Here is a 72,089-nt window from a genome sequence, read left to right as displayed (position 1 = left end):
TGCAGGCGATGTCGATTGCGCTCTGCGGCGTGTGTTCTCGGTTATGTAGGGTTCCAGCCACCTGCTCTGTCGGAACTTCAATCCTATATGAACTTTCTTCAACTGCAAGCCGTGACTTATGTAAAATTGGAGGAGTCGGTAGTGCAGAATATAATTCCGCTTGTTCTCCATGCTTAGTATGAGTTTTGGCTCCGATGATCCTCCAGGTGGCTTCTTTTTGGTGGGGGCCAGGGCCAATCCGTGATGTTTCTCGTGAAGCGTTTCGGGATAATCGAGATCCACTTCTAAGAAACAGCCCCATTCATTATCTTCGCTCCAGTTGAGAAAATCTTCGCAGGAGAGTTCCTCTTCGGTCATCCACGCGTAGTCGCTGATGGGAAGACACTGGGACATGGAGTGGCCGTACAGGTTGTTGACATCCCAGTAGACAATATAGGTGTTGGGCTTCGATGCATCGTAACCAGGCGTATGAGGATTGTTTGCCTGAGCATGGCGTCGGGGACATTGGACGATGCCACCGCGTATCGCACTCTCCATGAAAGCATACTGTTCCTTCTCTGCGATGAGGCCCAGTTCCACGTTGGTGTATTTCATCATCGATTCCCAAGTCAATCCCGAAGAAATACGCAGGATCCAACTTGTATATCGCGATGCATCTCTTACGAAACGATTCGAAAATGTCCATCAGAAGTGTCACGTCCAATTTCAGATAAAGATCGTGATAATCGCGAAAAGTTTGGCAATTGAATGCCGTCCACACACTACGAGCGTGTTCGTAGTCCTCTTCGGAACAAACGTCCTCCGTGAGATGAGAATAAAATGCCTCCCGGGGTGGAAGTTCCGTCTCGTCAAATTTCTCGAAATTGTTGACGTACTCGTAGGGGTAGACGCCCTTGCGACGCAACAGATTCAAATTCTCATCTCTCCCCGAAAAACACATTTGCTTGGTGGCCACAAGATCTTCGTCGCCAAGTTGAGATGCAAGGCTTGCGAGGCTGGAGGACAGGAAATTGTAAGAGTCCAGGATTCGCACTTCCACACTTCCTCCTTCTTGGAGAGGGATCCAAATTCTTACCGCAATATACTTCTCACTCGTTCTCGGAATGATGCTGATTCGAGAAGTTATGTTGTACAACTCTTTGACGAACAGATGCGTGTCGTATTTTTCCGTGTAGTGCAGAAACACGGCAACGAAATGCGACTCCTTAATTTTAAGATTGCACGAATTACAGATGGTGTTTAGGAATAATCCATTCTGATGGTTATGGTGGACGACCTTGTGATTTTCGGCGGTAAAAAGCTGGTTACACTCCTCGCATCTTGTCGCCGCGTCATGTCTCCGTTGTTGTTCCGTCGTGAGAGCAGGTGGAGAAACGTAAGAGCCTTTCAGGCTGGGTGCAAGTTCTCTCGCGCATTCCGCTATCTTCTCAACAAAATGTTTTGCCGCATCGGGTCCGCAATACAAGATGACATCATTTAATTTTTCTCCGTAGATGGAGAAACTGCAAGGCTCGTGGTGAAAAATTTGGATCGTGCTTGAGGTAGAGGGATCAGGGTCGCAAGACGTCATGGGAACTTGGAAGCTTTCAAAGTCGGCATAAAGGACGACGGGATGGTGGAGAAGAGCCTGGTGTTTCTGAAATTTCATCTTGGTTCCGGGTTCCGGCATGACATCTTCGGGTTCTGCATTCACAGAGCCAAAACACTTGTGCTGTTCTCTCATCTTCTTACCCCCGCGAAAAATTCTCAAACACCGATCGCAAATTTCGATCTTATCGTGATTCTTGCTGATCTGTCTTCCTACTAATCCTGAGAAATTCCGTATCAAACTGTAACGGCCATCTACAAGCAAGAGTCGAATTACATTATTCTGCCTTCTCGCAGGTCTTAACACACGAATATTGCCGGAATCGTCAACCCCAAAAACAGAAATATCGATATCTTCTCCTTTTTCCTCTCTATAGTTTTTTAAAATTTGATTGATCTTATTCAGGGGCACAGGATAGGAAATTCCTCTCATCATATTCTCGTATCTTCCCTCGTATCCTCTGTAATTGGACAGACGTTGGGGGTCATTATTATTAGCTGGGTGTAATGCGGCGATGACAGACCATAGGAAACTCTTCTGATCATTACTTTGTATGTTCAACACTGCATTTTGTTTTTTTTGTTTTTTTGTTTTTTTTTTAGCGCTGCGTAATGGTTTGAAATTGCAGACTCGAAGTTCTAACATGTGGCTGCGACCGCAAAGACTCCATCCACTTCCGCGACCTTCAAACTCTTCTTGTTTTTGTGTCAAGTGCTCAAATAGCCGTGTCACTATCTCGTCAAGATCCTCGTTATTGTCATTGTGTAAGCTTTCACACCCTACGTAAAGGCTAAAAGTGCTTGACTCGGATGAGACAACTTTCTCATACAGCAGAGTCAAGACGAGATGAATTTTAATTGCAACATTGAGGAGGCAATTACGTAATTTATCAACTACCTGAGATTTCACATTGTTGAGGAAGATGCTCGAGTCACATTTTTCATCGCTTCCAGATTTATACGTTATGATGCGTGCACTTTTATTCAAAGCACCCTCCTCATGCGCATCAATGCGAGATTTCTTTGCCGGGGGGGCGTCATCATGTTCCGGTAGACGACATTTTTTCAAATGCCTAGCAATATTAGGTTTCGAAATCAACTTTCCACAGTTGCGACATGCCACTTTCCCGCAAAAACCGGAGGGACCTGGTTGCGGTTCCATTTTTTTCTCTCTGTTATTTATATATATATACAGAGAAATTTTTTGGGGGGGGTTGTGGTGGTGGTAGTGGAAAGCGCACTGAAACAGAAGGAAAAAAAATTGAAAAAATGCTAGACATTTTTTCCTTCCACATATATATTAGACGCGAACAGTATGTATGTATGTATGTGTGTGTGCACTGTTGTAGGAGGTTAAAAATATACGACATGTAAGTGTGTGTCAATTTTTTATGACTCCTCTGAATATGTGTGTGTCAGACGTAAAACAAAAAATATTAATATATCATGAAAAAATAAAAAACTTATCTTTCAAGAGAGATAGAGAGAAACTTCAAAATAAAAACTTGTAGCTCACTAAAACTTCCACGATGATATATATATATATATATACTGCCAGACAAACAATTAAGAATACTGAACTGCCACGATTGACGTTCACCTTTCAAGAGAGATAGAGAGACTTCAAAATAAAACTTGTAGCTCACTAAAACTTCCACGATGATATATATGTATACTGCCAGATAAACAAATTAAAAAATACTGAACTGCCACGATTGACGTTCACTATGATAATAATGTACAAAAGAAGAAACTAGTACGTTATATAGGAACTCCTCTCCTTTTTTCTCCTTCTCTCCTTCCTACTCCACGCGACTCTCTTTGGTGAAAACACAATAAGCAAATAAAACCCTTGTTGACTGATTCATTCATGCTATATTTTTTTCAACAAAAAAACTTTTGTGATACGTACAATATCCTGTGGGGGACAAATAACAATAAACGAGACGTTGACAGTTCCACCCATGCATGTATTGTCGATCATTTCCCCTCGGCCTCTATTCCACGCCCCGTCAGGGTGTGGTGTGTGAAACGGACGATCCCCAGCACAAAACTCAAAAAAGCGGAAGATGCTGCTGTGTTTGCTTCCGCCGCATCCGCTTCTGATTCTATTGTTATCGGGGATGTGATGGGTTTTTTATTCAGGACCGTGGGAAAGCTGAAAAAAATAGAATCTCTTCGGGCGGAAGAGGATGCAAGATGAATAGGTTCGGGGGGGGTTGCTGTGGATAGTTTGGTCCGTGATGAAAATGTTACATTGAGCGACGAAACACAATTTCTCCACAGGGACAGGAAAAATTCTACCGAGCGTCGCTATCCACGCGAACATTAGAAATTGCTTGAATGCCTTGGGGGCTTGGCATAGGATTATCGATTTTCGTTTTTAGAGAATAATCTATGTAAGATTCTAGCATCGAGAATAAACAACATTGATTAAATTTTTGACAACATTCGCAGTACAAATCTAAACTCGTGATGATTTCGCCGCCACCACGCACCCCTGGCGAGGTTATAGGGGCCAGGTATCCTAAAAAAACAACAATTATTATTTGTTTGCGTGCGTCACAATACGGAAAATAATGAGAGGCATACGCGCGCGCGCGTGTGTGTGTGTGTGTGTGTGTATGTGTGTGTGTATGTGTGTAGTACATCGTTCCCTCCCCGAGAGAGAGAGGTTTACGAAGGTCACAATATATATAAACATTTGGTCCCGGACTTGGAAAATTACGATAAGATGCACTCATCCTTCAAAAAATAAGAAGATGAGAGGATAAGAGAATAAGAGAATAAGAGAATGAGAGAATAAGAAAATAAGAGGAGAGGTTTACGAAGATCACGATATATAAACATTTGGTCCCGGACTTGGAAAATTACAATAAGATGCACTCATCCTTCAAAAATAAGAGAATAAGAGAATAAGAGAATGAGAGAATGAGAGAATGAGAGGAGAGGTTTACGAAGATCACGATATATAAACATTTGGCCCCAGACTTGGAAAATTACGATAAGGTACACTCATCTTTCAAAAATAAGAGAAAATAAGAGGATGAAAGAATGAGAAAATAAGAGAATAAGAGAATAAGAGAATGAGAGGAGGATAAAAAAAAGATGAGAGGAGGATAAGAAGATGAGAGAAGAATAAGAAGAATAAAAGGGATGAGAAGGATGAGAGGATGAGAGCTCATCTTTCACTCATCACTGCCTTTTTGCCCCCGTGAAACATCGTCAGCGCAATAAATGAGGCGCGGAACGGGGAGAGAAAGTGAGTTTTTCAACTTTTTGTGGTCGTTTGGTCAAGAAATCAGAGTTGCGGTGGGATGCACATTTTTTATCTACTCAAAAGCACAATAGACATTGCAGATCACGTTATTGAAGGTAGTTCAAGAACAGAGTTGGAACATTATTTCGATAAACTCTCTCGAGAACTTGCGTGATGCGGCAAAATTGACAATTGCCACCCAGAAGACCCACTTTATAATCCTAAAGGGTAAGCTGAATGCTAATAAACACAGACAGATAAAACTCAGAGAAAAATCGTAGAAGAGTAAAGGAAGCTAAATATCTAGGTGTGAAATTACGAGAAATGCAACGACGACATGGATTACGTAACATCAAAAGCTGAGCCTGTAATAAATAAATTGGTAGCAATAGGTTCGAACACATTCAGACTCCTTACGTCGCTTACAATCCCATACATATTCATAATCTACAACGCGATAGTTTCTCCCGACGGACAAATATGAGAAGACAACTTAAAATATACAACATATGTAACAAAAATACATCATCACAAATGAAGACTAAATAATCAAACACGGAACCGCCATATACTGGTGCAAGGAAGGCCAAGAAGAGATAATTTAGAAAGTAATTGTAAGAGGAGGAGTGAAGGGCAGGAGACTGTAACCACTTCTTCCCATGTATCAGAGAGAAGCTGATAACGACAGATTGCTGACGTCGATCGGACACCTCACTTACGGTAAATGGTCGACCGGATGCTTCTGTAGGCGCACATTGCAAAAGCTGACTCACTAAGCACATATTTACAGGAACACCAGCATAAGAACAAATCACAGAGCTTACTACTAACAATAGACTGACTCTTTGTTGTGAAATGATGTTTGTTGTAACCAGTGGCGTATACTGAGTCCAATCTGGGCTATCTCACTATGTCACTTGGTCCTAGGCTATGAATAGAAATAAGTTAACCAACTCCTAAGAAATCAGATTGCCAACTCATAAGATATCAGGTTGCCAACTCATAGGAAATCAAGTTTCCAACTCATAAGAAATCAGGTTGCCAACTCATAAGAAATCAGGTTGCCAACTTTTAAGAAATCAGGTTGCCAACTCATAAGAAATCAGGTTGCCAACTCATAAGAAATCAGGTTGCCAACTTTTAAGAAATCAGGTTGCCAACTCATAAGAAATCAGGTTGCCAACTCCAGAACCAGCATCATCATCTCACTGACATGAATAATAATATTTACAATTTCTTATCGATTTTTCTCCTGAATTTTATTTTCTAGACTTCAAGCTTCGCCGATAGCCTAGCTAGCCTAGAATATACGCTCCTGGTTCTAACACAAGTTTAAAGGAAACAAGTTTTCGTTAAGGGTGATTTTTTACCAATACTTGCACTTCGGTAAAACATCGAGGAGAAAACTTGATTACTGAAATTTGCAAATACTTCATTCTATATTACACTAATATTTACCCACAGGGTTAGAATTCAGGCGCCAGTCGTCCCTTTTCCTCAGTCAGGAGCCAGTTCTTTTTTTCAAATATGGTCTAAGAAAGCCATGAATCCAACTAAGATAAAGCTACACATCTTGAAATATGATCTTAAACATTTAATTTATTAATTGGATTGGATTGAAAGTAATTGCGCGAGAGTGGCCTCATGGGTGGAGTTTGAGCTTTTGCTTTCGAGTAGGGGCCAGACTCTGGGAGAAGCATATGATGTACCTGAGGGTTATTGAATATCCCCTAGTTTTTAAGGAGTCCGGAGGCCTTCCCCCGGAATTTTTTTTTTTTAAAAAAAGACAACTTAAAAACACTGAGTTTTAGGTCTTTTAGATGTGAAAATGTTACATTTCCTCGCTTAAGTAAACAAATATTAATTAGTATAGTGGTTGTCAGTTTTATAAGAAGCAAGACAGTACGATTATTGCATTTTGCATTTCATTATTTTCTTATTGATACAATACTCGTATTACTTTTAAAAAATTACGGAACAATAGTAAGCTTCAGAAATTTTAGAAAAATTAAATTGAAAAGTTATTTTGATGCCTCAGCAGTAACTGTTGACTCAACACAAAGTCATTTTACGTTTTTCTTTCTTCAAACTGTACACATCAATCAAATCGTCTAAGACCCGGTATTGCGGCGCAATTACCGCACATGCCATCATGCCAAACGTCAATATTTGCTGTATGGCTTCTTAACAAAAATGTAGTAATTGAACTTAATCCTGTGTTATTTTTTTAGTCTTCTTTAAGTTGGGGGGCTAGGCCCCGCCTGGCCCCTCCAGAACTCCGCGTATGAGTGGCCTTCCTCAAGAAGGCTCAACTACAGGAGCCTATATTCCAGGCTAGCTAGGCTATCTGCAAAGCCTGAAGCCTAGAAAGTTAAACACTGAAGAGAACACTCTTAGAAACTGTGTGTATTAAGCTAATTTGAAAAATAAGATAATGGCGATTCTGAAGTTGGCAACCTGAATTCTTAGGGGTTGGCAACCATAATTCTTAGGGGTTGGCAAACTGAATTCTTAGGGGTTGGCAACCTGAATTCTTAGAAGTTCGCAACCTGAATTTTTATAAGTTTGCAACCCGACTACCGTTGGGATGGCAACGTGGCTTCCTCGAAGACGTCAAGAATCAGTCTAGCCTTCTCCCTTCCTCCATAGCCTGGGACCAGGTGTCATAGTGAGATAGCCCAGGTCTTAGACAAAGCATACGCCACTGCTCAACTGGTAACAACATAAAAATCTATGCAATAATTCTAATACATGGCTGACTCTACCATATCGCCACAAATTTTAAAATTCAGCTAGCAACAGTGAAAAAAATATAATGGCATGTTTATTATTTTGATGTTACACTGAAACAGAAAACACACAAACATTACAAACACATACTGTGCTCGTTATTTTGTTTTTATTAAATCAAAAGGTAAATTTCCACAAGCGAACTAGAAATACAGGGTGGCTCAATAAGTCACTTAACACCCTCAGTACAAGGCCACTGCGGCATGGAATTTGAAATTGGCGATGAACAATCGTTATCTGGCCAAGGGGGAACCACATTGACGCCACCCACACGGTCGGCGGCCATCTTGATGTCCGCCATCTTGAATTCAACTTCAGAATTTTAAATGGGAAGGGGGTCGTGCGACATATCAAAATGGGCTAGAATTTCACGAGAAATGCAATGGTGAAGGTTTTTTCGACGTGTCTTTAACCAGTAAAAAGTTATGACTGAATTCTTGTACCAATTTGCTCCTTTTCGAGGTGTTAGAAAAATGCCTTAAAATTTGTTTAGTGCTTCGGTAATGCATCGAGATCAAAGTGACGTCTATGGAGAGACGTTCGCATGCCATTGCACATTATTTTAATCGGATACATCCATGAAGAGCTGTGCATTATGAATGGTTGTCGCGAACAATTTACAGTGTGACGCTTCCATTGAATTAAAAGTCCTTCACAGTGACAAGGCTAATGTTTATGTTCATAAGGAAGTTCATAAACAGAATATTCGATGATTTTTATCTGATAACCCATTTTCGACAGATCAAAGCTGAATGGTTAGTGTTGGTAAGTTAATGGTGTGTCGTGCTGTGTGGAAAACGATTGGTTAGTCAATTTTCCATCAACGGAACCTTAAATGCTTAGGGCTACTTGGATTTGTTAAATAAACAGTTTTTTTTCATCCTTGCTTATGGAAGAAGGTACTTTTTACAGAGTTTATTCAATAGGGAAGAACACCAGAACACTTATGGGAACGTTATGAACCAGTTTTTGTCCAAAGTTAGTTATCAGATGACAAGGGTCACATATTCTGTTTATAAACTTCCTTATGAACATAAACATTAGCCTTGTCACTGTGAAGGACTTTTAATTCAATGGAAGCGTCACACTGTAAATTGTTCGCGACAACCATTCATAATGCACAGCTCTTCATGGATGTATCCGATTAAAATAGTGTGCAATGGCATGCGAACGTCTCTCCATAGACGTCACTTTGATCTCGATGCATTACCGAAGCGCTAAACAAATTTTAAGGCATTTTTCTAACACCTCGAAAAGGAGCAAATTGGTACAAGAATTCAGTCATAACGTTTTACTGGTTAAAGACACGTCGAAAAAACCTTCACCATTGCATTTCTCGTGAATTTCTAGCCCATTTTGATATGTCGCACGACCCCCTTCCCATTTAAAATTCTGAAGTTGAATTCAAGATGGCGGACATCAAGATGGCCGCCGACCGTGTGGGTGGCGTCAATGTGGTTCCCCCTTGGCCTGATAACGATTGGTCATTACCATTTCCATGTTGCGCGCTGCAGTGGCCTTGTACTGGGGGTGTTAAGTGACATTGAGCCACCCTGTATATATAAAGAAACATTTTTTACCACTGAATTTGAATATTCAGGCTTCAGGTAAAAATTTCCAGGCGTTCTGTATTTTTCTATCCCTGTTTATGCATACATACTCTGATAAATAACTAACGACCTCTCTAGCCTTCCTAAACCCGAAGGTTCATGGCTGCAGCAACACAGGTCTTCCATCTGTCCCTACCCTGAGCAAGATCTATATACTCTTTTCCATCTCTACCGATTTCCTTTAGCCATCTCAACGTTGTCCCTCCAGCTTCGTCTTGACCTTCCTACAGGTCTCTTACCATACTCTGATCAATACGTCATCGAATCCAAGGTTCACCTAAATTTTCAAGATCAAAGACTCGAGAAAAAGGTACGCCTTGAATTCGAAGAAATACGGTATTTAAATTTCATAATTCCTTTGCTGACGTATGCCTGAGGATTTAGTATCTATGCACTTTGAGATGTAAATTTTAAAGAACGGATCGGGGCTTTGCATTGGATTTTGATCTCTCCCAGGCCCTGCAATATGTTGCTACGCCAATGGATAACAACATACAATAATAACCTTCTATTCCGCCCTGACCCCTTAAAAGATCTAATACCTAGAGCATAGTTGTCTCCTGCTAAAAGAACCATATAAAACATTGCAATTGTAGGTTCGGTGAGCAGTGGCGTCGCTAGGCCATCTGCTTTGGGGGGGCTGCAACCAGATACATGACTTACTAGTATTGTAAATATTTTTAATGTTTGAAAATAGCAAAGTGATTAATAAGACAATAATATATAACAAGCATAAGGAATTAAAACTAACATAGACTTAGTGCATTAATTTTTATGAAAACAGATGGATATTCTTGTCCTGTTTTTCTAATGCTGGTGAACTATGTCTTTATGTATCAGCTGTACTCTGCGGTTCGAATTTCTTGCAAAATTATCAATAACACAATCCACACACAATTCATGACACTCTTCCTTTTCTATGGCCAGTATTGCAAGTGAGGAAAGTCTGTCTTGGCCCATACTATTACGCAAAAATGTATTGATTCTCTTCAAACAGCAAAACTCCTCTCACACGATGCTGATGTCACAGGAATTGTCACTGCAATTTGCAACATTCTGCATAAGTTCGGAAACATGTCTTTGGGAATGGCGTTCATTAAATGTACTATGGATGTGATGGTGTATATCAAGTTCTTCAGGTAATTTTTTGTATCTATAGGTATGTTCCTGCATTAACAATTGTTCAAATATGTTTTCTCGAAATACTGTATGTAATAATAGCTAAAAGTTGGGGGGGCTTATCGAGGGATTGGGGGGGCTGAAGCCCCCCAAAAAGGGCCTAGCGACGCCACTGTCGGTGAGGTACCCGAGGTAACAGTATGGTATAGTGAAAACACATTTCTTCAAATTTACAGGAGAAACTACTTACGGAACTGAGTTTCTGTAGACTTTTGGAAGCTCGTGGAAGTGTTTTCGCCCTTCGTTGAACTTATTCGGCCGGTAAATCATGTATTTTTCGACATTAATGTATCTCCGATGCACGATAGTTCTTGCCACCATTACCGTCGACTAGGTGAATCAAATGTTCCGTGCGTTCGATTATGTAACCCCCTGTTAGTGTAGCAACCACGCGGTAGTTTTACAAGATGACGTGTGAGCGGTTTTTTTAAAATTTAATTTTCTGTTTGCCTAACCTAACTGAACCTAACCTAACCTTCCGTGAATGGTTTGTGGATCAATTTTCGCTTAAAAACCTTCTGTGAATAGTTTGTGCGGTATTTTTTGGTTCATAAGTTTGGAAACACTGCATATCAACTGACGATAGACAACGTGAGTCAAGATTTGCCCGCCATATTGTGTGTAACAAAAGCGAATGAGCAACGAACAATAAATACTTGTAATGTGAAATATTACGCTTTTTTTTTCAGTGAAAAAAAGCATAATCCCACGTTCAAAAATGTTCCGCTCTGCATAAGAGGTAAGTACAAATGTAAATAATTAGGAAATAAACGAGTAAAATGTGTTTTCACTATACCATACTGTTACCGTATCCGACTCTGAAATTCGCCCCTCCCAACAGTAATTTCTGAATCCGCCAGTGGCGAGTGTCCGTTCATCAGTTTCATGATATCATCATTCATCCTCATCTTCGCGATTAGCGAAAAGTGGCAGAAAAGCGAAACAAAATAAACCAAACCAATGAATCAAACTAACCACGCATTGGAGAGGTGGGCGCTAAGTTTATATAGTTCCCGGGCCATGCGTCAAATACCGCCCATTTTCATTCAAACGGAGCATTCATAAACCAACAAAATTAACAATTGAAAGTCGTTGGACAGGGATTGCAAATCTTGAAATCTTGAAAAGTCTGAAACTGTGCCTGTATAAAAAAAAATCAAGATAATTTCACATTTTTTCAAGGTAGCAGCGTGTACGGCAAGAAAAATAGATTAGCCGTGACACAGAAAATTATTTTCTTTCCAAATGAAGGTGTATATCAGAAAATCGAAAGAAGTGTGATGCATTATCTAGGAATTATAACATAAATATAATCTTCATTCATTCCTTAGATATCATACAACGATGGAGAGTTCCACTGAGAGCAGAGTTGCTAACTGCCTTAACAATTACTTATATCCATAATCTGACTTCAGAGCTTATTGGTAGGTGTGTTCGGTACTTAATGCATTTATATATATATTTAAAAAAAGCGACAGTTTGAGAAGGTGATATATAACAGGTGCGGCAGTGAAACGGGCGATTTGGCAACCCTAGAAATAGCAAGTTACGTAAGGAATCAGATAACGGGAGTGGTGCCATCTGGACAACAAACCTTTGCCATTGACACTGATATCGTTGTTCAGTCGAGATGGCGTCGTGGACCGGTGAACAACGCTCTTTTGCCGTAAAGGCGTTTTACAAAAACGCTGCGCGGCCACGTAGCTGTCGTTGTTTTTGTGAAACATTCAAACGCTCCAGCCCATCCCGAAAAATAAAATCCTGCGTACGCCAGTGTATTGAACATCGTTGCAACTGAGATACAAAACAAGTTTTCTCTCTTTTAAATCATAGTTGCTCTCATATTTTATTTTCAAGAATACGTGTTAATTTTCAAGGCTTTCTCTTTCCCCTTGGGGGCCACTGGCTCAGGCTAAACCGAATGTGCTGCAATCACAAGAAAGAAGTGTTTTGAGCGAGTGTTAGGGAAGAAAAAGAGAGATGAAATAAGCGGTAAAAAGTGGGAAATGTCTCAGAAGGTACAAAGAGAGAGTACAGGAATAAGGAAAACGTGACAGTTGAAGAAGGAGAAATAAAGAAGGGAGAAAACCCGCGCGATGGCGAAGAAGAGAGTGAAAGAAAGGGGGAAGCGAAAGGTGGGAGAAAGATACAGAGAAGTGGGAGAGAGAAAGAAATAGAGATACCAGGGAGAGAGCGGGAGAGAAAAGACAAAGAAATAGAATGATAGAGAGAGAGAGAGAGAGAGAAGAGAGAGACAAAGAAATAGAAAGAAGAGAGAGAAAGACAAAGAAATAGAAAGAAGAGAGAGAAAGACAAAGAAATAGAAAGAAGAGAGAGACAAAAATATAAACAGAGAAGAGAGAAAGACAAAGAAATAGTAACAGAGAGAAGAGAGAAAAACAAAGAAATAGAGAGAGAGAAATGGAGAAACGAAAGAGAAAGAAGGACAAGCTTCAGAGAGAGAGAGAGAGAAGAGAGTGAAAGGAAAGAGACGAGAGAGGAACAAATATAGAAGCGAAACAAAAGAAAGAGAAAACAAGAGAGAAATTTAGAAGAAAAAAGCGGAAAGAGAGAAGGAAGCGAGAGGAGTAGCAGGAGTTCGATAGAGAGGAAGAATAAAGAAAAACTAACAGACGAAAGACAGAAGAGATTAAGTAAATACGAACGAAGAGGTACTAAAAGTGAGAAAAGGTGAAATGCTAGAACGAAGATACAAGAAAAGACAATAACAACATATTTATAAATAAGAGGAAGGGAGGAAGGAGAAGCATATTTTCATATTTCAAGGGAGGGGAGTCTAGGGCCCTTTCAGGCGGAAGCGACTAGCGGAAGGCGGCAATCCACATGGAAATTTCACACCGAAGCGACAAGCAATACGTGCCCCTTCAGGACAAAGTAAGGGACCTTCCCGATGGCGCTGTGGTAGCGTCGTCGCCTTGTAATCAAGGGGTCCCGGGTGCGTATTTCACATGTGCACATTGAAATAGAGATTGGGGGCGTGGTTTGTGTATGAATGCTCCCTTTTGGCTAGCAGACTGCCTCAGTGATGTAGGAAAGAACACTGGCATTTATTTCATTGACTTGTGCGAACACTTTCTGTAAACCACAGACTACAAGCAGAACCATCTGGTGGGGAAAACACAACGCACTCGGATAGTAATCAATACTCGAAAAGCGAATAGACTTTCTTATTGGAAATAAAAGAGGCAATATTTTTTAAAATGTTGCGTTGGATGAAAATTCTTATACAATTATTTAATATATTGGGTCATTTTCCGCTTTTCGTCAGATGCAAACAAGGAGCATTTTTAATTCTTACTTTAAAAATCTGTGAAAACCTTGAGTAGCGCCAAAACCTTAATTTCGACTATATAAGCGCGCTGCTATTTGTTTTGTAAAAAGTTGTTACAAACCAGATACTACATACTGGAAACAACACAAGATGAAAAGAGAGGAGTTTCAAAAAAAGAAAAATATGGCAGCACAAGGTGAAAGAATATAAATAAATAGCTGGAGGATAACTATGGATTTAGTAAAAGTGAACTACAATAGAAAGATGTAGAAAAGATCAAAGCAATGTATAAAAAGTAGAAAATAGATGGAAAAGGAAAATATAAGTGGTTTACATCATTGAACAAGTTCAAGCCTGTAGTCAATTGTTAGGCACGCCATAGAAGTACTCAATAAAGAAAAAATAGACCAACCAACCAGAAACTTCTCCATTACAAGACACGCCCCCAATCTCTATTTCAATGTGCATATGTGAAATACGCGTCCCGGGTTCTATACCCGGTGGCGTATTTACAAACCCTATAGTACTGCAGAACCTCCAGCGATATTTGGCTACTGATTGGCTGCCATTCCGGAAGTTGATGCAGCGTTCCTTCAAGTTAACGCTAGATGGCAGGGTTCAAATTAACAGTGTAGATTTCAGATATCCATCCCAACAAGATAAGAAACCCATTTACACTATGGTTCATTTTTTAGCAAATTATTTAAATTAATGTTTTAGAAGACAGAAATCAGAACTCCTCTTGAAGTGAATGATTTTTCTATTTAAAGTCACATCAGTGCAAACATTGTAACTACCAATGACTATTGAGAAAATTATGCGTATCCAACGTATAGCATTTTAAACATTATATTTTATTATATAAACGTATATTTCTTAACATAATTTCTACAATCTGTTTACAAACTTTATTACTATATAATCACAAGTCTAATTTGTCCATACTTTTGCTGTAAATGAAGAAGCAAGGAACAATGGACACGGAACATAAACACTTCCGGTTCACACAGCCAATAAGAAAGTGTTATATACCTCTGGTTCTGCAGCACTATAGAGTTTGTAAATACGCTACCCGGTGGAGGCACATGGCAGAGTGGTTCGGATCCCACTTTAAACCGTAGGTCCAGTCCCGATTACCCTTAATGTGCATAAAGTGGACTTAAAACACGAACTCAAATAAACAAACAAACAGTACAAAGTAAAACATTCGGCGCGCATGCGTGAACAACAGCCCGAGGAGATATGTGCAGCCTGTCGTGTTGTTTCGGTTCGAAGAGTCACATTTATTTCTGAGGTTTGGATTCCAAGAGACGCGTGTGTCTTGTCGCTGAGGTCTGAATGCTTCCTAATGGAGATTTCAGACCTAAGCGACAAGCCACACTCGAAACATGTCGCTTGTTTGATTGATTCATTTGGTTTATTGTACATCGCTTTCTGCCACTTTTGGCTAATCACGAAGATGAAGATGAGTGACGATAACGATGAAATGGATGAAGGGACACTCACAAAGAACACTCAAGTCCAGGACGGGATTCGAACCCGGCTAACCAGTCCGCCACGGAGGTACGCGCATGTCGTTTTGGAACGTGCTAATCAGCAGCAACGTTTCACACCGTAGCGACATGACAGGTCGCACAAGCTTATGTTCCATTGGTGAAATCCTCAAGCGAGACGTGTCGTCTGTCCCTTCGTTCTGAAATCTCCCTGAAAATTACAGAACGTTACGCTGAGTAATAATAATAATAATAATAATAATAATAATAATAATAATAATAATAATACATATTAGTTTCAAAATTATAACACATTTCTTGCTGTAATGTTTGCAGAGCCAGCCCTAGATGGGTGCGGGACCTGAAGCACACAATACAAGCGGGGCCTATAACCAAAATTTTTCAGAGGTGTGAAAACATGAGATTTTTGTTTCCTTACTCAGAAGCACAGGTGTCCTATATCATTAGCCATTAAAATATAATCATTTTAAAGATGATTATACATTTTGTTATTATCTAAGAGCAATAAGCTGTACGTTGAAGGTTAAAAACAAGATTTATAGAAGGCTATTAAAATTTTTAACTATTGTTTCCTTACATTTCTGATGTACCACTCGTGTGACGTTAATTATATATAATTACAAAATCAAACTATTATTTTACCTATCAAAGTGGCAATTTTTAATCCAGTAACATTCTCAGTAGTTGGGATCTGAGATAGTGGATGTTGCTATTTAATATTCGCAATTAATTTGTATGTACTTATAACTAATTTGCACGTATTTAGAACTAATTAGCATGTACTTAGAATACTTTACATTTATGTATTTGCTTATTTATAACTTTTATGAATATATAATTATTTATTTTATGAAAAATATGTATATAGAAGGTAATTAGAGGTACTAAACGCTATGCATATGGTTTTATATTCATTACTGCAAAGTATGTAATGTATAAAATGTAAATAATTAATGTTTATAATATTGAAAATAAGAGTTTACGGTTTATGAAACGCTATGAAAGGTGTTAATGGTACGAAAGAAGACGGTCCCGGTACTCGAACCCGCGATATGTAACGGCAATAAATGGTTAGGCTTATAGTGTACAATGTATGTAATAATGTATGTTATTATTGTATTAAAGACGATGGTACGACACGCTAGACAGCCAAGGGTGAACTCCGCGCAGGTAGACGAGAAAGGAATTTGGGAAATGTGCGGTCAAGGTCAAATGACGTCAGAACGCCACAACAAAGAAAGAACGCTAGAACCTGATTCACCAATCAGAGAACGCGTCGGTAGATTTTCAGAACCGGTTTTTCCAAGGTTAACTAGTACGCAAGAACAGGGGAAAGGTATGCAATACTGTAGGGCAGGGGAGGGATTGAACCAGACAACAAAGGATGTCTGGAATGCGCAGCAAGGGTCAAATTTTTTGAAACTGTGCGTCGCTTGCATGCTAGAACATGTTTCTGTCTAAGTAAGCCAAGGTTACCGAGAACACAAGAAAAAAGGATTTTGGATACCCAATTAGATTGGAGCGAGAACTTTACTTTGAACAAGGAGAACGAAGCGTAAGGTTTTTTTTATATGTACTAGGAAGAAGGGAGAGCTATCAGGGACTGGACCTACAGTTTTCACTATTTGTTTTTATCACGGGGTAACGATCCTAGGACCCTTTGATTATTGATTTAGGTAGTAAATTTATGTTACTGTGTGCTATTTAACATAATATTGAGTTTATTTTTTACCAAACTTTGACTTTATGTCAAACATTTTCCCAGCTTATCCTTATTATTACTCAAATAACACAATTCAATCTGTTCAGGAAAGATTTTTAGTTACATTTTCGAAACACAAAGTGTGTGTTCTCAACTTTTATCTGTTTATTTCACAAGTTTAGGCTTATTATTACTCAAATAACACAATTTAATCTGTTCAGGAAAGATTTTTTATTATATTTTCGACACACAAAGTGTGTGTTCTCAACTTTTATTTGTTTATTTCACAAATTTATACCTATTTTTACCAAAATAACACTATTTATACTATTCAGGAAAGACTTTTAGTTATATTTTCAACACACAAAGTGTGTGTTCTCAACTTTTATTTGTTTATTTACACAAGTTTAGGCTTATTATTACTCAAATAACACGATTTGAACGTGTTTTTTATTACATTTTACACTCACAAAGATATTTTTACAACTTTTTAACTTATTATTTTACAATTTTATACTTATTTTTACCAAAATAACACTATTTATATTATTCAGGCAACATTTTTTATTAAATTTTGGACTCGCAAAGATATTTTTACAACTTTTTAACTTATTATTTTTCAATTTTATACCTATTTTTACCAAAATAACACTATTTATACTATTCAGGAAAGACTTTTAGTTATATTTTCGACACACAAAGTGTGTGTTCTCAACTTTTATTTGTTTATTTCACAAGTTTAGCCTAATATTTACTCAAATAACACGATTTGAACGTGTTTTTTATTACATTTTGGACACACACGCACTCACTCACACACACACCCACCCACACACACACACACACACACACACACATATATATATATATATATAGAGGAAAGGAGAGATATATGGCATAGGGGTACTAATTTGGCATGGTGCATTATCTCTGCTGGTAACTACTACCCTCTGTTGGTGTTTCCTGGAACGAACCCTTGGAAGGTCTTTCCATTGTGAGTGTTATCGCGTTGAGCACCGCACGTGTATTGTGAGACAGGAGAACCGTGTTTGTTTTTCGAAGATTTCAGAAGTTTTTAGGTAAGTTGTATTTCCATCGGCAGTTTATTTGGTTGCAACAAAGTGGCAATAACCGTGTGTGCACTTAAAAGGCTATTGTTTGAAGCACAAATGAGCATAGTTGTTTTTTATGTGTTCTGCCAGGGTTCAGTAAAATTTCGATCAGGAAATCAAAGATGGCGAGGCTGCAAATATGGCATAGTAGTATGCCATATTTGTACCCACACCACGCCATATTTGTATTCTACTATTCAATGTTCATTTGTAGGAATACATTAATTATTTTCATGACAAACACTAACAAAAGTGACAATAAGTATAAAATAATAATAAATAAATGTATCCATTAGTCTAGGTAATAAATATCAACTACTTGTTTTGTTTAAAAATTAAATAAATAAATAATTTCCTGTAACATACCATACCAGATACAAAGCAAGTTGTACTCGTCCCACTGTAAAGGTTAACGTTGGCATATCAAAGAACCGTTATTGCCCGTTGTTCAATCGCAAGAGAAGTAGAGAGAGTATTGCTCAGTCTTAGGTAGAAAAATGCTACAGTGAAACTAGAGGATGACCCATGGGCCTAATTGATGCAGGCAGCCACATTCATAGGGAACCGCCACACACTGCCTAAAAAGGAATATGAAAGATAATCGAACGTTAACCTCTATAATGGAACGATAACAGCTACCTAAACATGCTAGTGGAGGTTCCATAGGGTCTGTATTCTTCTTTCAGACATGCCACCCAAAAGGAAGCAGTGGGACCATGACAACATGAGTCGAGCAATAGCATATTGCAGGAGAAGAGATGGAAAAGAAAAACTATGGACCAGACAGAATATTTAACGTTGATGAAACTGGGTTAAGCATAGCGCAGTCGAGAGTTCGCCAGGTGTTGGCCCGTAAAGGTAAACGGCAAGTGGCAGGTGTTGCTATTGGCAAGAGAGAATCATGTTTGCATTGTATGCCTTCCTCCACATGCGTCGCATAAACTTCAACCTTTAGATAGGAGTTATATGAGTCCACTGAAAGCAAGATACAGTGGAGAAATCCGCCTCTGGATGAGATCAATTCACGCCCCCTAAACAACTTTGATATTGCAGAACTATTTGGGAAATGCATACTTAAAAGTTCAAACAGGGGCAATTGCTGTGAATGGATTTAAGGTAACGGGGATTTATCCTCTCAACCCCAACATTTTTGCCGATGAATTCATAAATGCCGAGATGGAGGCTTCTGCTGAAGATTTGACTACAGACATCAACACTTCATCCCAGAAAGCAAATGAGGCAGGACCTTCAACTTCGAGGGTAACACCATGGAACATCTCTCCCATTCCCAAAATTGTGAAAAGTGCTGGAAGTCGTGGAATGAAGGCTGGTCCATCAGCTGTTCTTACATCTTCCCCATACAAAAACACATTGGAAATTTCACTAAATAAGGAACCTGCTATGTCAACAAAGAAGAAACTTCAATTGGCGCAAATGATTAGTCCTACGGAAGTAGAGAAATCTGTGCAGACTCCTCTTGCGGCAGCAAAAAACAAGAAAAAGAAAATGAAGTACGTCGATCAGCAATCAACAGATTCCGAGGAAGAAGATGACGTTATGAGCATTAGGGATGATTCATCTAGCTCTAATTTCAGCAGTAATGGCGATCACGAACCACAGGACTCTGATGCCATCTGTATGTTCTGTGATGGGAAATTTTCAAACGATGTTCATGGTGAACAGTGGATTATGTGTATGTTGTGTCATTTGTGGGCCCACGTGGAGTGTGCTGGATCAGAGAAAGAATGCTACGTGTGTGACTTTTGTCAATAGACTAGGAATGAGTTCTATTAGGTCTATGGCAGAGACTATCATAACTTCAAAACATTGACATAGACCGTACTGTTTTGTAATATTATGTAACGCAGTGTGGTTATGTTTTTCAGGTTCTAAAAGTGTTTTGTTCACAGATGTTACAAGTATGCCATATTAGTAACCCTACTTGCCATGTCTGAAATTGTGCAGTGTTTGTATTTTTCGTATATCATGACTAATTGTGTTGTCCGATGTGACTACTATTATCAATAATTACACAACATTCAATACTATAACTATTTATGTAGATTGCACACACTTGGAAATAAATCTGACTGACGTATGAACCAAAATGTAAATGGTATGCCATATTTGACTCCCTTCCTCTATATATTTATAAAATTAACTTCATCACTACACACAATTTTGAATGCTTTACATTCGAGGTGCGTACATATTTTTTTATATATAGCTTTTCTTCTAAAAAATACACATGTACATTTCAAACGTAAATTATCAGAATACACATTTAAGAAATAATTATATATATACTTCACTGCAGTGCACTGCACTGTAAAATAACTCAAATCACTATCACATCTATTTCTGTTAAAACATATAATAATTGTAAATGTATGCTTAAAATATACTGATTTAGGCTCGTGGGGGGATTTTGCCCTATAAAAATGAGTAGTTGAACTTTGATAAAAAAACATAATTATTTTTTATGCTATAAAAATGGTAAAATTTGGATTTTTTTGATATTTTTTCCCTTGGAAAATTACCTAAAATCGGGGTAAAATGAATAATATACAAAATAAATGGTCTAGAACGAAGCATTATCTCTACTTCTGTCCATTTATCTGCTGATGTCATGTCACTGATCATTCGATATCAATTGACAGCTAGGAAACAACAGCAGATACGCTTAACAATTTTGCTGAGGTTGACATTTGGGATCCTCCCGAAAGGGACACTCCTTTACTCCCCAAGAAAAAAAGAGAAGAGACGTGAGACGAAGAGAAGACGGGAAAAGAGGGAAGAAGAGAAGAGAGGAGATGAGAGGATCAGATATGACAAAAGAACGAAGTGAGGAGAAGAGAAGGACGAGGAGAGGAAGAGAAGAGATGCGAGGAGACGAGAAGAGAAAATGGGAAGAGAGAGAGGACAAGCAAAGGAAAGATAGAAGAGAAGAACGAGGAGATGAGGAGAAGAGAGGAAAGGGGACATGAAGAGATTGGAATGGATTAATTTGGTGTTTTAAGGCGAGGAGGGACAATTTCCCCTAGGTCTTTCTCGCTGGGGCAGCTGCTGATCAACTTCGCTCTTTTGGAGCCAGATCTGGCTCTTTCGTGCACTCGTTTGACTGTGAACTGTGGCACCCGCCCTCTGCCTCACTATGATGCCACCACTGGCTCCGGCCCATAAATACCAACTTTTGCCATGAGTGTACATTTTGCACGTGACGTGATATTCGTATAGCTATAGGCTGCGTCACCCACCTCTTCTTTCCTCCCCATGTATTTTTATATATAGCGCTGTGGCTAAGATGAAGATGACAATTTTGTTATCTGGCAACCCTTTATTTTCGATTTTATATTAACATCATTGGATTATTGAGATGGGTGATGCCGCCAAATCTAGGCGGTGAAAACTAAGAATAAATTGCCATCACTTTAAAGCTAACGGTAATAGCAGCACCCCCCACCCCCTGACAAATAAAATTACCCTAGTAGGCACTTTATGCAGCCTTCGTTAATCTAGCTCATTGAAAGTCCTCTTTAGCTATATTAATGGTGAAATTTAGCTCTATTATGCACATCAGGTTTGGCAACACTGCCAGGATGGTCGTAGGAGGCAAGGAGAAATGCACTAGGCTTATGGGACCATTATTTTATTCGTTCTCTCGGGAATATCAAACATCCGATGACGTAGAAAAGTACATGGACGGAAAAAGGACACGTTGAGCTATGACACAGTAGTAGGAAAAGTCGAAACTCCCATTTGATGAGCCGTAACTTGAAGTTGAAGTTGATGTCCCATAAGGAATACATGGGATTCGGTAAATACTAATTCATCATATTTTTCAAAAATCGTATAAGGCTTAATAATCAATTTAGGAAACTGCTTCCACTTGCCACATGGGGAGAAATTCATACTCTTCATTTCTGGCGGAGATCTTTTTAGTAGCATTGCTCATTCCGACGATATTGGAATAAATGCATGCCTGGTGCGTAATTGTCCCTCTTCGCCTTAAGTCCACTTTATGCACACTAAGGCTAATCGGGACCGGACCTACAGATTAAAGTGGGATCCGAACCACTATGTGTCTCCACCGGGTATCGGACATGAAGAGAGAGTGTAACTATGAGAGGAGACGAGAAGAGAGGAGAAGGAAAGAGCAGACAGCCAAGAGAAGAACGAGGTGAGGAGAAGAGATGAGAAATCTGGAAGAGAGAGGAGAGGAGAAGGGAGGAGGAAAAGGAGAAGTGAAATGAGAGAGAAGGAAAGATAGAGAAGATACAGGAAAGAAAGGAAAGCACACACTCGCACATAAGTGCACGGTTTTAAGACAGAAAAAGATTGACTTTGGTTGATACAGATCAACGAGTACAAAACACTGATGCCAAGGTAGAAAGCTGGAAATAAAAATGGTCTCTTCTTAGATAAACTGATTGATTGAGTGATTTTCTTTATTATACTTCGATTTTGTGCCACTTTTGGCTAATTTATGAAGATGGGAATGAGTGATGATATGATGAAATTGATGAATGGACACTCACAAACATCCATACCCAGGCCGGGATTGGAACCCGTGACCCCTGGCGTCGTAGCACGATGTGCTAACCACTCCGCCACGGGGGACGGCTTTAGGTAAACTGAAGGGGAAATAGTTCATAGGCATTTCTGCTAGGAGACCCAAGAGCTGAAGCACCGTCGTCTTGTCTATCTGCCTTCTCCTCCCACTCGAGTATTACCGGCCGTCGCAATGTCGTCAATGAAGTGGAAAAACTGAAGAAAAAAAATACACCGATTTAATATTTGAAATTCTATTTAGAGAGGATAAATTATTGCAAATAAGCTTTTAACACACAGCTGTTCACTCTCGTTACCTAATTGCATCTCCTGGTTCGAGGTTCAACTTCCTTCATGCGGGAAACTGCCAGTGCCCTGTAATGATATATACTTTAATTTTGGTACAGAGTTTAAAGCCTCACAACGCCGTAAACGTCTCTACCACCTGTGAGGGCCTCTTTTTTTTCAGTTGGAAGAGGGACGCAAGGCCGTTTGTACCTTACAGCCTTGCGCCGGAGAACAAACAGATCCACGGGAGTCGATTGATTACATCAGTGTATTGCAAGATCCACGTTTTCATGATCAAGGCAACGGATCTTGTAATACAACATGAAATAAATCTTCGATTTGAGTCTGCAAAGACTAAAATATATGAATCTAAAGTAATGATATTGCAGAAAGCTCTTGGAATGTCACTTAACATATTACAAGCTTGAGTTATCTGGCAGACCCAAATGAAATAATTGAGAGTGAACTTACACAGTACATTGCACATAACATTTGTCTGAAGTGACATAGGAGAACCTCATGCTGGTCGACTGCGGACAGTGAAACCAAAAATAACGATATGTGCCAGCAACTTTCCCATTGCCGGGTATGAATGAAAACAATAAGGCAATACACATTCTGAATTTGAAACATTAAATTTGGAGAACAGATTGACTGTAATCCTGTGGGAAGCTGGTCATTGTTACCCCGGTATAAGAACAGTGGATGCAGAGTAAAATGTGAGACCTTCCCAACAGGGTAGTGTTCCAGAGCTGATGAACAAATCTCAGTTCGGAGAACCTTCGCGTACTATCACACCTAGAGGCACGTGGAGTCTTCTAGGTGGAACTCCGAGCCGAACGGAAGGATAGTGTGTTCGAGTCCCCCACATCGCTTGAATGGGGCAGATCACCTCCCCTTCCCCGTTCGCACTGGGAGAAGTTCCAGAACTCCTGGATAGATGGCGATTTCAGGGAGTGGAAGTTAATACGCCGTGAAAGTTTTTGGCCAAGTTTGGTCACTTTTAAAGACATATGCTTTTCGGGAACGGTCCTCCAGTTTTACTTGCCACCCGAGACAAGAGGAATTTGTCCCTTTCGCCTCCCTCATGGGTATCTATTTGCGGGAGAACTTGTCTGTAACTTCTAGCATTTGGTAGAGTCCCCAAACTATACATTGTTGACAAATTATCCTTTTAGGGGAAAAAATGTGTTCCCCCAAGTCACTTCAGGCAAACCCTGTGTTCTGTTCTTTATAAATTGTACTGCGTCGGTTTTGTATACCCAACGGCAAAAGAAACAATAGGCGAATCGTCCATCACCATTTTCTTTCGGTCTGAATTACATAATACTGATGACAATGAATTGAAATAAAGACGTCAATAAGCAGAGAACAATACCTGCTTCGAACCAACATAGTTTCATTCCTTAAAACAACACAGGATGTAGAATTAAAAAGTAATGAAAATAGCGGTGGACAATTTGCTTACCATTATCTTTGCCGTTGACTGTACTACCTGGTTAGGCTACTACTATAGGCTCGATGCGTTGAGTAGACACGTAACAAAGGTGTGATTTAGGCATGCATTGGCCCTCAAAGGTTTATTTAACATTAACACTAATACTTTATCTAATCGCATTCAGGCAATTTGCTTAGATAAATGCAATTTTTTATTAATCTCTGTGTTCGTTTCTTACCTGCTAATCCAATTAAACTAATTAATTAACTAGATCGATGGAATCGAAATTAAATAGTTGTTGATATTGATGTCCCTGTTCAAACGAAAACATCACTGAACCTTAAAGTTATACTTATGGACTATCCTGCAGCTGCCAGTGTCTCTTGCATTGGAAATTGCTTCTCTCTGTGTTGTTCTTGGAGGCCTGCCATTGACCTAGACTTAAAACTAAACAAAATATGGTTACCTTGGATGAAAAGTCAAATAAAATTCCATCGTCTCTGCCATGTCTCTGTCAGTTCAATGTAGTTGCATAGCTACCGAAATGTATTTCAACAATGCAAAATTATTGTTGAACGTTTCAGTATTGTCTTGCTCCATTGCAATGCATTCTTTAGTTATTTCAAACTCTGTGTAGGTTACATTTTTTTAGGGTAAAGCATGCAACGCATGAGATTGTTACGTCATCAGTTGTCCTGTTTGGAACGGGCAGGGCGAACAAAGGGAGCAATTATAGCACCATTAAGTCTTGTTTCCATGATATTGAAAAACTCAATATGCTGACCAAGGCAGAAATTTATTTTATTATAAAACATAAACTAGACGTAACGTTTCAACCTTCTAGCAAGGTCTTCTTCAGACTCTGCACCAAGTACAAATGTAACAAGGTACAAAACAGGACGATCATAGGCGTAGCTACGGGGTGTGCCGGGGGTGGCTAGGCACACCCTAATGGGCTGCTTTATCAAAGAGAATTAAAGACAGATATTTCAATAAGGGAGAAAATAAGCGGCAGTTTATAAGAATTTGAAAATATCATTACTTGGTACAGACGTGTGCATTATCGCTGATGAAGCGAGTGTCTATACATTTCGATTTTTTTATGTCATTTGAGAAAGAAGATATTTACTACATTCTATTCTGTACTACAGCGATTTTCTCCTATACCTGTCACAAGCTGCACGTGTGAGAGAACTTTCTCCAAGCTTACCCAAGTTAAAACTAAATTAAGAGCAACTCAGAAGCAGGATAGATTGGAAGCCCTGCTTTTGCTATTTGTGGAACAGGAAAAAGCTTCGTCTATTGATATAAATGAAGTTATTGATGAGTTTAAGAACACTGTACCTTTGGACAGACGTCTCTTGTTATAGATTACGTGTATTTTGATGTATTTGTTTGTAACATTTATGAACATTTTGTGTGTGTGTGTAATTTCTATGCAATTTGATTTTTTTCTACTACTTAAATTCAGAAATTTTCAACACTGTCATTTAGTGAATTTATATTCCTTTGCAAACATCAGTGCAGTTAAACAGCCAAGTGATTGATTGTGTTGCAAAATATGCTATTAAAAAGGTACAAGACCTCCTTCTTTTTCTTTGTGCACACCCAAATATAAAGTTCTACCTACGCCTATGAGGACGATATATATACACACACAAAAATAACTCCCCTCCAGACTATTAGAAAGTTGTTCTGGAACATTCTAGCACATGGCTTTCTCTTGTCAACTGTACTTTCACCTGAAAGGCTAAACATTTTACTTCCATCTGGAATGTGGTTGGACTCTTAATCTCACGTTATTTTTCCTTCATTCTTCTTCCTTCTTCTCTCCTCTTTCTCTCTTGTCCTTTCCAATCTTTCTAACACCTTCTTCCATTCTTTGTTTATCTTCAGTCTCCTTCAGAGAAAGAGGAGAGAAGAAGGAAGAAGAATGAAGGAAATAGAGCGTGAGATAAAGAGTCCAACCACATTCACTTTCAGGTGAAAGTAAAGTTGACAAGGGAAAGCCACTTGCTAGAATGTTCCAGAATAACTTTCTAATATAGTCTGGAGGGGAGTTATTTTTGTGTATATATATATCGTCCTGTTTTGTACCTTGTTACATTTGTACTTGGTGCAGAGTCTGTAGAAGACCTTGCTAGAAGGTTGAAACGTTACGTTTAGTTTATGTTTTATAATAAAATAAATTTCTGCCTTCGATCGAAGTTGTCATTCCGATAACTGCAGTAAATTTAGCACGGTAACTTTTATTCACAGGGGAATTAGAGCAAAATTACGTGACAATTTTAAAAAGGAACAAAATTAGATGTTAAGTTTCAAAATGAAGGTCGAAGAACAGATATTCCCTATGTTACACGAACTCTTTCGTGGTGTAGAATTATTTTCAAAACTTTTCAGTAAACATTTTCATGCAAGTTAGGGAATATATTGGGATAAAAGCTTAAAATACAATTTTTAACATACCTATTGGGTTGATGCATAAGTTCGTAGCTTTTGTGCTTGGTATGGCAACACTGCGGTGCTAGGAGTTTGTTTATCGTTTAACGTTCATCAATTGGAGTGGCATTGTAATGCTTGTGAATACGTATTGAATTTTGCAGGTTTGAAGGAAGACAGTGTTATTTTTGGGCTAAAGAACAATAAGTGTCAGGTGCAAATAATAATAATAATAATAATAATAATAAACGAACACTTGCGACATATTGTTCTGTCTGGGTTTAACAGAGGAGCAAAAGCAGCGGAGGCGGTTGAAAACATTTGTGCCGTGTACGGGGATAATGCCAACATGTAAAGTTTAAAGCAGGGGAAGAAAATGGTTTTGTCATTTCAAAGAGAGGACGCAATTTTGACTTGAGTGATTCTCCGCTTTCAGGAAGACCGTCGGGCTTTAATGAATACCGTTTAAACACTCTGCATCGAGTGCTGCTCCAACACAATAATGCACGCCCACACTCCGCTAGCGTGGCAAGAGCTGCTATCCAAGAGCTCGTTTAGGAGGTTAGTCCACATCCTCCTTACATCCCCGAACTTGCGCCTTCAGATTTCCATATTTCCAGCTCTCAATCCACCAATATTCAAGGAAACTCCTTTGGTAACGAAAATGCTCTTCAACGTCCTTAACCCCAAATCAGTTGATTTCTTCCGGTGTGGAATCGAAAGACTGTCCCAGCGTAGGTAGTCAGTCATAGACAATGAAATAAATTATATTACTGATTAATTTCTGTCTTTTGTTCATCTCAAATGAGTATGAAATAAAAAAAAACCTTGCCACGGTTTAAAAAACGTTACGAAATTATGCATCAACCCAATATTACCAGTGGGATCCACATCCAATGTTTTTATACAATATCTGCAGTAAGATATGTGAGATAAGAGGTGAGATATTTACAATTGCTATACACCTTGGAGTATTTGTCTAGCTTTGTATGTGAGCAAGATTGGTCAACACTTTTAAGGTGGTGGACGACAAATCTATTCGTCCCAACTTGTGAAAGATTCGAAATGTATTCTTATTATTGTAAACTACATTTCTGTAGATTAAGGAGCGAAACTGTCAGCACATTTAGGGTATTATTCGAATTGTAGTTCTTTTTTTCCCTTTTAACTCTGCACAATATAGTGGGACGTATAGGAGAGACGATAGGTCTAAATGGGGACAACATACCAATTTTATGAACACAATATCTGTGTCAGAACTTAGGGTGTCAATAATAATCTAATCGATTATGCTGTAGCTGGGGAGGTAGATGGGCTATAGCCCAAAACTCAGAATAATGCTTGTTTCACACTTCTCAGATCCATTCTATGTTTTCTTTTTCTGTATTTGGCTTTTCATTTTGGAACAACTGATTTTTGAATGCTGTTCCATACATTCCATACATTCCATACATATTTGGAACACTACGCTCAAACTATTTCCCTCCCATGCAGTACGTACTCGTGCCCTCCCTTACTCTAGTTCACATAATCACCCCTAAGTTACAGCACTCAACAGACAAGGGATTCTAACCAGCTCCATGGCGTACCCATTGTATCATCCTTTGTTCTCCCCAAAACTCAAAAATTTCGAAATAAGCTTAAGAATGTTATAGCCTACGTTACAACTTTGAAATAATATAGTAAAAGCACTCAAAAATATAAACTTAACTGTATAACTGGCAGATTATGCGGGACAAAAATCAAACTATAGTCCAAACACCAGTTTCCCTTATATACATATGCAATATAATATTTATTTACAATAGTAATTTTTAACTTATATTTTGTATTAATTTAAATAATATTAAAAAAATGAAGGTGAATGTACCTCATGTTCTAAAAATTCTGTTATATTTCAATTATATTAAGGGAATACATTAGGGATATCTAAATGAAAATTTCAAATTTGTGTTTCATTAACATAAAATGAAATTCCCACAAAAGAAAGTAGAAGGAGTAATTCACAAATATTTAATGATATTTAGTTTCTTTTGATTAGTCTGACTGTTACGAAGAAGACCCGAAAGCGATTCTCGGGGTAAGTGATCTGAGGAAATAATTTTTTCGGCAATGTTTCTGCATAAAGCTACTCTGTGCCTCATCCAGCCTCTAATCAATGGAACAGTCGTGAACAATTCTATTCCCTTGAAATTAATGTAGAATTTACAATTCAGAAGTATATATATGACCAGGGGCGGCTCAAGAGAAAATTTCCACAGTAATCTCTCAGCTTAAAATGCTAAGACGAACTTGATGAGACATATTTTGACATATTTTACCAATTTCGCGTTTTTACAACATATTTCTTCAATGTTCTCGTAATGAGACATATTTCTGTATAATTTCGTAATTGTATTGAACATAATCGGTTATTTTAAATTTTATTCTTCTACCTTAGGCAGGATAAGGAAATTATGTACGAAGAAATTAGAAGCAGATGCCGTCTTTTCATACTTACTACTACAGAACAATAATGCCCCCTTTCATATCCCGTCAACAATTGATAGCCGTGCGAATATTATTGAGGGAAAAACAGTCTCTTCTTGTTGTACATAAAACAAAATTTAGTGCATCAATTGAAGGGTTCGGGTGTAAAACATGGTTAAGTGACATTTTGGTAATTTTTGAGTTCCAAAGATAAAATGTGCCATCCTTCAATTTTCGAGTGAAATTGTCATGTCATACAATTTAAATTGGACTCAGTGAAGCCTTGTGAAATTGGTAAATACAACAGGAAAACAATTTATCTGCAGTATAACTTCTAATAACCTTCTTTCTTAATGAAATCGGAAATGACCTAAATGTCATTTACCGTGTTTTACACCCGAGCTCTTCAATTAATATGACACATTCAGTTTTCTGATTGTAGTTCCATCCAAATTAGCCTGTCTGTGCATAAAACATAAAACTAAAACAAGAGCCAAAAACCACCACATCGCAAGAAAGCCCGTCAGTCGAACACGGCAGGGTAAAAGTTCGGCCGAAACCCGATCTAACGTGGTAATAGGGTTAAGCAACTCCACTCAATGAACGCAGAAGAAAATGGGAAAGTCTCTTTCCACATACACCTGAAGTCCATACAAAAGTATACATTCTGGTAAAAAGTGCATTTACTTAGTTCTACATTTATACTGGAGAAGGGGAGGTAGTAAATAATAAAAATCATCTAAAAATTTACATATTTCACACATAATTTCATTTCAGTCACAGTAATTATTGCAAGGGCTTGCAGGAACATGATAACTTGAAACTGAAGCAATGTTTTTTTTGAGGAGGCAAAACAATTATGGGATGAAATGTGCCTCGTCCGCCCTGAAAGAGAATACTTTGCTTGCTCCTTTCTGGAAAAAACCCTGCGGACGTCCATGTCTATGGAACAAGATTAGTTTCCTCTAGAACATATATACACAAACTTCTAGCATATAACCGAAACAGGCCAACTCTTCTGTCAGCGTTTCAGTTATGTGTCTAAAATCTATACATTTGGCACCTGCACCTTGTCTGCCATGCATCACAACCTTAGAACCTTCCTTCTTGCTGCCATAATCACATGTTTGCGTAGTGGCCTTGTAATCAAGAGGTCCCGTGTTCGATAGCTGGTGGATGCACATGGTGGTCCCGATATTACTTTAAACTGTAAGTCTAATTCCGATTTGCCTGTGTGTGCATAAAGTGGACTTAATAATAAAAAAAAACATAATCACACGTGTCATTGGATAGGTTTTACTCCATTTATTCTTACATTGATTAGGTTTTACATTACATAGGTTTTACTCCATTTATTCTTGCAAATCTCAGGATAAATTAAAATACCCCGATGCCTACAATGTAAAAAGTATAATTATACTCTTATCCCGTTTTCGTAATTCTAATCTAGACATGGGTAACACAACGCTTCAAGTGAAAAATGTTGTCCGAGGGGGATGTGTGGATCAGGCTTGGAATTAGCTGAGGATATGCTTCTATTGCTTAACATGGTGGCAATGAGACAGCTGGGGGATCATTTGCGAAATTTTGACTAGCTGGGGGATACCATCCTCCCTCATCTCCCTTCACTTGGAGCACTGGTTACATATTGTCCTCCTTTCTTGGAGGAACCCAGCCAGGCACTGGTCCGCTCTTTATAATCCCGTGCTTCTCTAAGTCATTATCTGTAGCTGGTTTGGACCTTGCTCCACCTGGAAGAGAAAAATACAGGTTGATGTTTGAAAGTTTGTACATTCTTTTCACTTAGTACTGTCGCAATTCACTTCTTTATACATCACTCTTGTCTAATGTCGGTCGCACTGCACCTTGGAAAAAAATGATGTATAGAGAAGCGTATTGAGGCGAGTGTACAGTAACGGACACTTCTGAGTTGTAACGATACCATTGAAAATCAATGGTGTAGTTACTAGTCAGAAGTGTTCGCAGTTGCACTTATTTAGATGATAACTCGGTTACACTTAATTTTCCAGTCATTTCCTGCTTGATATTTACTTTCACCAAAGCAATCTGATGTTCGATCTTGTAAAGGTCGTGATTGATCTTGTCCCGGGTTCTATACCCGGTGGAGGCATATACTGGTCCAGTCCCTATTAGCGTTACTGTGCATAAGATGGACTTAAAACACCAACTCAATCAATCAAACAAACCTTTCACAGAAAATCCTGGATACTGCTGACCGGAAACTTTTTTTGGGGGGGGTTGCTGGATCCGTCATAGTTGTGTGTATGTACGTACATATCCATTATCATATTCTTTACACTTCTAAAAAAGAAAGAAATCTACTTAGAAGCATATCATTAATCTTGCAATTCCTTTTATTTGAGAACTTCGGACTGAACAGTGCGCGCACCCAGGCACTGACTCTTTACAGTAAACAGCTCACTATGTAATGGAAGAGATTTGCAACTGAAATTCAGTGCTGCTAGCAGACGGCGGCGCTATCGTGAAGTCAAATATCTTTGCAGCATCTTCTTGTAACTCGATAACGATAACTCTTGTATTATCGAGAGGGAGCGGTTCAAATGTACAGTTAGATTGTTTTGTAAAATGAACATTTTAATATTACGCATTTAAATATAAATAAAGTTGATGCTTCTTTCCCACTCGATTCCAGGACATTCGTGTATCCCGAAGAAACTATTCCAGGACAAATGATATTCCGGGATTGTCCCGAAAATTCCGGAACGTATAGCAGGCCTAGGTATGATCGGGCTATCATAATCCAATCTATCAACCAGGCCATCCAACATTTTGACACACTGTTCCAATGAATGAGGGATAGCCATTTCACATTTTTTGGAATAATTGTTGCAATTTTGCAATGTGTTGACTGTGTTCAGAGAAACGTGAGTTCAATTCTACTCCAAAATGGTCCAAAAATGGACAACGAAGGTTTACCTTGTAATATTATTTTGTGCCCTCAACTGGTGCATTGTTCCCTCACATTTGACGGCTGGGTGTTCTAGGTCTCTTCATTTCTTCATAATAGTCTCTAAGTAGTTTCTCTGCTTTGGAATACATTTCATTAAAGTTTTCAGAACTCTTAGTTTTTTTTAAATATCTCTATTAGAATACTGACATGTTCACAGTACTGAACAGTCCACCTTTTGAGGTGTGCAACATAATCCTGCACTGCATGAAAACAATTTGGTTAGAACATGTGGAGATGTTTCAAACTTCCAACAGGTTACACAGTGAAGAAACTGAAGAGCTAGCTGAAATATTTATCTTCTATTAATAAATAATAAAGTCTGTAAAGTTTCTCTAATTAGAGAATACAATTCCACAAGTCACGCTACTTAGTATTGATACTTTTTTGTTCATCTTGTGTCAAACAACTTTAGAATGTTACGGTGTTTCCCTGGTTTTCTTGCACTGCGTTTTTAGAAACCAAATTCCTTTAAGAAGACTCGAGGGGGAAAAAAATATAACTGATTTGACAGTCCCAATGCAGTTTCTTGTCGCAGAAATTCCGAAACTATCAGGAAATTTGCAGACATTTTGTCTGCAGTCTCACCTGGCGTGTGGAATTACGTAATTTATTTCCCATCCGTATCCCGTCCTATACGTCTCGAATTTAGGAGAATAAAATAAGTCTGAAAGAAAATTTATGAACAAGCGGATAGAACAGGTAATCTGGTAATGGTACTGAACCAAAGGGGGGGGGGGGGGGCTTTGAACCCTCTCAAATATAATCTATGAATGATGGACTTCTCCATGCGACTGGGTTCCTCTCTTGTGTACTTATAAATGTCTTTATGTTGAAATTTGATGTTGACTATTATTAACTCATTGCTAACACACAGATCAATTATCCTTCTTCCATTGTCATTTTGATGTGCCTCGCCATATTTACCCATCACTTCTTCAATACCCTTTATTTCTTGACCAACTCTTCCATATAAGTCTCCTAGTACATATATTTTTCCATCATTGTCATCTATTACTTTCTGTAGTTCTTCGTAAAAATCATCCTTCTTTTCCACTGTCTCATCCTCGTTTGGTCCATATGCGGCAATATAGGTAATACTCTGATAGTCTACACTATTGGTATCTACAGTTAGTTTCATTAGCCTCTCGTTTATATACTGCCAGTCTTTTACGTAATATCGATATCTTTCTTGTATGATTATGCCTACTCCTGCTTTAGCTCGTTGGTTCATGTCCACTCCTGAGTAGAATAAAATATATCTATTCCCACTCTGCTTCTATCATTTGTTCACATCCTCTCCCCTTCTTTTTAGTTTCGGTTATTGCTAGTACATGCAGTTTTGCTTTATTTATTTGTCTCATAATAAGTTCTATTTCTTTACCATGCACTCCACGCACATTCCAAGTTCCAATTTTCAAAATCCTGTTTCCTCTCCTGGTCGCCAACGTTGTCATCCATCCGGCATACTTCTGTTTGCTTGTAACAAGAGATTCTCGGACTAGTGGGTTCTTAGCCCCCTGACTCCAAAGCCATTTGAGATGCCTCCCCTCTTAGCTTTTGACCTGCTAGTTTTTCTGTCAGGGTGTATTCCCTTAGCCTTTGAAGATTGGTACCTTCTCCACAAGGCAGTGGTTTCCTCTTCATTACTCCCAAGAGAGTGGGTTTCCTCTTCTGCCATCTGCGCCGTATCGAAGGACTCCTTCTCCGCCGCATCTGCCGTTGAGGACTTCACCGTAACCCTGGCAAGGTGCCTTTACATGGTACTATCAGCCGGAGCCAGCTGAACCACGGTTTTTTAAAAGAGATATTACTCCTCTGGTTCATCCGCCCCCTCTGCCGTTGAGATGACCATCCATCTTCTTCTGCCATTGGAGCCGTTGAGCCATGTACGGTTAGTCCATGGAATGAAGGGAATGAGTCATTCCCTTACAAAGTAGAAGTATTAACTGTGTTTATGTTGTCAATTTATTTTTAGTTTCATTCAAACTATTCTTATGTAGTCGTACATCTACTTCTATGTGCTGATGTAAAAACCGCGAGACGTGTGTCCTCGTTGTGGTCATAGATAGCCAGCAGACGACCATCAGTGTCCGTGTCGCTCACCCACAGGAAAGGGAGCATTCGGAATTCTCCGCAGATCTTCGGCTCTGCTTCGGCATGGGGAACGCATGACCAATACTCATTCCAGCCTCACAGTTTGTTTCGATTTAAATCCGCCTAAAAAAATATATTTTGCAATATTTTTTCTGCGTTTACAGCGTTATTTCTGGAATTTGTATGAAAAACATAGGTTTAAAAATTATACTTAACAGTTTACCAAATCAGTGCGGTTTAATTGACTCGAATGAATCCACATAACTCATTCTGGGTCTTGCGGCAGCTAGCTAATGGTGCGGGGAGAGAGTAGATGGGTGCTGGAAACACCTTGACTTGACATCAAGATGTTTTGAAGAGAATAGAGGGGTTATTTCTAGGGGTAGATCAATGTCCGATTTAGACTCTACCGGGTGTAATATAGAAAAAAATGTGTTCGACATTATAATCCAGACCAATGTGTAATAATAGGTGTTTGCAAAAAACCATAAAAACTCTACTGTTGGCTTTGGGTCCCATTTTCAAATGAGTTCTGCTCATAAGCCCACTACATGCATAGACAGGCTAATCGGGACTGGACCTACAGTTTATAGTGGGATCCGAACCTCTTATGTGCCTTCACCGATCATCGAACTCTGTATCCCTTCATTACAATGCGGCAACGTTACCTGTCTACCATCCAAGAGGACCTATTTTCAAATGAAAAGCATGTGTGGAGCACTCGAGGATTTGATGACATGAACAATTTACTTAAACATCACATCTTCATCGGCAAACTCAAATCCGCGCTGAAATTCTCCTGACAACATTTGCAACTATGAGAATATACTTGCAACAATATTAAATTTTTTACAATTAGTTGATAAAATGAACGCAAAAAATGTTTTCCTGAAGACACTTTCTATTCTTTGAAGTTGAGTTATTGTCAGCATTTGACATGGTTCGTCACAGAAGCGAACTAAGTGTCGCTTATTCCTCAGATTAATATATCTCAATGGGAGTACAAAAACCTTATTTTACTTGATGAAAAGCTTTTTTGAATTGTTCAAGTTAAGTTCGTTGGTTTAAACAATTCCCGTGTCTAGGACTAGTGCTAGGAATGCAACCCCTATAAAACTAAAATAAGATCACGCAATAAATCTATTTAATAAACTAATTGCTGAATCTTTTTCATAATTTCCCCGAATTCACAGTCAATGTAGAAATACCCAAGGACAGTAATTGAGAAGAAGCTGGTAAAACTGAAGTAAAAATGCAGAAGATGAATTCTACAATCTAGTGATAGAAGAATTCATAAAGAATTATTCATTAATAATAATAATAATAATAATAATAATAATAATGTGTTTTTTAAATATCTCACGACATGTGCTTCCCTTGCTCTAAAAGTCACGGACCGCCCCTGCGTTGAGCAGTTGGTTGCTTCTTAGTCTGGCTCCTCCTCACCAGCCTGCCCAGTATGGGAGACCCTACCAGTAGCTATGCTACAGCTGGTATACCCTAGCGAATCATCAGAGTACGCAAGCCCCACCACCACCAACTACAAGGTCACGCAACCACTAGGTGGGGTAAACCTTATCTACCAAGGGAAAGTAAAGTACCCCCCCCCAATTTTGCAACCCAATCGCCGCCAGTGGTTTTGATCGAAAAAGAACTTTGGTGTCACTTTCACCGTTGCATTTAAACCTAACTCCATTCTATGAAGCACAACTGGTAGCCCATATTTAGACCATTTTCGTTTCTTAAGTTATGTTGACGATACCATTGAATTCAGCTGAATCATTTCAACCCAACACTTCCGTGAATGTACTAGAATATATCTTCAGGATGGTATGTACAATGCTATTGCTATTACTCTCATTCCAACGCAAGTGTATCTTCTTGAAACTATTTTTTCACAGCAGGCCTATGGATAGATATTATACTGACTACAATAATATTGAGCAGCTGTATGATATTACTACCAGCTTGAAAATATTGCATAAAATAAAAGGAAGAGTTTACCTTTTTTGAATATTGCTCGTTCCAGAACAAGGATTGGAGATTCGAATACTAAAGACAGCACTGCTGCAGTGGCAAGGGTTGTAATTATGTCCCCGAAGAATGTATGCACCTGCAAGGAGAGAAACGTATGATGTAACCGTTGTTCATATCTCAACACAATTCAAATCAAAGTAATGTGTAACACCACATGCAGGGTAGGTTCTTATCGAAAGCAATGAAGAATTAACATATTTGTAAAATGCTGTATTTGAGAACATACCAGAGTCATGTTTACACTACAATGTAGTTATATTTTTGTGATACGCAGTGAAAATAAGTCATATACATGTTTCAACATGTTTTCTGCAATTTAGTCGCCGGCGAAGATAAACACCATTAAAATGTCCACATCAATATTGCTTCAATTCTTGAATCTCGAATTACTTACGTAAAACAAAGTGAATGCACATGATAATAGGTAGGGACATTGAATTTTCGCGATGCGCGAAATAGCGAAATGTGAAAAAAAGATGCAATTTTGAACATTCTGCACGTAACTACATCCCCAATGATGAAATATGCATGAGTTTTATTCGCGTAGTAATGCGAAATGTGTGCTTTTCCACGAAATGAACGCTTTTTCGTGAAATAACCGTGAAATATCATCAAATGAAGTAGAAAACACGCAAAAACCGGCAATCGAAGTTGTGCGCGCAAACTGTCGATTTGTAACGAAACGTTTGCCTAAAGTTTCCTACCACTTGCAGCTGAAGAACGTTTTATCTTCGATTACATCAGGAAGACGATGCAAATTGGGATTTCCCATGCACATAATCTCAGTTCGAAAACTTCGCTCCCTGTCGAGCTGCATTCCTTTCTTCCCCCGAATGTCTACTCAACTTCCAGTTTCATTGAACTTGCTAGCTGTAGCAGCGATAAGATTAGTCTGTTCCCGCATATCAAGGGAAACAATGGCGTCATTTGTGTTCAGTCATGAATGAATTTTGTTTATCAACATGTGATTTTCAAAATGTGTTTGTGTATGTGCAGTAGTGATTATTTTATTTGTTGGACAGCAAGGATATCCTTTAAATACATGCAATGAATAAATCACTTGAAATATGCAATTTAGAAATGAAGTGATTTTGTGTTGGTGTTTTCTTTTTGGGACAGCTAAGAACTTGTGTATGTTTACAGTATATAAAAATGAAGTAGATTATCAATTTATAGCTCTTTTGTATGTTGTTTCCTCTCATAATGAAAAAGTGTGTGCCAATTTTTTTTTCCACCGTTGGTATATACCGCTGATCTAACATTTTATTTACCGCTCTCCTCAGTTTTTATTTACCATAAATTTGTCTCCCTAATAATAGGCAATCTGATATCTTTATGGAGAATTGTACTACCGTCTCATTGATTGAATTTTGTCCACTTTTAGATAAATGGTACATAACACTAAACTTTGATACACCAAGGGAAACAGGAAGTTGCAGTTTTGGATGTCTATCAATGACTAGAGGCGTTCACTTTACGAACATTTGCATTTTTATCGCTTTCTACTACGAACCCTGTCAATATCTCTCACCACGATATAGATTATGCTCATTTGTTTTTGAGAAACAGCAATAGCTATCATGTGACCACTAAAGACTACAATGATAACAGCCGGTGGCGTAGTGAGATACAAATCATCTTGGAAGATTTCATAATTTGCTTTTATGAATCAACTTTTAACAAAACGTGAATTTCTGATATCAAAATAACCGTAAAATCTACAGTAATATTTCATGTTGTACATAGAAACGCTTAAAATATAGACAGGTTCTTCTGTATATTCTTAGCAGTAAAGATACGATATAACCGAGGTCACTAAAATATCGCCCACAATGTCTGCACATGTGAGTGAAGAATCTATGGGTTAAGAATTGCAATTGTCCACTGCAAACGCAGATATTTTTCTGTAACTCTGAAATACTTCGAAGCTTATGCAACTAGTTTCACCATACAGTTTCCCCCATTTACAATTCATCATTTCAATTCGAATGAGTGCTTGCACTGCACTTTGTACAATAATATGAGAGGGGAAGATTTACAAGGAAGGGGGTGGGATGATATTTGCATGCAGAAGGAGAATGCACACAAGTATCTAGGAGAGAATGAATTCTACCTTGACGCCTTCCTTAAAAATTCAACCTAGATAATACTTACAGCTGTGTAATCATCCACGTACATTGTGCTCTTCGCCGCACCCTCTTCGTATATGTGGTACAGCAAGTGAGTAAGGAAGCAGCAGTATGTGAGGCGGCTGAGTGGTTGAAAGAAGTTCCACGATAGAAACGCATTCACGGGACCTGAAACAGTTCGAAGAAACTCGGAGAAAGATATAATATGCATTAACTCTCCACCCCCATAAAAACATGCAAAGTTTGTTTTGTGTCCACATTATACTCAGATCAAGTGGGTCAAGCGACGTCTGTACAGTCACCGGCAATATAAATGGAAGACCTAGATCCTGAAATACTCGCTTCCATGCAAGGCGTCATGTGTGTTGCCTAACTCTACGGTGGTGGTAGAAGTTGCCATTGAAAATTTGCTACTTAAGTCCGCTTATCGCCTTAGAATTAGGCAACACACATAACACCTTGCAGGGAAGCGTTCATTTCAGGATCTAGGTGTTCCATTTATATTGCCGGTGACAGTACATATCACGTTTCAAAATTCAGATTTTTTTATTTTTCCTTATAATATATGGGTATTCATATTTCAAACCGAACCAACGAGAGTGTTTCCTATTGAAGTTGCCTTTTAAATAGCTGACAAAGCTAAGTATGTCTTTCAGCCAGCAGTGAAGGAAGTTTCGATTTCGCAATGTTTTGTTTGTTCATTTAGCCCACTACATACTTCTACTCTTCAATTCGGACAAGGCCTGCAATTCAAAGTAGGATTCGAACCACTGACAATGCAAGTGACCATTCTCCCAAAAGTCTATGACGGAGGTGGGAGAGAGAGAGAAAGGGGGAGTCTATAGACATTGATTTATTCCCAAAAAATCCAAGCGTATCAAAGCCTTTAACCCTTTAACCACATGCACACATAGTTGAAAACAAGGGTCTATTTAGGCTGCTGACTGAATATTAGAGAGACATATCCCAACAAACAAATAAAAAAATATCAAGAAACATGCAATAAAAAAATAAAATAGATAATTTGGTAACACGTCCGTTTAGTCAAAACGGATTTCTTCATTTTTACAGAAGAAACTACTTACGCGAATCACTTTCTGTAGCATTGTTGATGGTCCCGAATGTATTTTCTGTCATCGTTTCATCTTTTTTAGCGGTAATTCATGTTTTTATGTATAAAAATATCGCAATTGCCTTTGCTTCCATGTACTTTCTGTTCGTGAAGCGGATGTTCCGTGCGTTTCATGACGTAACCCCCGTGTCAGTGTTTCCAAACACGCCGTTGTTTTGCAAGAAGATGAAAAAACCAAATATACCCCAAATTGTATCTGTTTGCCTAACCTAACTGAACCTAACCTAACCTTCCATGAATGGTTTCTGGGGCTATGCGTGAATGGTTTGTGGGGCATTTTTCTGGTAAGACCCCAAATTTTAACTACGTTTGCCTAACCTAACGTAACCTAACCTAACCTTACCGTGAATGGTTCGTGGGGGCTATTCGGGAATGGTTATACGACCCCACATTTTAGGTATTAGTAGGTATTTTTTTTTGTTTTGAAGGTGTAAACACTGCATAACCACTCCAAATCGACAAAACCAGTGGCGGCTCGTGGTGAACCAAAGTGGAGGGGCGATAGCTCACAAATTTGCTCTACTTGTAATGTGAGTTTAAATGGTGAATTTCGTATAACAGCCAACGTGATAAGAAATTGATTCGTTCGTGTTTACCGAATATCATGTTTTACACGTTTGCACATAATTATAATAAATTAATAATTATTTAACAGTAATGCGAAGAAGATGGAAGAAGAAATAGAATTCTTACAGATTTAGTCGTTTAAGAGAGGGGAAAATTCAGAAGAAGGGATATTAATTTTTACACAACTTGATAAGCACAATGACGAATATTTACGTGCATTGATCGTGAAAATTTGTAGTAAAAAGGTGTCCAACATTACTAATTGATATGTGAAATAGGGCACTAAAATAAATATCTCACTGGAAAGGTGATATCTGCGTTACCAGAAGCTCTAAAGTAAAAACTTCAAACTTACCAGAAATCTTCAGACATGCTAGTAGTTAACTGAAATTCATCCTTCTGTCTTTCAACGCAAAATTTGAGAGTAAACTCACGACCTCCCTTCTTTGACACTTGTTCTAGATTTAAATTCGGCCAAGGTTCTTTATGTTTATTTTTTCATCCAGACTTCTGATAGAAAAACTTCGCACCAACAATTTCTCCACACTGTTCATCGCGACAAATGCACAACTACAGCACACAACTACCGAAAAAGCTTCACTTTTCCATGGAAAACGAAGAAACAACAAGTGTCAATACTATCGTCTTCTCATCCGGTCGTTTTATTGCTTCGGGGTTGCCAGACAATTTTGCCAAATTTTAAGAAATTTGTAGTTCACAGGTTCCTGTAGCGGCTCTTGGTGAGTTTAAATGACGAGTTTCTAATTTATTTAACATCCGCCTTGAAAAGAAATTGGACAACTTTATCACATTATCAGGATTTTTTTCAAACGTGCTAATCAAAACATGTAATTAAATCTACATGATGTATTCCACATCATTGTAATCCAAATGTACTTTTGACTAAACTCAGAAAAAATACAACGCATATATACGATAATTTTGCGTGTAACAAGAATCTATAGCCGACTTCCGTGGCTAGCATACCGCTTTTCAAAGCCAGGGCTCCTAGGTTCGAATCCCGGCATGGGTATGTGTGTTCTTTGTGAATGCTCCTCCATCAATTTCATTATATCATCACTCATCCTCATCATCGTGATTACCGAAAAGTAGCAGAAAGCGACGGTAAATAACAAAAATCAAGCAAGAGTCTATACATTTTCAGTTACCGATATTTTCTCTCCTCAATAGAAATTGCGTTATTTATTGCTCTACTCTTATGTCATAAGTGAATAAGATTATGGAATACAGAATGATTTTTTCAACGGTTGGTAATTTTCTTTCTTATGTTAACTTTATTGTTTCTGGCAACTCTTCATTGTTTACCGTTCTCCGGTGAGAGGGCCAGTTTCGCCCAGGGGGTGGGTTTCGGACGACAAACCCTCCGTCCTCCCAGTCACAGATCCCGCGCGTGTTATTCCTTCAGTTCCCTCGCCTCTTACCTCTCGCGACCGTGCCTGAGAATGCTCTACGTCTCGTAAAGTGGGAGGGCGGCGCCCCGCCACATTTCTCTCCAAGTTCCGTATTCCCCCGCAGGGTGGCGTGCAAACTTCGTAATTGTCGCGGAAGAATGAATACAGAACCGACCAACCAACGATCTATAAGCAATGGAATATTTGCAATTGCAATTCAGACAATGTAAAAGCTAATACATAAATGTTAATGTAATGTTTGTTTACTTGTGGTTACACACGGCAGTGCGGCGTCCGTATCGTCCTTATGAACGGCCGCCCCGGGAAAAAACACAAGCACGACGCGCGATGATCCAGAACGCTCGCGCCATATTGTGTGTCATGCAAGCGAAGAAAACGAACAACAATAATTACTCGTAACATGAAAAATTGAAATTATTTTGGTGAGAAATTCATAATTACACCATACAGAATGTTCCGCAATGCAGAATAAGTAAATAGCAATGTTAAAAAGGACGAAATAAGTGAGTTATAGCTGTTTTGACCTTTTGACCAAACGGAAGTAGTACCATAATTTTAATAATATCTTCACCCAGACCAAATCAAAGAAAACAAAGTGATAGATACTGCAGGCAAAATTGAAAGTCATGGACACAAACTGGAAGGTTTGTAGGCGGTCATATTTTTAAACTTTAGTGTTTGTGACAGTGTAGTATTGACGGTCTGGCCTGAAGATTTCATTTGTCGTTGCTAACACAACTTAACTTACAAGTAGGGTTACAGATCGCTGTAAGGAAATGTAGGACATGTTGTCCCAAAATGTAGGACATTAAGTAACAATGTAGGACACAACACATTCTCAATAAAAATAATACATATTTCTATAGAACACGTTAGAAAGTAGTTGAAAAATGACAGTTTTCAGTTTTAAAGAAATTAATTCTCAATGAATTTTTAAATGCAAAATTTCAAAACTTGCAATTATACTGATCAATGCAGCTCTTACTACATGATTTAAGTGGTACTTCTCAGAGGAGACAATTTTTATCAAAATTTTAGGTTTAGTCAAAATATATTTATGTTAGAGTGGACAGTCAAACTCTTGAAATTGTAGGGACTAGTACCAAACATTTTACAGACTTTATGAAAAAATAATTTCTCTCGTGAGTCTGTTGTGCTGATGGTGATGAAAGTACTCTCTCAACATTTGAATTATGACCCGTAATGGCAAACAAATATTTAGCAATTACCGTAATTACCATTTTATGGTTCCAGAAGTTTCATCTTGGGTAGTTTTTAGTTCAATAACAGGGTGTCTACCAAAATAATACATCCAGAAATTTTGACTTTTTCTGGACTTTTCTAGACCTTTTTTCTCGTTTTTCTTAACGTGTATTTATTCGACCCTTACTTAGGTCAAGTTAGAAATTAGCAATTAAGAAAATAAATATTTATTTAATGAAAACCCCTACCAAAAGATGAAAACTGAAGCTGAATTTAAGAAGAGAATTAGATCTGCTTTCTCGTATTAATGCATTCTGAACTGTGTTTGGCAGACAAGCGAGGCTTTGGCGTCTGGACTCACAGCCAGTATAATCTTATGTGGGGCTTGTGTCGATTGACCCTATATGTTTGTGACTGTCCCTCCACCCATCTTATCTTACCACCATCCATCCTCATCTTCGCGATTAGCCAAAGGGACAGAAAAAAGTGAAGTAAAATAAACGAAATCAACCAATCAATAGCAAAAATTCTTGACCACAAGAATAATTTATTGCCTCTTTATTGACTTCTTGACCTACTTGTTGATTTCTTTACATTTTCTTGACTTCCATGACTTTCTTGACTGGCAGACACCTTGAATAACTTTGTTCTCTATAACCCTGCTTTACAATCAAATTATATTGAATATTGAATTAGAATGGGCAACACTTTGTTCCAACAGTATAAACCCTAAAGCAAGAAATTCTGCTCAGGCATTGAACAGTGACGTTATCAGAAAGTGGTCCCAAAACTTTGTTCATTAATTGCTTCAGTTTGTCCGTTAGCAGGACAAACTTTTTTGTGCAATGAATGAATCAAAATAAATGTTACTATTGAGTTTGGAAGCGCAGTCCATAGACTTGTAACTTGCATGATTTTTTTGTGTTACGTATTTTCCTCAGTGACCTCAAAATGTAGAACATTTATGATATTTTTCAAATTCCTCCCGGACGCAGTTCATAAGGCAAAAATGTAGGACATGTCCGGGAAAAACCGGACGTCTGGTAACCCTACTTTTAAGACGTAATAGTGAAATACATGACATGTAAAACATACGAGAATTACCTTGCCTTAAAACATGCATAGACCAGACTTGACTTCAGATGAGGTTCTTGATTGCCACTGGCTGAAAACCAATTCTATATTGTTCAAATGTAACTTGCTGCACCTTAAACTAGGTTACTATGCCAAACTATACCATGTTCGACTCGGAATTTTCTCCTGAGAGTACGAATCTTACCTCCATATCCCTTGACGCAAGCAAAGATAATCCAGCAGATGCCAAGAGCCCATCCAAGCCGGTGAAAGGAGGAATAGAACGACGCTTCCCACACATTGTACTCGTGGTCACTTTTATAATGGATGTACAGAGTGTAAATGGCAGCGATACAGACAGCTGTTGAGAATAACCAACCTACAGTTGCCCACATCTACAATTAAACAGCAAGAACAAAAATCTGGAGTCTTTAAATGTAGCACAAGATATATTTGTTTCAATTAGGGAAATATTACAAATACAATATTAGGTACCTTACAGAATGGTTATGTTTCCAGCAATGACGACGTTCACAAAAACAAACAACATGTGACGATCAATTATTTGCACGTTCCATAGCAATAACTAATTTCAATACAGAGTTTGAGTTCCTTTACGGTATTGGTCGATATATGATTGTTAATTTTTTTGTAATATTTTGGCTTAATTGTGATGGCATATAATGTTTAGGTACCTAAATCTCTATACTTTGTACCCTAATTTGCCGTGACAATTACGAATGGTTTTTGTTATTGAAGGGAAAAGAGTTGCTTAGTGTATAATTATATTGGTATTATACGTAAGATCAATATACAGCGTGGAAGAAGAGAAATAGAGTTATTTGAATTCTTTGGAACTCTGATTTACTTTTATTAAGAAGTATTCAAAGAAGAATTTCCCATAACCTGAGTGACATCTTGTGTATGCCGTCAGTCTCGTGTTTTCTTTTGTTTATAACATTAGCATGAAGAAACGTATGAAGTGTATGTACACACAACGTAATGACATTTTCTTACATGAGAGATCTTGACTTCCTTCCCTCTGGTTTGGTAGAGGTAATATCCCATGGCGAGTCCGACGAGGTACGGAGAAGCCCTTGTGTAGCTCGGAACGTACAAGTGCATGAAATACTCGTGAGAGGTATCGCTAGAAAGAAAATAATTTTATTAACCATATTTTTCATCTAATAGATGATATTTTCACCTAATAGAAAAATATGCGAGCTCCCGTGTATCTGAATGGCTATGTCACCTTTGGCCGTCTCCTCAGAAAAATACCTGTGATTGGACTTGATGAACTAGCCATAATTCACTCACTAAAATACAACTGTAGATGCTTAGGTTTTGGGTGTTGCGCCACGGAATTTAGATGAGCTGAGTTCCAGGTAAATATTGAGGATCCTTGCATGTGTTGGTAGGCAACAAGTAATGGTACTTCAGCATCCATGGTGGATTGGCGTCCTAGGTTCGAACCCTGTGTTAGGCATGCCCATGTCGGTTTTTCTCATCATCGTGTTTAACCTAGATAGTAGAACACGATATAAAATAACAGGAAGTACGAATACCAGACCCAGTGATCATTTCGAACTGAATTAGTGGTTTAAAAACACTAAATTTAATGCAAATTATTTTACAGCACCATTACATGGTGGCCTTGTCTTCTTAATATTTTCCACGAGAAAACTGAAAATACTTAGAGGAAAGAATATCTAATTGAAAATTATGGAAAGAAAATACTACCTATATGTGTGTAGAACCGTGAATGTTTTTCGTTTACTATGTTACCCTTTGCGTAGGTGCTACATTTTATTCTCCTGCCCGTCGCCGCCTTGTAATAAAGGGGTCCCAGGTTCGATCCCCGGAGGAGGCACATAGTGGTTCGGATCCCACTTTAAACTGTAGGTCCAGTCCCGATTTGCATTCTGTGAATAAATGTGGACTTAAAACACCAACTCAATCAATCAATTCTCCTGCCAAATTCACCAAATCTTCATCCTCTCGTTGTCCAACACGCTACATTATCATCTGTGGCACAGTTAATTATCTTATGTGGGTATAACCTGATGACTAACGTTATTTGTACAGATCTTGATGTGCTTGAATAGTTACTTAGAATCTGTTCATTAAATTATCGTTTTTTGTGTTATGAAAACTATATACCGTACACACAAAGTTAATTCTGCAAACTCTGTAAATAAATACGGAGTATATACTGAGAAAAAAAATTGTTATTGGATATGGAGAATATAGCTTACTGGATTTTTAGTATTTAACATGTTTCAAATAACAAGATAAGTACAATAACACTAAAGAAGACACTGAAGAATGCCATGCAAAGCATTACAATGTAACCGAAGCGCATATTCTAGGCTAACTAGGCTATATGCGAAGCGAGACTAATATACAGACGAGAAAATCGATTACAAGTTGGGAATAAAATCGTTCATTTCAGTAAGAATAATGGTGGTGAATTCGGAGTTCGCAACCTGATTTCTTAGCACTTTGCAACATGACTACCGTTAGCACGGCAACGTTGCTTCCTTGAGGGCGCCGATAACTAGGAAAATGAGTGTATCTACATCTCATACACGGCGTTCACGCGAGCCTATCCCCTTTCATAGACTGGGACCACGTGTCATAGTGATGTAGTCCAGATCTTGCATTGCAATGTAAGGAAATAGAACACAGGCAATTGAGTAAGCAATACACTCAAACGTCCACCCTTATAGTACCCAAAAATTGGCTTTGCCTAAGAGACATTCCATGTCCAAGTGACTGAATCTCCATTTTTAAAATTAAATACAATGCTGTAACTTTATTCTATCTTTTGAGTGAACAATCCAAAATTGTCATTTGTGTGACATTTCAAGTATAAAACATAATTAAGTTAGAATGTAGAAGGTATCATAGGTAACTAGTTGTTCGTTTATTTAACGTTTTGATTAATCTTTGATTCTTATTGTGTCCCACCCTTGACACAAAATAACCATTAATTTCTCCTTTAAGTGTTACATTTCCCCCTCAACTCCACTAGAATATTCAAGGGTCAATTACCTTCTCTATTTATCTTAAACAATTTATTCTCCATAGTTGAGAAATTAAAATAAATATATTTTTAAGAGAAGAGGCAGTGTTTCGTCTGTCCCACCCGTGACATAAAATTGTTCACTTATTGTTATAAATCTGGGAAAGTATTTTAAGGGTATTTATGTTTAATCAACAATGTTAAGTTTCATATTTCACTGCCCAGAAGCTGTAAGAAAAACGTTGCTTAACTATCAGTAGAATAGTTACTTTAATATAAAAAGTGTAGTTCGGGTGTCCAACCCGTAACGGTGACAATGGAATGAATGTCCCTTAGCCTATCTTAATTTCATTGTCCTCGTGGATAATACAATAGACGATTGAGCCGTTTACTGATGTTGAGTACACTAGTTAAAATGTTGTAATCACTTACTCGAGTACCATTGCCCAGGGATACTCTTCGACGAAGGTAATCGCAAACGGGATGGCCACGGAGGCCAGAGTGAGGAGCGTCAACCAGCACATGCCAATCTTCGGCCACTTCCATAGGGGATACAGGATTAGTGGGGAGAAGACAAACAGTTGCATGTCTACCGAGAGATACCACGACTGAGGGACGCACTGGAAACGAATAAAAACATTAATTAAATCAATGAAACAATTTCATGTTTAAAAGAAGATTTTTTTGTTCTTTCATTCTTTGCTAATAATACACCCCAAGTTGAGGTACTCTCAATTCTTCGGAACTGTGTAATTTACCGCCGGCAGAATTGAAGGGGTTAACGAGAATTAAAATGTCAAATGAAAATCATACAGTCCTGTATCTCCTGTGCAAATACAAAGTTGTGAATTATGTTCAATGCCTTCTATTTTGTTATATTCTGTTTATCAGATGTTCTGGGTTCTGAGTGGAAGAAGGGCCTTTAGTTACTCTCTGTTTTAAGGAAATGTGGGATCTGTCATTCTTGTGTTAAAACCCTTCAACTTGCATGTAGGAAAATGTTGATTTTGGGGCTCCTGGTATGTGTTACACGTAGCTTGCTTTTAAAATGATGAATACACCCCCTCCCCTTATTACCATTCAATCCTTTGAAACAGTAATTAATTTCATTGGTTAGTACAGCAGTTCAAACTATTAACCTGTTAAAAAATATTTATTCACTTAAGGAATTCACATGGAAGTCAATAGCGTTGGTAGGCTATCATCAATTCTCCTGAAAATTATATAGTATAGACTCCTTATGAATAATATTTTTTCAAATGTATTTTATTTAGTATTGCATTTTCTATGCTAAACAGTGAGAGAACTCCAATTAGCTCATAACCACTAGTTAAGCCCATATGGAGACAATACCCTTAACTTTACTGAATATCAAGCATTTGCTTAAAGAAAAAATACGTATTCGTATACGTATTCTATACACAAATAATTTTACCTGGTCACGTGAAATGGGGTGAACAAAATTGTTGACGTAGACAAGAGCGGCCCACCAATTGTTGACGCAGGCATTTTTCGCAGGGCCTACCCTGTAGTGCCACATTGGGCCCTCGCCCAGGCGATACAGGAGAGTGGCATAGAAACCAACCATGATGGCAAGAGCAGGAGTCAGCCTAGAAAAGTAGACAGTACAGCGACATTAGGGATGTGAAATAGCAATATCCTCTATTCTTTTTCACATCTATTCAATATTACCACAATCGAAAATAAAATGTACAATAAATCAATCAATGTTGCGTATACGTATATGATAGAGGGGATAGAGTAACACCTCAGTCCACCTCAGAATTTAAATTTCAAACAATGTTTATGTGAAACGGGTCTTAGGAGTGTATATGCCAGTGATATCATTTTCAAATGAACTTATAGAAACCACTTTTCTGCCTCATCGTGTCCAGCAACATATTATATTAAGATAATTGAAGCAGATAAGACAAAAAAGAGAGAAAAACTGACTCTCCAGGAAATATTAACGGGCAAGCCGACAAGTTTAAATCAGAAGTTCTTAAATTGTAGTCTGCAGATCGCCAGGGTAACAACATGTCCTCACAAGGTGTTCGCGAAGGCTTCAACTAAAGTTATGATCTGTTCGAGGAAAATATAATTGTTGACGTACACCATCATTCACGTGAACGGTATTTGCAGATACTACAAATTTTTCGGAAGCATTTTTATAACTTCTTGAAAAACGCTTCAAATTTTAGTCCTTTTTTCAAATTTACGTCAGTTTTTTTTAACCCTCTAGTATAATCGCGACGATTACATGTATGGCAGCTGATCAAATGGAGAGAGATAGTTCACTTTACCGGAGGAGCATGTTATCTTGAATGTAATAGTCAACCTTACCTGAAGTATCGATACAAGTAGAACGAAATAATGTTGAATCCTCCTCTTGACTTGACGTCCCTCAGGAAGATGTAGCAAAGAAGAAGACCGCTGAGGACGAAGAAGGTGTCCACTGCAAGAGCCGCGTTCAGCACAGGCATCTCTGTAAACCTCTGCGTTAGCTGTTAACAACAAAAATTCCTCAATATTCTTAGTTAGAGTTGTTGCGTTGGTGAAATATAAGACTGGAAGTGTTTTCAGTGGCCTAATTGTACACAGATTCTTGACTGAAGCTGAATTTTGTTTGTGTTAATAACTTCAGCCTGTAGCAATTAATAATGAAACAGTAATTCAAGATATAGTTAGTCATTTATAATAAAATAATTTTGAACGCACTTGATAGTGATATAGAGCCCGGAAGTTTGGCAAAATGCCTCTTTTTATCTACTGAATATATTGATAAAATTTTTCCGGATATACGTTTCTTATGTTGTTTCGAATGTTTTGGAAGCCTTTTCATTTTACCTATTTTGCCTATTTGGGACCCCACTGCCTATTTTTAATTATAATGCCTTTTTTGCCTTTTTCAATGAAATTTGACATTTTTTTTAAAAAAAATGTGTATATAAATTATTTTTCTCCCAAAAAACGTTGTTGGCATTTATTTTTCTTCCGTTTATTATGTGAATAATTTTCGCCTTATTTAAGTAATATTGAACTCACGCATGTTTCAACATTGCTGAAGGAGAAAAGTGTGAGAAAAAAAATATTTCATGCTGAGTTAGGATATTGCCTTTCGGTTAACATTTCCTTGTGCATGATTGACTGCTGAAGTGGACAGGTTGATTTCGAACACAAAGAAAATATTTCTGAAATCTCCCTCTCGAACCCGAAAATTTCAGGAAGTTGCGATTGAGCTTAGTTTACCTCCGCAACCAGTCTTGACGAGATAGGGAACCTGGATATCAGCAGCTATATATTATGCTAACAACCTTCAAAAAATCAGTGAGGTGATCGATGCTCTTCCAGAAAATGAAGCGGCTTCAATTCGTGAAGTGAAAAAACTCCTGTGCTATTCAAGTTTACTTTTGCACATTATGGTGCATTGCCAGAGACAATTACAATTATAGCATCCACGAAAATCTTCGAGGAATCTATGCAGCAGATGATGGAAGTGCCAGGAGAAAAGGGGTGAGCTGTTGCGGAAAAGTGCTAACGGGTAGTGAGTGCAAATAAGGACTTGAAACAATTGAAAACAATTTGTGATATTCTAAAAGGTGAAAATGCTGTTACCAAAATGAGTCCAGCTACATTAGCTTGTTATATGTATGCTCCAATAATTTCTGTCGAAGTAGAAAGATCGTTTTCTATTATGAAAAACATTCTCTCTGACAGACGACTATCAATGAATGTTTAGAACTTAAAAAGCACCTTGTAGTTATGTGCAATCAAGACGGAGAAAATTGAAATGCTCTTCCCAATTTAGATTTTAACATTTTACCAGAAATTATAGATAAAAGTAAGCGACTTCTAAATGTGCCTTTTTTCGGTTTATTTTGCCGTTTTTTCATTTTTAGTGCCTATTTACCACATTATAAATGCCTTTTTGCCTGCCTATTTTAACGAAAATAAATGCCTGAACTTCCGGGCTCTAGTGATATAGTTTTTGTAGATTCAGTTAACACTTCGATTAATAAACATTAGTTTTCATCGAGTGAGTGTGCAGTAACTACACCACTAAGGCACGTTCAAAATTTCTTTAGTATAAATTAGTGATGAATATAATAATACGGACTATTGTGAAGAAGTTTCGTGTAATTAGAAATACCAAGCAGTGAAGAAGAGTTATATAGGATGAGTGTAACAATATTTTAATTTGTAGTAGTTTTCATGTACGGAAATCATTTAAATAATATAGGCAAATCAAACCATGTAGCTATATAATGATATACTCAAGGTTACCAAATAATTGGAAAGAATGATAATAACTTTATAGATTCTTTTTAGCTGAAATATAATAGCAACAAAGTACGTACAATGCTACTGTTCAAAGATACTATCTAAGTAAGGAAACGTATGTAAACTATTAAATTAAGTAAAAATAAACAAAAATGATGACTGATTCCAAATCTTACATCAAGCATTGATGATAAATTAATCAGAGGCATCGACTCGAACGCCTCATATCTGTGTCCAAGCATAACCCAAAGGATTGTGAGGAACCTGATCCCGTTGAGGCATCCCAGTGTTTCTCCGGATGAAGTGGTGCTGAGAAGTTTCTTCCCGTTGGAATACAAGGAGAAGGCGAGGAGGAGACTGGGACTCCCAGGACCTGGAATTTCAATATTTGTGTGAATGGTCTGATTTCTGTTTCCAGAAATAGAGCACATAATTGTAAAGATGGGATTTTCCCTTATTGGTTGCCAACCAGAATCGAATATACTGTACTGGAATAATATCTAAACACATAAAGAACGGACAACAAAGAGTCTCATCTCTAAGGACACTTCTGAACCCAGCAATTCCTGGAACACAGAAATTAGTCCGACTTGTTATTTCTTTTCCATTCCTCATCGCCTTTCGTCAGCTACCACAAAGTACTGTATATAAATATATTAATAAAACACGTAATATAATTTAGATGTGAATTTTATACAGGAAAAATTATCTTCTTAATGTCTCTTAATTTTTGCCCCTTAGAAACGAAAGGCATTGTTCATTGCATTGGTAGTATATTATAATCTCAAATTTGCAATCGAATTTTAAATGGACAGTTGATATAATATATTGTATGTTTTATAAAAATAATTTGGGTATTTAATAATTGGCACATATAATGACATTATGTATATATGTATATCTGTGTGTGTGTGTGTGTGTAGTGTGTAGTGCGTGTGTGTGTGTGTGTTTGTGGTGTGTAGTGTGTGTGTGTGCGTTTGTGTGAGTCTCTGCTCCTCTCCCCCACCAATCTGCAGCGATTTCGCACCCTGCTCAGACACTTGAGATGTATCATGAGCAGTGACATGAGCTGCATTCTGAAATTCAAAGTGAGGATGGCAATGGCGAAAGAAGTCTCTAATAGAGGAAGTGTTCTTGTGGACCTTGCTACGGATAAGTGAAGAAAAGTGACTAGAAGCGCTAGAAATAGGTAAGACCGGGATGCTTGAGATGGTCAAAGTAAGAAATGAAACTGTGCTGAAAGGAGTTGGTAAAAAGAGAGCAATGCTGGAAATAATCAGAAAAGAAACAGACATTGGCTGGCACACTGGCTCAGAAGTTAAGTGGATATTTCCAGAGATAAGCGTATTACTCATGATCGGGAAACCTGGAGATAGCAGGAAAACCTACGTATTAAGGCAGAGATGAATGAATGAATGAATTTAATATCACCCTGATTATAATAATGTTATCATGGCGGATTGCTTATTGAAATCAATTATTAGCATTCTTGCTGTCCAATGAGTCTCATATTACAGTCGTAACTACTCAGTTACAATAGAAATATGCAGAATTTTTAGTGTTTTCATGTCCGAAAAATCTTTCCCAACTGAAGTTTGAAAATGTTATATACTAGCCACGATCAAAAACTTTGAATAAAGTGTAACTCCGAGATAAGTACATTTACAAATTCGCCTAATGAATTCGTTTCGTGCAAATTCTAACAGCATCTATTTGCAACTTTGAATTCGTTATTCACATTTTGGTTTTCTATTATACTAAAAACTTTTTGTGACTCTCAACTGTGTTAGTACGTAGTACGCTTTGTCCACTTCGAGTAAAAACTAATTGTTGTAACTTTTGTCTTGAACCTAACTATTCATATTGGGAAAAAGAAATTCAATATTGATGACTCAAATATATGAAAAGTAAAAATTGGATATCTACCTCGTCCAGTAGCAGGTGAACAAAGAACAAGGTCGTATAAGGTGCTCGTGATAACCAAAGCTGCGAAAAAGATTAGAATTCCTCTGCAAAAAATCAAGTCATAAACGCAGGTTACATAGTAGCAAATAAAGGTATGTCATTTAAAGTAAAAAATGAAATAATGAAATTTCAGCTGAGGTTTTTAAAATTTAATCTCGGTATATTTTACTGTCAATCTTATACTTCCACTAAGAAATCCACTCTTCGGAGAGTGGTGGTAAATAACAATTGTTGAAGGAAAAATATAATTTCACACGATTTGATTTGATTTGATGTTTTAAGTCCACTTTATGCACAGTAAGGCTAATCGGGCCATGACGTACAGCCACTATGTGCCTCCACCGGGTATAGAACCAGGGACCCCTTGATTACAAGGCGACGTATTTCACACGATTTTGTGTTACAACTTAGAAACATTTTCTTGAAATTTCCAAACTTATTTTCTTTTTATGATTGAAGGATAGATGAACTGGCATTTATTCGTATTATAAGGAATAAAAAGGAAACAAATTCTAATTTTAATACAGTGTAACGTAACGTCCATCCAATATACTTTTCTATTCCTATAGGATAGACAGAAATTAACATACTAAACGCTGAATAACACCATACGAGAAAAGATATTAGAGTGAGAGCACTTACACCATGACCCAATCCGCGGTATCCAATTTGTTCCAGTCTTTGACGTAACAATCGTCGTCCGAGGTGGACGCTTGTAAGAAGTTGGTGTTGTTGGTGAGGTTTTCTAGCACCTGAGTCAAAAACCACTGGAGGTCTTGCGCCTTGCAGCCGGAAGGGATGCAGAAGGACCACATCAACTGCTGCCCTTCGAGATCTGCCACCACGTCTTGACGGGGAGACACCTGGAAGATACTGGCTGTATTCAGTGGACATAGTCAGTGTGTACTTGCAGATACTGAGGCCACTGCCACTAAATGATTTATAAAACTAAATAACAGAATTGCCGGAAACACAATCGTAAAGAATCATCGCAACTAAATTTGTTAGGGAGGGATTTGAGAGAAGATGAGGGAAAATTCCTCCCTCGGGTTATTGCATCGTTTTTGGTAGTTTTTGGCTCTTGGTGGGAATCGTATATGACTTACAAAATTTTATGATACTTCGAAACTCGTCACAATATTCTAAAAACCACACTGAATACAAAAAGTAAGCAGGCGGACGGGGGAAAACTATTTTCTTGGAGATCAGTCACAGTGACATGCACTGAAGAGTAGCTAGTCTAGCAGAGATAGATCAATCAATCTCATATTTCGAATTATATTCAAATCACAATATTTATTGTCTTGGTAAAGCCACCGCAGCAAGCAACACTTTCCTTTCCACGCGCTTCTCGTCCATCGGTGTGATCCGCGGGCAAACCTGACTGAATATCCTAGCTCGCTCTTCCTCCGCCTGACCAGTTTCCAGGTAAAAACGGCTGCCAGAAGGAAAAAGGAAGATTTTTACCTCTACCTCCTTTGTCCCCTCGACCCCCGCTGCAATGGTTGAAAGCCCAGGCTTTCAGGTCACCTAGTCTATCTCCTATAAAGGACAGATAGTGGATTGGTTTCTCATAGATTTTTTTGTAAATCCTCTAAAGAACTCAGGGTAAAATTATCTGCAGTACTTATGTTCTCTGTATTTACACAATATTTTACACGTTGTACAATATGTATGTATAATATGGGATGTGGTTTTATTATTTATGAAATGGGAACGTGTTATGTGCAGCCAACAATGTTATGCTTTCTTTCTTCTTTTTTTTCAAGTATGGAATATATAATGATTAAATTACGAATATGTGCTCGATCTCTCTCTCACTCTCGTTTTAGTAGTATTTTAGGTAAATATGCGATATCGCCCGAACGGATTTCTTCAAATTTACAGGAGAAACTACTTACTGAAATGAGTTTCTTTATCCTTCTGGACGTTCTTGGAGATATTTTCTTTCACGGAAAGTAAAAACTTCGTAGTTTAATGCTGCCGAACAAGAATTGATCACTTTTTACGTAAGAAAATTGGCATTGCCTGCCACATTATGCCGTTGTTTCCATTGTGTGCGTGCAGATGGCGAGAGCGTTGAAAGTCACGCGATCTCTGCAGTGTTTCCAAACGTGCCTTCTTTTTACGAAAATTTCTATTTTCGCTGCGCTTTCTTTTTTCGATGAATTTAGGGGTCAAATGAGTGCTAAAGGAACCTAACCTAACAAGCCTAACCTAACCTTGTGCGAATAGTTTGTGAGGCTAGCCGTGGATGGTTTTGGGGGCTAATTTCAATGGTTTGTGGGGCTGGCTACCCGTGGATGGTTTTTGGGGCTAACGTGCATGGTTTGTGGAGGTAAACATGAAAAAAAATCGAAATAGTACGTAATTTTTCGTCATGAAGGTTTGAAACACTGCTTGCACACTGAAAATCGACAAAACACAAGCTGGCGCGTCATGACGCGCGATGATCCATTACGAGTGCACGCCATATTGTCTATTACATAAGCGGAACAAGTAAGACAAATAATCAATCGTGACATGAAAAGTTGACAGTATTTTATGGAAAAAGGCATAACTTCACCTTAAAGAATGTTCCGCAAGGCAAAATAGGTAAGTACCAGTGGTAAAATTAAGGAAATAAATGAGTGAAAGGTGTCCGGGAGTTATCGCATATTTACCATGTTTTTTTTTTAAATAAACTACTCTTGGCCTCTAACAGTCATAAATACGTATGTATTTATTTGGGCATGAGAACGCGTGTTCATATTGTTGTTGGTTTCTCTGCCATATTTATCGCGAAAATGAGGATGAGTGATGATATGATGAAATGGATGAACAATCCAGGCCAGGATTCGCAGCCGTGATGAGTGCGCATTCTTGTCCTATGTGTTGGGCCTCCCCATGGCGCAATGGTAGCGGTATTTCCTTGTAATCGAGGGGTCCCGGGTTCGATACCCGGTGGAGGCACAAGTGGTTCGGATTCCACTTTAAACTGTAGGTTCAGTCCCGATTAGCCTTACTGTGCATAAAAGTGGACTTAAAAACAGCATCTTGTCCTATGTGTTGTACTCTTTAGTGAATAATGAAATAATTTTGAATGAAAAATGTATCTCAGAACTCAAAAAGCCAAATGAATATTTTTGAAGAAACTACAAAAAAGTGTGTTTTGTTACCTGTTTTGTTTCTGTGTATAAAGTGTGCTTAAAACACCAAATCAACCAACCGTGGGGGGGGGGGGGGTTATCACTCCGGGTTCGAACCCCGTCCTGGGCATGGGTGTTCTTTCTGTTTGTCCCTTCATTAATTTTATCGTATCCTCTTCGCAATTAACCAAATGTGACAAAAAAGCGACGCTAAGTAGCAAATATGAAATCAAATCATTGATTGATTGCTTGATTTGGTTTATTTTACTTCGCTTTTCCGCCACTTTTGGCTAATCGCGAAGATAATACAATAAAATTGATGAAGGGAGACACACAAAGAATACCCATGGCCAAGCTGAGATTCGAACCCGGAATCTCTGCCTTAGTAGTCAAATCAAAAAGGTTTTTTTTTTCGAATGTGGGTGGGGTTTATGTGTACTTTTTTTAAGGACTCATTCATCATTTTGCAATCTTTTCCTGTTATTGACATTCTTTTTTTTTAGGAATACTGTGCCCTAAAGGGGGAGGGGTGTGACCCACACCAACCCCAACCCCTCTTGAGCACGCCACTGACTGTTACCCCAAGTGTCGACGTCACCGCACGTCACTGATCAGTCATATTTCTTATACTCTTGAATTATCACATCAAAAATGCATGTTTGAGGCAAGAATTTGCTTAATTACCACGTTTGCTGGGAGGGGGTAGACCAGCCGACTGGTGGAAGGGGACAACTCTCTGACACCTCGAGCGCCATCATTATCTTGCGACAGAATGGAAAATTGCTTATTAGTATAAAACCCTTTAGTCACTGAATATATCATGCTAAATCTAGTAACAAAGAAATTTGAGATCTGAATAAAGGAATGTCTATCAACAGAAACTTTATAAGTTACATAGTTAATAACTATCTAACTATTGTTAATTACAGTGAAGGCTACAACCTGTCTTTGGAAAATTTTCCCAAGAAATATAAAGTCAATAACGCAAAGAGATAATAAAATACAGCTCTGAGCACTAAAAACAAGCCACAACGTTCCTCGATCGAGTCGATATCGTGTAAATATTGTTAATACAGCTAATTGTCAAAATATCGCTGAGACGGTACATTCGGAAAATATCGTTCTATCTTGTTCATCGCCAGGAAGAATACATACATTTTTATGTCCTAAGTTTTCTTGCGCGTGGTTTGCATCTTTCCTTGGATCAGTGAATGTGAGTGTCGCCACACAGTGTTTGCCTGTGAAAGACACCTGTTCTGAGACGACCTCAGCTCCGATGCACTGGTCATAGTTGCCAAGGTGAACCAAGTTGCCAGACAGGAAGCCATCTGGGAACTTCGTTGTGGCGTCAAACACTGGAAAGGACAACATTTCAAATGTATGTAATCAGCTCAAGATTTCCGCATCAACACGAATCCATACTGTAATCTGACTTACAAATAATTACAAATTCAGTTGAATAAGTTAATTTGAATAAATGGAATAAAACAAAGTAAATTAGAATCACGCTGAATTTAAGGCAATGCTTGTTATTCATTTACTGTTGTTCCAAGTTTAATAATAATCCTTTAGTGTTTAAGTGGTCGGTTCAACGGTTGTAGCAAACCAGGTCAACGAAATGTTCATCCTACCTCGTTTATTCAACTGTTGAGTGCATTATATGATAAATCTACATAAGATAGTTCAGTAACTTTTAGCACCTTCTTTTCATCAGCATTATGATGTCTAAAGAATCAATTGTGTAGGTAGCACAAGATATCTGGCAGTGATTCAATGATCAACGAGTAGGGACGTGAAGTTTTCGTTTTATTTCTCCCTAAATTTTGATGTTATTTTTTACTGCAATTCCGTGCTATTTTATCCGGTTAAGGGCAAAATTCAGTGTTATTAATTTAAAATCGGTTTCATTTTTACATGCATTTTTACTGTTTACATTGTATTAGTTCTGAAAAATAAGACAAATTTTAATTTTAATGACAAAAGCATTATGGCTTACCTTTGTGAGAAATGACTAAATTTCTTGCACTTGAAAAACTATTTCATCTCATCAGACACTAAATATGAAATATTTATTGAATGATAACAACCAAATTTTTTAACACAATCATACACATCACAAACAATGCCAACAAATCTCTCTGCGACCTCGAAATACAGTTTCTTGAAAATTTCCTTGATCCTACAAAATTTCCCTTCTTGGAATATCCCCCCCCCCCCCCCGCCCGAGACAATTCTATTTGAGGACGAGGTTAAATATTGTCAGTCATGTTTGCGCCAAACTGCAGTAAATGAGGCGTGACAATCTTTTTTGAATCTAACTTTCACCAGCTAGACTACAAATGACAGCTCTAATAGCGCTTCAGATAGTTTTTTTTTTGAACAGAAGAAGTGTTATCTCTAGTTTGTATGGCATATTTCGCGGCGTTTTTTCGCGTGATAAAGTACAAAATTCGGTGTTATTCCGAAACACCGAAAACTTGCCACCTTTTTTTAGTAGTCGGCGACAATCTTGTCTTAATGCATCTAACTCTATTAAAAAGGGAAAGCTAGGACAAACTGGCGGATTTACAATCTCCGCCAACCTTCCCTTGATCACTCCAATGCTCTATAAGGTCTCCCCGATAGCGTATATGCTAACTCTGTTCCCGTAAAATCCAGAGAACCTGAGTTTGTTTCTCGATGAGGGCACACTGGACATGGTTCGGATCCCTGTTTTAACTGTGCAGGTGGAGACTCGATTACCATACCTGATCATAAAATGAACTTCACCACTCTTTAATAATAAAAGTCGTGTAAATTCACATCTACATGTGTCCATCTATTGTACTTGTAGATGATGCTTTGTTTAAAGGTGGTAATAAATATCAACAAAGTAATTTTTCCTTATGGTCCCCTTCAAAAACAAATAATTCAAATGTTCTTTTTAATTTTCATCGTTCACTGGATTTCTTTAGGCTATTGTTGCTCCGCTTCTGATAGTTTTATAAATTCTAATGCAATGCTTATTTCCTCCTTCTCCTGAAAAATATACATTATGTGTTGAAACGTTGAGCGATTAAAGACATTCCAACCACAAAAGTGTAATCGCTGCTTAATATAAAATACCCGTGGTTCCACGGACAATTTGCAAAATACCTTTCTCTCAATCTTTCTAATCGCTTATCTTGACGAATGTGATATATCTACTAGTGATTAGTGACTATGATTTATTGCCATAATACATCTCATATCGTAAGAAGTCTGAAAAAATAAATTGATATATCTGATTTCTTATGTTAATAGATAAGGAATAATCAGATTCAATCCGCAATTCAAGGACGGTATATTGTTGTCATTTTGCAATATGTCTTCAGTAATGACATTATATCCCCTAGCTCAGAGGTTCCCAAATATTTTCGTTTCACGGCTCCATAGTGTTTCAAGATGTTTCTGTGGCGCCCAGGTCAGAATGTACGCCTATCTAACACTTGCAACGCTCTTTTAGTGTGGTTAAGTTGCTTGCCTTAAGTTAAAAAAATGAACACCTATTTCAAATTCAGAAACATTGTGTATATAAAAGGTACTAAATAAACACATATTTGGAACAATCGTATCATTGACTAACACGTAAGTCTCATTGCAGTGAGAATGTTGAAACATTTCGCGGCACACTGTTTGGGAACCGCTGCGGCGCTGCCCTAAGGTCTAAATCACCATCCCTGAGACCTTCTGTAAACAAACGGTCTCACCGATTCGATGTATCACTCCGCGTCAGCTGATCCATGACCGCAATCATCTGCTGTTACACTCATAGTTCGCCGCACCTATTCATTTTATATAAGAGCCTCTGAATGTGAGAACCCGTTCTCAAAACATCAGACGAATATGCAGCCGCATACATTGTTACTCTCCCGGTCATTCTCTCTTTCATAAACCTTAAAACTGCAGACACTGACACACCACTGCACTGGGATACCAACTTAACCACTTCATTTACTGGTTTCTCAGGATACTACTGACAGAACGTTACATAAATATTGAGTAGAATCTGTTTCTCACCCCTTTTCAAAGGCTGTCCTTGCTGGTGTTTTGAAAACAAGCTCGGAGAACACGGAGACTTTCCCTCACGGAAGAACTCGGCATGTTATTTTTCTAAGGCTAAGTCAGGCAATATTACTAAGTTGCACTACTTCCTTGCTGTTCACATGATTATTTTTAGAAAATAACCAATGTTATAAAATATCATTATGTACACAAATCTCTAAGCTCATTGAAAGTTACAATGCAAGTAGTGTAATTGAGGGTATTATAAACTCGATAAAGTATGACCCCCCCTCAGGCAGATTTGGCTACACTTAAAACAAGCTCAACATGCCCATATGAGTTTTTTGCTCAAGTGTGGAACCCTGTCTAATCCAAGATTTTTGTAAAAATGCCCTCGGGAATTTCCTGTGAAAGTATGACCCCCCTCAGATTGATTTGCCTACACTTATAAAAGGCACTTCTGTGAGATTGTTGTCCATAAATTTGTTAAAAATATGCCCCTCTTGATATTTTTTTTTGGCTACACTTAAAACTAGGCCAAACGTATTAACACACACACACACACACACCCACACACACACACCTACCCACACACACACACACACACACACACACACACACACCCACACACACACACACACACACACACACACACACATATTTACTTCCGGTTTAAGTTTAATTGGACACCAGGCCCAACTTGTGCAATATGCAGAGGCCTTCTAGAATTGCTCTGTGACTCTCTCATTTCTTACATCATAAACATATGATTTTTCACCTATGAGAATAACACTACATATTGTGTCATCAGGGAGTGTATCGTGGAATTCACAGATAATTTTAATGTTTGTCCTGTCATTAACCACAACTTGTTTCCTTTTTGAAGTGCTGATGACAAACATGGGTCTCTGTGCTTTGAATTCATCTGGTGTGTAATACATGTCAGTATTGCCTGAGCCTGGCTGATATTTCTACAGCACTGATGAGCAGGGATTTGGAACTCCATGTAAAACAAGACAGGAAATTTGTTACACTGATGAGAAGATCCTATTAAAAATTAAACTTGTTAGAATTGATTACTGACAAGAATAATAATTATGAAGAAACGCAGTCCCTATCTCTGACAGAGCAATGCTGTGATGAGGTACAGGCTTCAGAAAATTATACCCAAGCAGATTTCAACTACAAATGTCTTGCCTCTTCCTGCATACAGACCCGAGCCTGGCTGATATTTCTACAGCACTGATGAGCAGGGATTTGGAACTGCATGCAAAACAAGACAGGAAATTTGTTACACTGATGAGAAGATCCTATTAAAAATTAAACTTGTTAGAATTATTTTCTTGCATCGATTATACAATTGTTAGAGCATATAATCGTAGAACATGTGGCAGAGTGATGGCAATGTTGCAGAGAGAAACAAGATTGTAACAAGAGAGCCTGAAAAATACAGAAACATAAAATCAATAAAACATCTCATACATCCAGATTGTTGCAGGTTGTCATATCTTATATAGGTTTGTTCTGAATATAATTATATTTTATTGATTATGACTAATGTAATAATTATGAAGAAACACAGTCCCTATCTCTGACAGAGCTTTGCTGTGATGAGGTACAGGCTTCAGAAAATTATACCCAAGCAGATTTCAACGTTGCCTCTTCCTGCATACACACCAGAGCCTGGCTGATATTTCTACAGCACTGATGAGCAGGGATGGAACTGCATGTAAAACAAGACAGGAAATTTGTTACACTGATGAGAAGAGCCTATTAAAAATTAAACTTGTTAGAATTGATTATTGACAAGAATAATAATTATGAAGAAACACAGTCCCTATCTCTGACAGAGCTATGCTGTGATGAGGTACAGGCTTCAGAAAATTATACCCAAGCAGATTTCAAACAAATATCTTGCCTCTTTCTGCACACAGACCCGAGCCATTTCTACAGCACTGATGAGCAGGGATTTAGAACTGCATGTAAAACAAGACAGGAAATTTGTTACACTGATGAGAAGATCCTATTAAAAATTAAACTAGTTAGAATTGATTACTGACAAGAATAATAATTATGAAGAAACACAGTCCATATCTCTGACAGAGCTATGCTGTTAGGTACAGGCTTCAGAAAATTATACCCAAGCAGATTTCAACTACAAATATCTTGCCTGTTCCTACACACAGACCCGAGCCTGGCTGATATTTCTACAGCACTGATGGACAGGGATTTGGAACTGCATGCAAAACAAGACAGGAAATTTGTTACACTGATGTGAAGAGCCTATTAAAAATTAAACTTGTTAGAATTGATTACTGACAAGAATAATAATTATGAAGAAACACAGTCCCTATCTCTGACAGAGCTATGCTGTGATGAGGTACAGGCTTTAGAAAATTATACCCAAGCAGATTTCAACCTGGCCTCTTCCTGCATACACACAGACCCGAGCCTGGCTGATATTTCTACAGCACTGATGAGCAGGGATTTGGAACTGCATGCAAAACAAGACAGGAAATTTGGCAGATATTATTATAGTGATGGCTGCAGAGAGAAACAAGATTGTAACAAGAGAGACTGAAAAATACAGAAACATAACATCTTATACATCCAGATTGTTGCAGGTTGTCATATCTTATAGAGGTTTGTTCCGAATATAATTATATTTTATTGATTATGACTAATGTAATAATTATGAAGAAACACAGTCCCTATCTCTGACAGAGCTATGCTGTGATGAGGTACAGGCTTCAGAAAATTTTACCCAAGCAGATTTCAACTTTGCCTCTTCCTGCACACAGACCCGAGCTATTTCTACAGCACTGATGAGCAGGGATTTGGAACTGCATGCAAAACAAGACAGGAAATTTGGCAGATATTGTTATAGTGATGGCAATGTTGCAGAGAGAAACAAGATTGTAACAAGAGAGACTGAAAAATACAGAAACATAACATCTCATACATCCAGATTGTTGCAGGTTGTCATATCTTATAGAGGTTTGTTCTGAATATAATTATATTTTATTGATTATGACTAATGTAATAATTATGAAGAAACACAGTCCCTATCTCTGACAGAGCTGCACTGATGAGCAGGGATGGAACTGCATGTAAAACAAGACAGGAAATTTGGCAGATATTGTTATAGTGATGGCTGCAGAGAGAAACAAGATTGTAACAAGAGAGCCTGAAAAATACAGAAACAATAAAACATCTCATACATCCAGATTGTTGCAGGTTGTCATATCTTATAGAGCTTTGTTCTGAATATAATTATATTTTATTGATTATGACTAATGTAATAATTATGAAGAAACACAGTCCCTATCTCTGACAGAGCTATGCTGTGATGAGGTACAGGCTTCAGAAAATTATACCCAAGCAGATTTCAACGTTGCCTCTTCCTGCATACACACCAGAGCCTGGCTGATATTTCTACAGCACTGATGAGCAGGGATGGAACTGAATGTAAAACAAGACAGGAAATTTGTTACACTGATGAGAAGAGCCTATTAAAAATTAAACTTGTTAGAATTGATTACTGACAAGAATAATAATTATGAAGAAACACAGTACCTATCTCTGACAGAGCTATGCTGTGATGAGGTACAGGCTTCAAAAAATTATACCCAAGCAGATTTCAACCTTGCCTCCTCCTACATACAGACCAGAGCCTGGCTGATATTTATACAAGGCAGGGATTTGGAACTGCATGCAAAACAAGACAGGAAATTTTTTACACTGATAAGAAGATTCTATTAAAAATTAAACTTGTTAGAATTGATTGCTAACAAGAATAATAATTATGAAGAAACACAGTCCCTATCTCTGACAGAGCTATGCTGTGATGCTATTATTAGGTACAGGCTTCAGAAAATTATACCCAAGCAGATTTCAATCAAATATCTTGCCTCTTCCTACATACAGACCCGAGCCTGGCTGATATTTCTACAAGGCAGGGATTTGGAACTGCATGCAAAACAAGACAGGAAATTTGTAACACTGATGAGAAGATCCTATTAAAAATTAAACTTGTTAGAATTGATTACTGACAAGAATAATAATTATGAAGAAACACAGTCCCTATCTCTGACAGAGCTATGCTGTGATGCTATTATTAGGTACAGGCACCCAAGCAGATTTCAAACAAATATTTTGCCTCTTCCTGCATACAGACCCGAGCCTGGCTGATATTTCTACAGCACTGATGAGCAGGGATTTGGAACTGCATGTAAAACAAGACAGGAAATTTGTTACACTGATGAGAAGAGCCTATTAATAATTAAACTTGTTAGAATTGATTACTGACAATTATTGATTACAGATATGTTTGCATCGATTATACAATTGTTAGAGCATATAATCATAGAACATGTGGCAGAGTGATGGCAATGTTGCAGAGAGAAACAAGATTGTAACAAGAGAGACTGAAAAATACAGAAACATAACATCTCATACATCCAGATTGTTGCAGGTTGTCATATCTTATAGAGGTTTGTTCAAAAAATTATACCCAAGCAGATTTCAACTATAAATATCTTGCCTGTTCCTACACACAGACTCGAGCCTGGCTGATATTTCTACAGGGGCAGGGATTTGGAACTGCATGTAAAACAAGACAGGAAATTTGTTACACGGATGAGAAGAGCCTATTAAAAATTAAACTTGTTAGATTTGATTACTGACAATTATTGATTACAGATAAGTTGTTAGAGCATATAATCATAGAACATGTGGCAGATATGCAGAGAGAAACAAGATTGTAACAAGAGAGCCTGAAAAATACAGAAACATCTCTTACATCCAGATTGTTGCAGGTTGTCTTATCTTATAGAGGTTTGTTCAGTACCCAAGCAGATTTCAAACAAATATCTTGCCTCTTCCTGCATACAGACCCGAGCCTGGCTGATATTTCTACAGCACTGATGGGCAGGGATTTGGAATTGCATGTAAAACAAGACAGGAAGAGAAGAGCCTATTAAAAATTAAACTTGTTAGAATTGATTACTGACAAGAATTTTATACTCAATGTTCCTATCTCTGACAGAGCTATGCTGTGATGCTATTATTAGGTACAGGCTTCAGAAAATTATACCCAAGCAGATTTCAAACAAATATCTTGCCTCTTCCTACACATAGACCCGAGCCTGGCTGATATTTCTACAGCACTGATGGGCAGGGATTTGGAACTGCATGTAAAACAAGACAGGAAGAGCCTATTAAAAATTAAACTTGTTAGAATTGATTACTGACAAGTTATTGATTACAGATATGTTGTTAGAGCATATAATCATAGAACATGTGGCAGATATTATTATAGTGATGGCAATGTTGCAGAGAGAAACAAGATTGTAACAAGAGAGCCTGAAAAATACAGAAACATAAAAGCAATAAAACATCTCATACATCCAGATTGTTGCAGGTTGTCATATCTTATAGCTTCGGAAAATTATACCCAAGCACATTTCAAACAAATATCTTGCCTGTTTCTGCATACAGACCCAAGCCTGGCTACAACGTTTCAACATATGATTTTCGTGTGGATTATTTTACTTCTATGAGTTTGCAATGCTTTCTGCATGCAGGTGGGTTTGTTTACAGAAGGTGTCAGGGTTTGTGATTTGAACTATAGTTCATTCATGGTCTCATGGATAGCTACTTCCACATTTGCATTCCAATAGATATTGGCTTTACTCTAAGGCAGATCTGTATCTGACGATGTCTAAACCAGCGTAGTTCCTAGTACGAGCTGTTAACTAAATTACAGTCTAGTTACTTAAGTTTCAAGCGTTGAGCGTTGGTTTATATTAACTAGTTAATTAAAACTTCTTTAATCGTAGAGTCTATTAAAATTCATCAAAATTCTCCCTATTTTTTAATAAATTTAAATTCATCAAAATTCTCCCTAATTTTTAATAAAGAGGCCCTGAAAAATAAACCAAGAACAGATTGTTATGAATACAAATGTAGAACGTATTATAGGTTCGAGTGAAGGACATGGTAATGTAGATTAATATAAGTTGCACAAGATAAAAACCAGACGGTGAACAATTAACATATTTACTAGAAACTGGACGTTATGTCCGAAACATTCAAGTACATTGAATCATGATACAGCAATATTGCACACAGAATACATCTGCTTATGATTTATCTTCTTCTGGCCGTGAACACCAAGCCTTGTAGCCGTACGCTTAATACCTGAACCGTATCATCCCTCCAGGTGTCCCATTAAAAAAAAAATCAGGTATGGTGATGACCGTATCGATCTGGTGGGCGGCGAATCCTGATAGACCTTCTCGGAGACAAGTGATGCATGCTAGTACCAGGTCCTGGGTATCTAGCTCTGCCTGGGGTAGGTTCTGGTACTGTTCCACCGTGGTTGTTTGAATTTCCGTCTGGGATCGAAATATCGAAGTCGATTTCTTCTTTCGTGTCACTTGAAACACGTCTCTTCAGCCACCTGGGATGTACCACTCGTTTGATTCCATCTTCTAACATGATTTCGTAGAGGATGTTATCCCGAATTCGACTAATGACATCTCCTGGGATGTAATTTGGAGTTCAGTGCTTAGGTGATTGAACCCAAACTGCTGAATTGATGGCGAAAGTACCATACTTCGACGAAGAGTCGTTCCGAAACTTTGCTGACTTCCGCGGTTTGAACGGAGATTCACTCGACAGAGACACATTGATTTCCAACAAAATCTGGGCCGATGTTTCAATAGCAAAAGAGCTGGTAGGCTTCCTTTTCCACCCAGTCGCGTGTTCCGAAGAATGAAAAGAAGGTTGGCGATTCCCATATCAAGTTCAAGCGTGCTCAGATTGGGTTTGTCAGTTATAAGCTTGACAAGAGCGGTTTTGATAGTACGAACGTATCGTTCGGCTAAGCCGTTGCTAGGACTGTGATAAGGCGGTGAAGCAACATGTTTCATGCCATTCTTAACGCAAAAGTTACGAAATTCAAGAGAAGTGAACGTTGGGCCGTTGTCGGATACGATAGTATTTGGTATCCCTAGCGTGGTGCAAGATTGCAAAAGCCAGTGGATCGTTTCCTATGTGTCCAAAGTATGTACAGGCCATACTTCTGTCCACTTGCTGAAGGCGTCTACTAGTAGTAGGAACTTACGCCCTGTAAAGAAAGAAAAAGTGGTCTCTATGCCATCTCTCGTTCACGTACGAAGCGAGAGGCCATGAAGAATGGAGTCTGTTGCGGACCTTAGGAGCATTAACTCGGTATGTATTGCAGCTCGCTACAAAATCCGTAATCTCTGCTGGTATGCCTCTCCACCAAAATCTGGATAGACACAGCTCTTTCATGTGAGTTGAACCTATGTGTCCATCGTGTAAAGCTCTAAGAACATCATTCCGTTTAACTGCGGGAATGAAAAGTCTACCCGACGACAGGAGCATTCTCTGCTCGTACGTAAGGTGAGCTCTTGTTTCGAAGAAAGGTGCGAGCTTCTTCCGTTCAGAAGACGTGCTTAGCATGACAGCTACTTCTACCTTGCTGGAATGAATTATATTATATCGGTATGAAGATAAAGGTAGAGCCCATCTCATCAATCTATTGGATGAATGTTTTGAAACGGCTCGATCCGGAGAAAAGATAAACTTTACCGCACGTGCGTCTGTAACAATCTCGAACTTGGATCCAAGTAAAAATTTGTGAAATCGCTTGATTCCGTGAACTATGGCTAGAGCTTCTCTCTCTACCTGGACGTAACTCCACTCCGTCTCACTGAAGGTGTTAGAAGAGCCGGCGATGGTATGTAGACTGCCATCGACTCGATGACACAATTGTGCGCCACAGCCGAAAGGAGACTCATCGGTGATAAGTACAACTGGCTTTGTTGTATCAAAAGATGCAATAGGATTGACGTGTCGAAGTTCTACCACGATGCTGTCGAACTCGTGTTGACAGTTATCGTCCCAGTTCCAAGGGACGTTTTTCTTGAGTAAAGAAAGCAAGAAGTGAAGTTTCGAAGCTAAGTTGGGTACGAACTTTCAATGAAAGTTGAGCATCCCGATGAAAGATCGCAATTGTGACTTGTCTTGAGGTGGCGGAGAATTTAGGACGGCCTCCAAGTTCTTGTCTGACGGCCTTATACCTGTGGCGTCAATTGATAGGTCCGAGTGAAGGACATGGTAATGTAGATTAATATAAGTTGCACAAGATAAAAACCAGACGGTGAACAATTAACATATTTAATAGAAACTCGACGTTATGTCCGAAACGTTCAAGTACATTGAATCATGATACAGCAAGATTTCACACAGAATACATCTGCCTATGATTTCTCTTCTTCTGGCCGTGAAGACCAAGCCTTGTAGCCATACGCTTAATACCGGGACCGTATCAACGTTGATACAAACTTCCTGCCATTTGACACGCTATCTGAATTTATCCTTTGAACTTCACAAGTTGTCTTCAATCAGGAAGACAAGAATTTGGCAAAAAGCCACAAAAAGGTTGAAAGCTGGGCTAAAGAAGTCCCGTAATAGTTTGAGGAGTTTTCAATAGTCCAGCTTTTCTATATATGAGAACGTCATATAGCACTGAACACCATAAAAGAGAGCAATAGCGCTTCGCATAGGCCATAAACCCCGGATCACGAATTCCCTAAGTACGCCGCTGAGTACGGGTTTATCACAGATACGGTTTTACCTTCCGTACTCCCTGCTGTGGTAAAATTACTTTTCATTTTTATTTTTTATATATACAAATTAGGGTATTAAAGCTTAAGTAATATTACTATAGTTAGTGACTGCATGTTTATTTATGAACAACTTAAAACTAAACTAAGCGGAACAACAACTCGTCGAGAGCCAAGGTTTGGCAAGGGGCTTTCTGTTGGGTGACGCGTGGTCAGTGCATCGAGCACCATCGCAGCTGTTAATTGGCTTTTCAGACTGCAGCCATCTCGCCGCTACCATGTCTGCAAACTTTCCTCTGCTTTCTATGCTTGCAATTGCGAATAGGGATAATCTTATAAAAAAAAATAAAAAAATAAAACCTTCTCGTTGTAAACCAATTATTGAATTAGCTATTTAGTTAGAAAGCATAAACATACCAGTTCGCCCTGTTTGCATATTTGCAGATATCGTATAACACCCATATATTTTATTAAAACAGAAAGACAATTTCTCTCGATTCTTGGCTATCAAAATCCCAGTCAGGAAACAGACACTGGAATCTAAGGAATGCTGAGTAACGAAGTTACATCAATCTTGATAATTACTCGGTGTAATAAACAAATACAAGGAAGTTAATCGGTGCATCGACCCGGAATTGATGGCAGCAATCCCTGGAGGATAGAGAGTGGGGATTCTGATAGTCTGGGGGTAATTCATTCAGTTACTGCAGCAGTAAGAGGTTATTGGTTAGACAATCAGGAGAGCGATGTTTGTAACCTCTGCAAACAGTCACTCTTCACGTCGATACGCCGTTGGGGAAAGGCTATTACTACGAACCGAGATCTACTGAGAACTTCAGCACCTAGTTGAAACAGGTAATTTTCCAATCACCAAGCCGAGACAATCTTAGGGAGACTAAATTCCAATTTGTGTGTATTGTGTGTTCATATGCTATGCCAAGCTATTCGCTGTTTGCCTCTCGCAAGAGATAAGTTTAGAACGCCAAGCGAGTATGAATGATGAAATGAGCTATCGCCACCAGAGGAACAGCTAAGGTCCCTGGTTCGATCCGGTCGTCCCTAATGGAACGATACGATATGTTTTAATGTTACGTGATTCAAACCAAACGTTTTTCTTATTTGCAGAAATGCACTGCTGTGTATGGACAATGTTTTGCAAGCTACAAGTATCAATAAAGGACTGTAGAACGAGAACCTATAGAAGACGAAGTACAGACCGATTAGATCCGTATGAACCGGAAGTAAACAAATTAAAAGCGGAAGCACTTTTGTCAAAGATTGAAATACTCGACACTTATAATCATTATGTTCATTAACCTTCATTTATAACCAGCAAATAAATAGAGTCTACAATTAACATATCACGTTCTTTTTCACAACTTACTTTGCAGGAAAAAAGTGTAGTTTCATTCTCGAAGAATCCAACGTCAAACTTAAGATTCTATTTGAACACTGCACACAAAAATTTAAATCTGCATAGCCCACGTCTCTTGTAGACCACGTATGTTTGTTTACATGAATCTAGCTCAGAAGCATGGCGGGCAATCCCATAATGCAATGGTTCTCTGACACTCCTGAAAACCATGTATTGGCTTGATTGCTGGGACAACACCGAAACTTTTGTAACTCGTGTAGTCATCCAACCTGCTTGCCCAAAGACGAGAGGCTTAACCATTTACCTTAGCTTAGCTTTTAGAAAACATTATCAACTTACGAGATGTTCTTAAAATAGTATTTGTAATACTCACTTTCCAACGCTGACAAATTCCTTCCTCTTAATCCTTCCAAGTATACATTGAATTGCTGTCCACAGATACCATCATCTTCCTTGGCTATCAGTGAGTAATAATCCACATAGTTGAACTCTTTGTTGTCGATAACGGAAAGCATCTCTCTCAATCGTGTTTCGTCCCTTTGAACACAATATACATTTCGAAGCCAACACAGAAATAGGACAAGGGCATAACATCCATTACATGCCATGGCGTCGTGTTACTATTAGGGAGGCTTCTATTCATGCCACTGCTGTATGTGATTCTGATGATCTTGTCTCTCTTTGCTGTTAGAGATGGTGAACAATTGAAATGCCTTGTTAAGAAGGTCAAACATTTGCTCTTGCCTTATCTTCGACATGCACAAAAGCTAGCAGCAACTTATCGTTCGATAAAAATCATGAAATTTCAAGTTTGTGCAAGGTTAGCCTAAGCGCCATCTACTTCAAATCACTTCAGATAACAACTGAACAGTTGTTTACGATGTGTACGTTTTGTTAAGAAGGTTAGTAACAGGCGTGAACTATATTACAAATCTACAGAAATAATGACGTTGCATTTTTAATGGAAAGAAATATACTTCATCACCGCATGAACAGTACGAGTGACACAAAAAATGTAGATTGTTCTCAACAGCATAATAGACTTTGACGAATAGTATATCAGCATACCGATCTTCGCAGATCGAGATCAAATATTGTTAAGGTAGTCTGTTGATAGACTCTGGACAATTATCCCAGAATGCCTGTAGACAATATACGTTGTCTCAGTTCTTCTTTGGGGGCAGGGCTTGGATGGTTAACTGTTTGGGAAATACCCAATACTTATATCTTCGGATTTTTATGGCTACTTATAAAACTTAAGAGAATCAAATTTCACTAATTGTACATTCTTCTATTAGCATGTATACAATGTAGAGCTAGACACGTAACAATATTATTCAGAAATTTATCGACTTCTGTGTCTATGAAGTTTATTATATGGCTACAATTTATAAATAAAAATTCTCACTGAATAGGATGATCTGTATAAGGGAAAGTGAAGTACGAGGATTATTGTCAAGAGATTCAAAAATAGATTTTAAGAAGATTCATTCCCAAGTAATCTTACATTGGAGCCTACTGATTACTAAAGCCTTACCCTGTGAGCATTACATCTTTTCTTTGGAACGTGGATTTCATAAATATTTTCCCTCCAATCTTGAACCTCGATAGTGTTTGAATTTGAGCGTAAGTGAACACGAAGAGGTACGGAATCGTTCTCGATTTTCTAAACGGAGCAAAAATTATTTAATTTATGTTAAGCATAAAAGTATACCACGATTCTCGTAACCGAATGTAACACCAG

At 38.2% G+C, this 72,089-nt stretch overlaps 1 protein-coding gene across 2 annotated transcripts; it reads right to left on the bottom strand.

Moving 5' to 3' along the window:
- Window positions 1-30,625: 30,625 nt before the first annotated feature.
- On the bottom strand, window positions 30,626-71,035 carry LOC145990384 (nose resistant to fluoxetine protein 6-like). Of its 2 annotated transcripts, XM_083126082.1 has the most exons (13): window positions 70,719-71,035; window positions 57,446-57,645; window positions 53,805-54,025; window positions 53,124-53,206; window positions 51,374-51,570; window positions 49,260-49,420; window positions 48,352-48,526; window positions 47,349-47,536; window positions 44,909-45,038; window positions 44,097-44,286; window positions 38,508-38,650; window positions 36,321-36,429; window positions 30,626-30,981 (listed from the first exon to the last, which is right to left on the bottom strand). In XM_083126082.1, the coding sequence occupies exons 1-13, from the start codon at window positions 70,951-70,953 to the stop codon at window positions 30,872-30,874; spliced, it is 2,142 nt and encodes a 713-aa protein (XP_082982208.1). In that variant the 5' UTR covers window positions 70,954-71,035; the 3' UTR covers window positions 30,626-30,871. The 2 variants fall into 2 exon arrangements, with proteins under 2 accessions (XP_082982208.1, XP_082982209.1); XM_083126083.1 differs by lacking the exons at window positions 57,446-57,645; window positions 70,719-71,035 and adding an exon at window positions 70,355-70,466.
- Between the last annotated feature and the right edge of the window lie 1,054 nt (window positions 71,036-72,089).

This window comes from Lepisma saccharinum, chromosome 1, assembly GCF_977018435.1.
Source record: "Lepisma saccharinum chromosome 1, izLepSacc3.1, whole genome shotgun sequence".
Classification (NCBI taxonomy): Eukaryota; Metazoa; Arthropoda; class Insecta; order Zygentoma; family Lepismatidae; genus Lepisma; species Lepisma saccharinum.
Note: the sequence above shows the minus strand (reverse complement) of the source record. Positions and strands in the feature narration are given on the sequence as shown.

What these genes read in the sequence shown, in the direction of transcription:
- LOC145990384 (XM_083126082.1), bottom strand. Translation starts at nt 70,953, where the DNA reads ATGGCATGTAATGGATGTTATGCCCTTGTCCTATTTCTGTGTTGGCTT. An exon ending in TACTTGTATCGATACTTCAG is followed by an intron (nt 48,527 to 49,259) that starts GTAAGGTTGACT and finishes CTACTTTTCTAG; the next exon opens with GCTGACTCCTGCTCTTGCCA. An exon ending in CCCTGGGCAATGGTACTCGA is followed by an intron (nt 45,039 to 47,348) that starts GTAAGTGATTAC and finishes TTTTCTTTCTAG; the next exon opens with CGATACCTCTCACGAGTATT.